Raw genomic sequence first — 72,089 nt, forward strand, 5'->3', positions numbered from 1 at the left:
CAATTTCTCGCTTCATTCGAGTCCACCAATACGACTGCTTGAGGTCATGGTACATCTTCGTACTTCCAGGATGAATGGACAGAAGGGAATTGTGCACCTCCTTCATAATGACTTTCCTTAGATCACCTTTAGGAACCACAATCCGGTCCTCGAAGAATAGAGTGTCTTTGTCATCAATGCGATAGCACTTGTATTTGGGTTGGCTCTTGGCAATCCCATGTTTCACCTTCTTCACCATGGTATCCAGAAGTTGTGCCTCACGAATTTGATCTTCCAAAGTAGGAGGGACTTGAAGGTTGGCAAGAAAGCCTTGAGGAACAACTTGGAGGTTCAGTTTGCGGAAAGCTTCACAAAGGTCCGGTTGGAAGGGCTTGAGAATTAAGCTGTTGCAGTAAGCCTTCCTGCTCAAAGCATCTGCAATGACATTGGCCTTGCCTGGAGTATATTCAATACTCAGATTGTATTCTTGAATCATTTCGACCCATCGAGTCTGTCTGCAGTTGAGGTTGAGTTGAGTGAAGATGTACTTGAGGCTCTTATGATCTGTGAAAATGTCCACTTTCCTTCCCAACAAGAGATGTCTCCACGTTAATAATGCATGGACAACTGCCGCCAACTCAAGATCGTGAGTGGGATAGTTCCTTCCATTGGGCTTCAACTGGCGAGAGGTATAAGCCACAACTTTCTTATCTTGCATTAACACAGCGCCGAGACCTTGCAAGGAAGCATCACAGAAAACTTCGAATGGCTTGGATTCGTCAGGAGGAGTCAAGATAGGAGCTGTGACCAGGTTCTCTTTGAGGGTGTTGAAAGCAACGTCACATTCAGGTGTCTAGACATACTTGACATGCTTCTGGAGGAGGTTGCAAAGAGGCTTTGCAATCTTAGAGAAATTCTCAACGAATCTTCGGCAATAGCTTGCAAGTCCAAGGAAACTGCGGAGCTGCTTGACATTCTAAGGAGGTTCCCAATTCAGAATTGCAGACGCCTTCTCGGGATTTACAGTGATGCCTTTGGCGGAGATGATATGACCAAGGTAAAGAACTTCGTCAAGACAGAACTCACACTTGGAAAACTTCGCATAGAATTGATGCTCTCTAAGCTTGTCGAGCAGCAATCTCAAATGATTGGCATGATCCTCCTTATTCTTGGATAAGACTAAGATATCATCGAGATACACCAGGATGAAATCGTTTGTGTAAGGGTTGAAGATGAAGTTCATCATGTGAGAGAACATTGGAGGAGCATTAACAAGGCCGAAAGACATGACAGTATATTCATAAGAACCATAGCTTGTTATGAATGCTGTATTGGGGATATCTTCTTCATGAATGTGAATCTGATGATAACCCATACGGAGGTCAAGCTTGGATAATACTTTAGCACCTTTCAGTTGCTCGAATAGCTCATTGATGTTGGGAAGTGGATACTTGTTCTTAATTGTCTTCTTGTTCAATGGACGGTAGTCGACACAGAGTCGGTCCGTTCCATCCTTCTTCCGGATAAAAAGAATACCACAACCCCATGGAGGTGAACTCGGTTTGATCAGACCCATACTGTAACATCCCAAATTTTCAATTTGGAATGCTATACATTAGATCTTCATGCATATCATATTTTCTTGCATTTTGGTCGATCCTAGAAATTTCACGCAACTCAAGGACCTTCGGAGAGAGTTGGAGATTTCGTTATTTTCATATTTGAGAGTTTTCTCGAATTTGAAAAGAGGATCATTTGATTTATTTATTTCATCTTCAATTATTTTTCCGATATCAAAATATGAGAGAGGGAATAATATGACTTTCCCAAAATATAGGAAAAATGAAGATTTAATAAATAGATCGAATTTCGTTTTCCGGTGTTCGTTTGTTTTTCTTTGGATAGGGAAAATGCGCGTTTTCGAAAATTGCATTTTAGGTCCGGAGAAAAGTTCATTTTGTTCGACTCATTTTTAGGAGTCGGGGGAAATTTACTTTAGATTTTTCGGAGTTCATTTAGTTAGTTTTCTTTTGTTTTTCTGCGCGCGAAATCAGTTAAAAAAATGAGCAGGCCAGCCGGGCCAAAGACCCAGCCAGCCACCGCCCCAGCCAGCGCCAGCGCCAGGCGCCAGGCGCAGCGCGCCAGGCCGCCGCCTCGCCTCTAGCCGAGTCCCTCTAGGACTCTGGTTAGCCCCCCCCCCTTTCCTTGTGTCGTTTTTCCTTTTCCTACTCTATTTCTTGTCCCCTACCCCAAGTAATCTCTCCCCTCTCCTATATAAATACCCCCATAGACCCCCCCCTCTCCTCACACCAAAAACCCAAACCCCCTCTCCTCCCCAACCCGCGCCCCACCCCGCGCCCCTCACCCGCCGCCGCCGCCCCTATAGCGCCGCCGCCGCCGCCCTAGCACGCCGCCGTCGCCACCGTTCGCCCCGCCTCGCCGGAGGTAGCCCCGCGCCTCTCTTTTTCTTCCCCACGGTTCGGTTCTTTTAAAAGAAACCATTTCAGTTTTCTTTTCCGGTTTTTCTCTCCGATTCTTCATTTCGGTTTCTTTTCCGAAACCCTAGATCGGTTTTCCGTTTTCTTTTTCGGTTTCTTTTCCGAAACCCTAGATCGGTTTTCGTTCTTCTTTCGGACCGTTCGTCTCAACGAACGTGATCACCAATCTTTTTCCCGGTTAATGACGTCCGTATAACCGTTCTCTTTTTCTTCTCGTCGGATTTATTCCGCGATCGCGATCTCAGATCCGATCTTCGTTCTAGTTTATCTTCTCGCTTGTTTATCGGAATCAGGTGATTCAAGCGCCTGGAGTTTCATTTCGAAACCGCCGTTCCATCTAATCAACTTAAACAAGTTTTTGCTACTGTAAAATTTTGACCTAGTTTCAACTTGCTAGTACCGAGTTGTTTTCTTCCGTCGTTTGTTTTCCGTCGTTTGTTCGGTTCGTTCTTTCTTTGCAACCGGAGTTCTTAATTTGAACTTTCTGGTTCATTCTCTCGTTCGAGTTTTACTTGTGCATTAGATGAGTACTTATTGTGTGGTTACTATTGTTTGCTTACGATAGATTGACCGGAGTGTGACGAGTAGATCTATCAAGGGATTTTGAGTGCGAATCATCTTCATCAACCTTGCAGGCAAGTTCACACTTTGATCATACCTTTTCTACAACCCATGTTTTATTGCATTAGATCAATCCTCACACATTGCATGATTAGGATCTAATTAAACTGTGGGATGGGAAGTAGATGAGGTAGTACCTATTACCTGTATTATTATGAAACCTTTGGGAGTTACTTCTATGTTTGCTTTTTATGCCATGCTATGCTAGTAGACGTGGATTGGGTGAGTGATATCCATGACAGATGTGAGTTGATAATTTTAATGGTTTATCTAAGGTGGCAACTTAAACACACATCTGGGTGGATTGAGGCACCTGATGTCTATCAGGACTTGCCTGTTTTTATTTTGGACCGCCACCCAGGCTCAAAGGGATCATAAGATCTTTCATGCTAGAAACTTCCGTGTGCAGCCACAAGCCATTATGGGCTCTGGCATAGTTGACTAAGTTGTGCGAACTCTTACAGTGGTAGACTAGCAGATGTAGGGGATGTAGGTGTACCGGTCTACCCGATCGTAAGGTGCTAGCGCTTCTGAAAGACTATGTCTCGGTCATCCGTCTTCTCAAACACCATGTAGTGCGAGAAACCAAACGGAGGCGATCGAGTCTTGTGGGGAAAAGTGCGCAAACCTCTGCAGAGTGTACAAACTAATCATGATTAGCCGTGTCCCCGGTTATGGACATCTTGAGTATCTAGCTCTTGGATTATCCTGTTGATCTCATCACGTTACTTTAAATGAATATTGTTGGGTTTAATGACGTTACTTAATTGGGATTGAGAATGCTGTCAACCATTCTCAATGTTCAACAACCACCATGATAGTTAATTAAAATGTATTCCTTTGCAGTAGGGAAAAATTGGCTTTACGCAAAAACCTTATAACCATAGAGCTTTTCCACCAGCCAAATATGCATGTAGTGATAGCCATTGTTCATCATTCTCTATGGTGTGAATTTGCCAGTACATTCAATGTACTGACCCGTTTCGGGCTGCAACGTCTTATGTTGCAGGTTTCTTACGACGAGTAAGTGATACGTTAGGGTTATGATTTCTACACTCAACCTTGCCGTTGGTGTTGATGGGAATCCACAACCTTGTTGCTTCCGCTATTTGGATTGAGGTAATAGTATTTACGTTACTTTATACATGTGATTTACCTCTATTATAAATCCTTCGAGTACTGTGTGTGTTAGCATACCGATCCAGGGATGACACCTAAGCACAGAGACTTGATCCATTCGGGTCGGGTCGCTACAAGATGGTATCAGAGCACATGTTGACTGTAGGACGTGACCCTAGAAACTGGCAAGCCCATAGCAAAGATTTTTCTCTACAACTTTCCCTTTCAAAAAGATCTTTTACCTCTCTTCTCTTCTGAGTTTATTCAAATTTCCCTTTAGTGAAACCATACCCCCTTTCCCTTTTGACCCCTCGAAGATTCAACTGATGAGACCACTCCAAGATGTACAAGATATCGGACAACCGAGACCATTCGGAATGAAGAGGATTTTACCATACATTATGATAATGGAAACTACAACGGCTGAAGACCGAAGACAAGTAGAATTTGAAGGCTCTGAAGAATCCCCATATTTGTATGACCTAGGAATGCTACCCTTATGGAACTTGGCAGACAATGGAAGTTGTCAATGCCCGAGATCAAGGTGTGTTGGAGAAAGATCGGAGCATGTAGAGTTGAGAACTCGAAGTTTTGTCAAAGAAACCCTAAGGCAGGAGATATCAACTATGGAGAGATAGCTCATGGAAATGACAAGAGAACAAGCACGGCTATCCATAAGGTTATCGCCCGCTTATGCTATTGTCACCGTGCTGAGTTAAGCATGCATATGCATGGAAGGATTAAATGGTAGAAGGCTGATGGAGCACCTATCATAAGATGAAGTTTTAGCCCTAGCCGGTGTATCACCAGGATCTGGAGTAGTACATCAAGAAGTTTAAAATGGAGCTCCAGGAAGTCGTATTAGACAAGGAAGTATTTCATGAGGAACTCAGGATCCTGAAGATGAGAGTAGCCAAGCTGGAGGAGCAGAACCTCGAGATACCGGAGATTCGTCAGGAACTAAAGGACAGTAGAACATGGTTCATGCCAAGGATGTTGAAACCTAGAAGTTTGGAATGCAACTCCAGAAATATTGAAGGACGCCACGATAGACTTTGCGTCAATAGAGATGATCTGGCAAAAGAACTTGAGAAGGACAAGCATGATTGGAAGAAGCCATTCGAGGCTTGAACAAGACTTGAAGAGTTTGGCAATGTTGACCTTTAGAAGACCAAACCCCTGTTATATACCTACGTTAGATGCGACGATTGAGAGCTGTCATTTGTTTGATGTTTTTCGACAGCCACAACAAAAATCTGTCTTTTCAAAACTGTTGTTTGCATTGTGTGCATCCCTCTCTATCTCTCTTATCTCACCCCAAACCCATGGACCCAATAGATGATGAATGGAGATGAGCTTGTATTTTCTGGACCGATGAGTCAATTGGAGACAGACCGATGGATTCAGAACATGGAGGATCATATGGAGAACAACCCTATAGTCGGAAAGGATATGGCCCAGCATGCTCTTCAATGCTTTGAAAGAGGTGCTGCTACTTGGTGGAGGATGTATCAAACCATCAATGGATGGCAAGGAGTAACCACTTGGAAAGAATTTAAGTTGACTTTGCTAAAGTCTCAGTTTGTGTCCCAGAAGTTGAAGCCTTATGGAGAAGACATGAAGAAACCTTGTGCATGCAAGATTTGTGGAGAAATCGGACACAACCATAAAGAACACAAGGATGAATGCCCTAATTGTGAAGGAAGTCACCCATCTGAAGAATGCCCAACTAGGCAGATCACTTGTTTCTTGTGTGAAGGGACTACCCACTATCCTGCTCAGTGTCACATTTACCCCATGGTACAAAGAACCATCCAGCAGAAGGAAGAAGCAATGAAAGGAGCTCTTATGGAAAGTTTAGAAGAACCTGTGATGAAGAAAGAGGTGGAGGACACACCCAAAGAAGAACTAATTAAACCCTACACCAAGTCTTGCTATTCATATGGAGAAGAAGGACACATCTTCCAGAATTGTATGAATGGGGATCTAGTAGAATTCCCGGCTGAGGAAGTAGAGTATGACCCACAGGAAATAGAAGCCCTGATTGGAATGGAAAAGTCCAGAAAGAGAAGTAGATTGGATTCTAGGAAGGATCTGAGTCATGTCACCTGTTATGGGTGCAAGGAGTCAGGGCACTACCTCAACAAATGCCCAAAAAGGAAACCTCGATACTTGTCAGAAGTAATATGTTTTAGTTGTAATAAAGCAGGGCACTTTATCAGAGATTGTCCGAAGGAGAAGGAGACTTGTGATAAGTAGTTGAGTTTGTAACAGGAGAAATATAGTCGTAGTAGTGAGGATATTTTCCTTTATATTGAGGTGTTGAGTTGAGGCATGTAATGGAAAAACAGGAGATTGTAATAATTTCAGAATCAATAAACTTAGTAGTGTTGGTACTGATTTGGATTTTATGAGTTACTCTATGAGGAAAGATGTTGACCATTTTTGAGGATATGAGAAATATGGTCTATAAAATATTGGAGCATTTTAAGGGTGGTAGTACCCTGTAAGAACCGTTGACCCCTGGAAAAGATAAGCATACTCCACTGAGTGGATTTCGGACAAAATGAATACGAGTTTTGTCTCGATATGTGTGATGCCCCAAGAGTATGTGGGATGAAGTTGGAGATTGTCAGTTGTTGGACCAAATGTGATCAAGGAGTCAGAAGAGAATGTTAAGTTGATTCGAGATAGACTGAAGGTAGCTCAGTCCAGACAGAAGAGTTATGTAGACTCAAAAAAAACTCAAGGACGTAGTCTATGAAAGTTGGAGACAGAGCATGTCTTCGTGTGTCTCCTCTGCGAGAAGTTAAACGAATTGGAGTTAAGGGAAAGTTAGCCCCGAGATTTGTAGGACCATACCGAGTTTTGGAGCGTATGAGAGAAGTGGCCAACAAGTTGGAGTCACCCGAAGGACTGTCAGGAGTTCATGATGTGTTTCACATTTCCCAGTTGGAGGAGTGCCATGCAGAGATGGCCAATATTCCCCTGTAAGGACGCTTGACCCTGGAAAGGATAATGATGTTCCACGAAGTAGAGTATGGACTTCATAAGTATAAGTTTTTACCTCGGTATGTGGGAAATCCCACGAGGATGAAGAGATGAAGTACTATTGGATATAAAGGAGGTATGATGTTGGAGCAATCGCAACCCCATGACAAGTCTGAGTACTCACGTCTTAGTTTGGTGCCAATAGAAGGAAGGAAGACAGTACAATTGGATGGATTTAAGTATACTGGGAAAGCTGGAAGTTGGATGTTGGATTAGAGATCCGCTGCCCCGATGAAGAGTTCAAGGTTTGCAAGTGATGAGATGTGCCATAACCCACAGGCCCCAAGACCTTCCAAGAAGCAAGCACACTCTTGCTGAAGGAAAAACCCTGGAAGAGGATATGCCCTTATCGATAGACGATCTTATAGGAGTAACGCAAAACCTGAGAGTTGTGAAGGAACGATAGATGGTTGTTTGTCTTGCAGAATCTATGGATTTATCCAAACTTGGTTCGTCGACAAGAGAAATTCTGCAATGCTTGTGAGGATGACCGAGTGTTAGAATGCGAGATTCGCTAAACCGTATACAAGGTAATGATTTGGGTGCGGGATGGATTGATCACCATACTGACTTACTCTTATTATTCGCCTTGATATATGGGATGGTAAATCTGAGTGACTTACCTATAGTAGAGAGACGATGATCAAAACTCTGTTTAAACCTTAGAATGGTATAAGTATTTTTTCCCTTGTACACGGCAGTTGTTGCCAACCGTAGGTTATACGGTGAGGATCAACCCAGACCATTTCCTGCAGGAGAAACCATAAATGGTTGACCACCATGAGATATCGATAGTTGTTTAGTAATGGCGCCAGACCCATCAGCTAAGAAGACCAAATCTCGGAATAACCTTACCAAGAGGAAAGGACAAAAGAATTGAGGAAAAAGGTTATGTCGTTACCGGAAGAGCTTAGAGGAGAAATTTTCTCGAGGATTTGAGAAGACCGACACTTTTAACAATATGGATGAAGTATATGAGTTTCGATGGAACCGTAACAATGATTCTAAGGGTGGTAGCACCCCAGACACCATGTGATGATCGATGGATTTTGAGAAGACCCCCAAACCCTAACCTTTTCTTGCTAGCCTCTCCGAATCTCGAGGACGAGATTCCTTTTAAGGGTGGTAGGTTTGTAACATCCCAAATTTTCAATTTGGAATGTTATACATTAGATCTTCATGCATATCATATTTTCTTGCATTTTGGTCGATCCTAGAAATTTCACGCAACTCAAGGACCTTCGGAGAGAGTTGGAGATTTTGTTATTTTCATATTTGAGAGTTTTCTCGAATTTGAAAAGAGGATCATTTGATTTATTTATTTCATCTTCAATTATTTTTCCGATATCAAAATATGAGAGAGGGAATAATATGACTTTCCCAAAATATAGGAAAAATGAAGATTTAATAAATAGATCGAATTTCGTTTTCCGGTGTTCGTTTGTTTTTCTTTGGATAGGGAAAAATGCGCATTTTCGAAAATTGCATTTTAGGTCCGGAGAAAAGTTCATTTTGTTCGACTCATTTTTAGGAGTCGGGGAAAATTTACTTTAGATTTTTCGGAGTTCGTTTAGTTAGTTTTCTTTTGTTTTTCTGCGTGCGAAATCAGTTAAAAAAATGAGCAGGCCAGCCGGGCCAAAGACCCAGCCAGCCACCGCCCCAGCCAGCGCCAGCGCCAGGCGCAGCGCGCCAGGCCGCCGCCTCGCCTCTAGCCGAGTCCCTCTAGGACTCTGGTTAGCCCCCCCCTTTTCCTTGTTTCGTTTTTCCTTTTCCTACTCTATTTCTTGTCCCCTACCCCAAATAATCTCTCCCCTCTCCTATATAAATACCCCCATAGACCCCCCCCTCTCCTCACACCAAAAACCCAAACCCCCTCTCCTCCCCAACCCGCGCCCCACCCCGCGCCCCTCACCCGCCGCCGCCGCCCCTATAGCGCCGCCGCCGCCGCCCTAGCACGCCGCCGTCGCCACCGTTCGCCCCGCCTCGCCGGAGGTAGCCCCGCGCCTCTCTTTTTCTTCCCCACGGTTCGGTTCTTTTAAAAGAAACCATTTCAGTTTTCTTTTCCGGTTTTTCTCTCCGATTCTTCATTTCGGTTTCTTTTCCGAAACCCTAGATCGGTTTTCCGTTTTCTTTTTCGGTTTCTTTTCCGAAACCCTAGATCGGTTTTCGTTCTTCTTTCGGACCGTTCGTCTCAACGAACGTGATCACCAATCTTTTTCCCGGTTAATGACGTCCGTATAACCGTTCTCTTTTTCTTCTCGTCGGATTTATTCCGCGATCGCGATCTCAGATCCGATCTTCGTTCTAGTTTATCTTCTCGCTTGTTTATCGGAATCAGGTGATTCAAGCGCCTGGAGTTTCATTTCGAAACCGCCGTTCCATCTAATCAACTTAAACAAGTTTTTGCTACTGTAAAATTTTGACCTAGTTTCAACTTGCTAGTACCGAGTTGTTTTCTTCCGTCGTTTGTTTTCCGTCGTTTGTTCGGTTCGTTCTTTCTTTGCAACCGGAGTTCTTAATTTGAACTTTCTGGTTCATTCTCTCGTTCGAGTTTTACTTGTGCATTAGATGAGTACTTATTGTGTGGTTACTATTGTTTGCTTACGATAGATTGACCGGAGTGTGACGAGTAGATCTATCAAGGGATTTTGAGTGCGAATCATCTTCATCAACCTTGCAGGCAAGTTCACACTTTGATCATACCTTTTCTACAACCCATGTTTTATTGCATTAGATCAATCCTCACACATTGCATGATTAGGATCTAATTAAACTGTGGGATGGGAAGTAGATGAGGTAGTACCTATTACCTGTATTATTATGAAACCTTTGGGAGTTACTTCTATGTTTGCTTTTTATGCCATGCTATGCTAGTAGACGTGGATTGGGTGAGTGATATCCATGACAGATGTGAGTTGATAATTTTAATGGTTTATCTAAGGTGGCAACTTAAACACACATCTGGGTGGATTGAGGCACCTGATGTCTATCAGGACTTGCCTGTTTTTATTTTGGACCGCCACCCAGGCTCAAAGGGATCATAAGATCTTTCATGCTAGAAACTTCCGTGTGCAGCCACAAGCCATTATGGGCTCTGGCATAGTTGACTAAGTTGTGCGAACTCTTACAGTGGTAGACTAGCAGATGTAGGGGATGTAGGTGTACCGGTCTACCCGATCGTAAGGTGCTAGCGCTTCTGAAAGACTATGTCTCGGTCATCCGTCTTCTCAAACACCATGTAGTGCGAGAAACCAAACGGAGGCGATCGAGTCTTGTGGGGAAAAGTGCGCAAACCTCTGCAGAGTGTACAAACTAATCATGATTAGCCGTGTCCCCGGTTATGGACATCTTGAGTATCTAGCTCTTGGATTATCCTGTTGATCTCATCACGTTACTTTAAATGAATATTGTTGGGTTTAATGACGTTACTTAATTGGGATTGAGAATGCTGTCAACCATTCTCAATGTTCAACAACCACCATGATAGTTAATTAAAATGTATTCCTTTGCAGTAGGGAAAAATTGGCTTTACGCAAAAACCTTATAACCATAGAGCTTTTCCACCAGCCAAATATGCATGTAGTGATAGCCATTGTTCATCATTCTCTATGGTGTGAATTTGCCAGTACATTCAATGTACTGACCCGTTTCGGGCTGCAACGTCTTATGTTGCAGGTTTCTTACGACGAGTAAGTGATACGTTAGGGTTATGATTTCTACACTCAACCTTGCCGTTGGTGTTGATGGGAATCCACAACCTTGTTGCTTCCGCTATTTGGATTGAGGTAATAGTATTTACGTTACTTTATACATGTGATTTACCTCTGTTATAAATCCTTCGAGTACTGTGTGTGTCAGCATACCGATCCAGGGATGACACCTAAGCACAGAGACTTGATCCATTCGGGTCGGGTCGCTACACATACGCTCTTGTTCATCGAGTTGTTTCTTCAATTCCTTCAACTCCTCTAGTCCAAGCTTGTAAGGACGCTTGCAAACGGGTTCCGTACCAGGCTCAAGATTGATAACGAATTCAACTGGCCGGTGAGGAGGCATTCCCGGAAGCTCTTCTGGAAAGACGTCTTGATATTCACAAACGACTGGAATCTGAGAGATGGCATTCAACTCGCCCTTCTCATTGAGAGAAAACAGTCGAATGGTTTCGTCATGAGCGGCATAGATGATCACATCCTCAGAAGAGTGTGTCAATTGAATTTCCCTGGCAGCACAATCAAGTTGAGCCTTGTGCTTAGAAAGCCAGTCCATGTCGAGAATTAGATCAATATCAGACTCACCAAGAACCATTGGAGAAGACTGAAATCTATAGTCGCCCATCTTGATGGGAACATTCGGAATCATCATGGTAGCCCTCATAGAAGAGCCCGGAGAAACAACTCCCATGGGTTTTCCAACATTTACGAAATGAAGTCATGCTTTGCAACAAATGATCTTGACATGAAACAATGCGATGCACCAGTATCGAAAAGAACTTTTGCAGGGATAGAGTTAATTGGAAGGTTGCCCATGATCACTTCTGAAGAATCCTCTGCCTGAGATGCGTTCATCATGTTCACCTTAGCATGCTTGGGATTATGCTTGACCATTGCATTGCTAGAAGATCTCACAGGAGGGGGAGGCGGAAGGCGCCTTTGGTTGAAGCATTTGTTTGCATAGTGCCCTTTCTGCTGACACTTGTTGCAAGTAACCTCTGAGAGCGGACGATGATAAGGAGCACTTGACCTTGGAGCTTGAGACTAAGCTTTGTTCTGATAGACTGGGTTGGGTGGGTGTGAAGATCCATTGCCACCTTTGCTCTTCTGCTGGTAGGGCTGGCGAAACAGAAGAGGAGGCAACCAGAACTTCTGTTTCTTAGCTGCCACTTGTGAGGAAGAAGAAGGCTGAACTGCGTCCCTGACTCTCTTCTTAGAAGCCTCACACTTGAGCTGATCAGCTTCTTGCTTTAGTGACATGTTATAGAATTGATCGAACTTGGTCGACTCAAGAAGCACGAGAGCTAATTGCAGATCTTCTCTGAGGCCACCTCTGAATTGATAGATCATACTCTTTTCATCAGGAACGTCTTGTCTAGCAAAGCGAGTAAGTTTCTGAAACTGGGTATTGTATTGATACACGGACATGCTGCCTTGCTTGAGATTGCGGAACTCCTCACGCTTGCTCTTAGCAACACTTGGTGGGATGTGATGAGCTTTGAAGTCTCGGCGTAAATCATCCCAGGTAGTCACATGACCTCCTCTGGAATCTTTGTATTGTTGAAACCACTCAGCAGCTTGGTCCTTGAGTTGAAACGAAGCAAACTTGACAAAGTCCTCAGGCCTGACATTGCTACATTCAAAATACTTGCAGATGTCCACGAGCCAATCATCGGCGTCTGTCAGGGATATACCCCGCGGTGTAACCCGGCCGGATGTATGACCTGCCAAGCATTGCAACTCACTGGTGACCTGGCGGGCGGGCCACACGAATGACAAGGCCCAAGGCCCAGTAGGCCGGTTCGTATGATGGTGGGCTGGTTTATGAGGAAGGCATAAGGAATATTCTCCTACAAAGGAAGCAAGACTAGGACTCCACTTGTAATAGAGTAATCCTAATCCTACTAGGACTAGTCATATAACCCGCCCCTTCAACATATATAAGAGGGGCATGGCTCCCCAAGAGGGAGAAGAAAACAAGAAACAATCTCTAGGGCTAGACACAACTAAAGGGGAGCCGGCTTATGCGACGTCTCCTTGATGAGCATAATGAGATATAGCCACAAACAGCATGTAGGGCTATTACTGGATGATGTTTCCCGGGGCCCGAAGCTATCTAAATCCTTGTCTTGTGTGTTGATCCATCCCGCGTCTCTTGTCCCGATCAACCCCTCTCAAGCTACCACATAGATGCGTTGGCCTCATGACTAAATCCTCACACTCGGACATCTGTCGTGACGTTTCCACGACAGCGTCTGTGGCCTCGACACAGTTGCAGAAGGACTTCGGCTAGTTTGCGAGGAACTAGTTGAGGGTAGCAAACTGAGGCCGACTGTTGCCTTGGCCTTGATTTCCTTGGTCGCCTTGAACTTGGTTGCGCTCTTACAAGAGTTGCAAAAGCATCTGAGTGTTGGCGTTGGTGGCTGCCATGACAGCTTGCCATGCCTCCGGAGGTGGAGGTGGTGGCAGAGGGTTTGACTGATCCCCATCATTGCGGTCCAGATTCTGACGCGTTGGAGGAGCCATCCTGAAGAGGGTGACATCCGTTAGAATCTTGATAGACAAATAGACAAGCTGAAACAATGGATAGAAATTGCAACATAAAGTCTTAACATTCGAACAAGGATGAACAAATGAATTCCAAAGTAAATCATCACACGTCCATTAGGTTGAGAAGCCATTTAGATAAAGGTAGATGAGTAAAGCAACAAGGTACGAATATGAACAAATAAGTGGTAAGGATTACCCAATCACAAACCAAATATCTGCGGGAAGAAATACTAGAGCTACTTGAATTCCCACCTATAAAACTCCCGAAACTTTCTGGTTATGCAATCAGGTGTTGGGGATACAGGGGAAGCATAATATCTCACCCAAACTAACAATTCCTACATCCAGCTATATCCATCCTTCAACACATAACCAAGAAACCTTTGGAAATCATGTACCTCATCCTTCGAAAAGCATCCATTATACGAGTTATGGCAATACTCCTGAACTCCCGCCCCAGTACTAGGTGGCGTCGAGGTTATCTCACCAACAAATGCATAAAAGATATTTTCGATGTCGGCGAACTCAGGTATTCCAGAACTGCAATGATAAAATTGTGACGACAACACCTCAGAGCTCGACTCCCCGGGACACTGCCACAACCCCTAAATGTCAGGAAGCACCAATAACAATGTTCTCGTCACAAGACTATCAGAACGATTCCAAGATACCCGCATGATCCTAAAAAGAATTCGTGAAATTTGAAGAGAGAAGAGTCAAAACTTCTACGTCAGGAGGTCTCACCAGAGCGACGAAGGGACTGAGGAGTAAAAAGAATCCTACTCTTCGATATATATAATCCTAAGACTCAAAACATTTTGTTCTAGACTCAACAACGTCAGCGATTCTATCAAGCAGGGGGCTCCTAAGTAGGTGATGGCTCTGATTACCAACTTGTAACACCCACAATGCGGCTATATCTCCCACGTGTCGGGGCACGACTTAGAGGCATAGCCGCATGGTCATTTTGTCGCAAGAGGGGTAATCTTCACACAATCCCATGTAATGAATAAGAAAGGGACAAAGAGTTGGCTTACAATCGCCACTTCACACAATACATAATAATTCATACATCATACAAATACACTCAAAGACCGACTACGGTCAAATCCGAATAAAGGAAGATAAACCCCAAATGCTAGATCCCCGATCATCCTAACTGGGCTCCACTACTGATCATCAGGAAAAGAAACATAGTAATGACCCAGATCCTCGTCGAACTCCCACTTGAGTTCGGTAGCATCACCTGCACTGGTATCCTCGGCACCTGCAACTGTTTGGAAGTATCCATGAGTCACAAGGACTCAGCAATCTCACACCCGCGATATCAAGACTATTTAAGCTTATGGGTAGGAGAAGGTACTGAGGTGGATTTGCAGCAAGCACTAAGAATATATGGTGGTCATACGCAAATAAGAGCGAGAAGAGAAGCAACACAACGGTCGAGAAACTAGAAGTGATCAAGAAGTGATCCTGAAACTACTTATGTTCAAGCATAACACAAGACCGTGTTCTCTTCCCAGACTCCGCCGAAAAGAGACCATCACGACTACACACACGGTTGATTCATTTTAATTAAGTTAAGTGTCAAGTTCTCTACAACCGGATATTAACAAATTCCCATCTGCCACATAACTGCGGGCATGGCTCTCGAAAGTTTATACCCTGCAGGGGTGTCCCAACTTAGCACATCACAAGCTCTCCTGGAAAGACTCGATTAGCCTCGGAATCCCGGTTACAAGATATTTCGACAATGGTAAAACAAGACCAGCAAGACCACCCGGCTGTGCCGACAAATCCCGATAGGAGCTGCACATATCTCGTTCTCAGGGCACACCGGATAAGCTAAGCGTACAAGTACCAACATAACGCAAGTTGCCAAGGGGCGGTCCCGTACGGTGCTCTAGTTTGGACCAACACTCAGAGGAGCACTGGCCCGGGGGGATAAAATAAAGATGATCCTCGGGCTCGCAAAAACCCAAGGGAAAAGGCTTAGGTGGAAAATGTTAAAACCAAGGTTGGGCCTTGCTGGAGGAGTTTTATTCAAAGCGAACTGTCAAGGGGTTCCCATAACACCCAACCGCGTAAGGAACGCAAACTCAAGGAACATAACACCGGTATGACGGAATCTAAGGCGGCAAGAGTGGAACAAAACACCAGGCAAAAGGTCGAGCAACATGAAGCAATACATGGCATGATATGCAAGATATGATATGCAATGCACATGCATGCTCCGAAAGGGAGAGAATGATCGAGGCATCAACTTGGCAAACCAAGTATGCCTCTGGAAAGATGAGATGATTTCGGTTGAAATCGATAGAAAGATCACCGGGGATGCACGGTTTGCAAACGGCAAGCAAAACAAGAATGACGCAAATCTGCGATTAACAGCATGATAGCACTTAGGATGCAACAAGAAACTAAGCTACTACACTCCAACATAGCAACAAAGCATATGGCAGTGATGTACAATAGATGCTTGAAAAAACATAAACACTGAGCTACGGCTACATCACAAAAGAACAGGTTCAACCAAGCATGGCAAAAGTGCAAAAGATATCAGCTTCACAGACTTAGTGAAAATACTAACATGTCAAAAACAACATCAGGAAGCATTGTTTAGAGCAAGCAAACAACATGCTACAGGAACATATCATAGAAGACAAAGGCATGGCATGATTCTACTTAATGCATAGAACAAAAGTCCCTTACTGAACATGAGCCAAAAAGGCACAGAAGATATGATGGCACCCATGTAAACATAACAAGTTTTATTAACAGTCTCAGACTTAGAAGAAAAACAGAGCATGGCATAAACATATTTATGATAGCAACTTTGCGAGCTCATGCCACTCACCCAAAGCATTAAATGACAACATAAGCATACCAATAGCAATATGAAATGTTCATGAAGCTATTCATGGCAAGAGCAAGTTCATAAGATGCATGGATCACTAGCAACAACCATGGCAACATTGATTAACATGTTAACAATCTTCCAGGAACATTTTATAGCAAAAGTAGAGCAAGATAGAGACCTTCTAGAGCGCTCCATAAATTCAACCAGGGGTATGGATGGATAGAGCATAACCACATGTTCAAAACATCCTTCTTGAAGTATCCCAAAATAAGCATGGATCTCACGGTAGCATGAAGTTTACATGACATCAAAATAACAACAGGAAAAGGACTTTGCAAAAACCTAAGTCCCTGAAAACAGCAACATCACGGAGCCTAGTTTGCATGCTTGTGCTAGTCACCAAATAGATCACAAAAAATACAATACTTGCACATATATAAACAGGGTATGTTTTAGTTCAAAACACATGTAGACCTCATGCCTATAGAATGCACACATCAAATGCAACAAAAATGACAAATCACCATGATCTGACAAGTACCAGCAGCTAACATTTTATAGCACTCTTGCCACACCGAAAATGGCATCATAATAGAGAGTAACATGCATGGATATGCTTCTTACATGAAGAGCTCAACGAGACGAAGAATTTGACATATCATATGCAAGATTTGGAGCTACGGTCACTGAGATACGACATATCAAACGTAGCATAAAAATATCAGGGGGTTTCGGGACTTAGTGAAATCTCACCCTCCGAAAAAGTCAACGGGACAGAGGGATCCGGGACAGAGGGATCCGGGACGGCAGCGTGGCGTTTGGTTGGGGCACCCAGTGGATCTGGTCCATCCTGCTGCGGATCCGGCTCCGGCGAACTCGGCTCCGGCGAAGCGCGGAGCAGACCGGGAAGGACGGCGTGGTAAGGAGGAGACGGCGGCGCGGGCGGCGGCGGTTGGCGATGGCGGTGGCGCGGGAAGGTGCGGAGGTGCGGCGCGCACTGGGCGGCGGCGAGTGGCGGCGACCGCCGGCGAGGAAGACGGGCGGCGCGCGGTTGGCGTTGGCGACGGAGGCGACGGTCGGCGGCGGCGGGCGCTTCGGGCGCGAGCGGCGGCGATGTGCGGGCCGGCCTCGGGCCCCGACAGGACGCGGGCGGACGGCGTGGAGGTGGTGGCGCGGGAGGACACGTGGCGGCACGGGATTCGCCCAGCGGCAGTGGCGGACGTGTCCGGCCATCGCGGACGTGTCCGGTGGCGGCGTGGGAGGCTAGACTAGGGTTTTGGACCCGGATTTCGGGGGAGATGCACATATTTATAGGTAGAGGGAGGTAGGAATGTTCAAATGAGGTGCGGTTTTCTCCCACACGATCGTGATCCGACGGCGGAGAACATGGAGGTGGTTTAGATGGGTTATAGGGCTGTTTTGGAGGGGTGTTGGGCTGCAACACTCGAGGGGCCTTTGCGGTTACCCGGTTAACCGTTGGGGCATCAAACGGCCTCCAAATGGAACGAAATTTGATAGGCGGTCTACTGGTGATGTACCAAGGCCACTTAACAAATCTCGGCCCATTCCAAGAACGTTTAACTCCCGCTCATGAAAAGAGGCAAGAGGGGTGTGCCGGTGCATGTGGGAGTGTCGAATTGCGAAAAGGACAACGGGGAAAATGCTCAGATGCATGAAACGAACACGAATGCAAATGCGATGCACATGATGACATGATATGAAATGCATGACATGAACAAAATGCAAAACGAAAGACAAAAACTCAACCACGAAAGGAATCTCATAACATAAAGCCGGAAATGGCAAGAGTCGGAGTTACAAATATGGAAGTTACATCCGGGGTGTTACAATCATCCTTTCCTCACAAGGGACAATGCTCTAATAATGAAGACCATCACACTTTTATTTACTTACAACTCAAGAATTTCAACTCGATACTTAGAACAAAATATGACTCTATATGAATGCCTCCGGCGGTGTATCGGGATGTGCAATGAATCAAGAGTGACATGTATAAAAATTATGAACGGTGGCTTTGCCACAAATACTATGTCAACTACATGATCATGCAAAGCAATATGACAATGATGAAGCGTGTCATAATAAATGGAATGGTGGAAAGTTGCATGGCAATATATCCCGGAATGGCTATGGAAATGCCATAATAGGTAGGTATGGTGGTTGTTTTGAGAAAGGTATATGATGGGTGTATGGTATCGGCCAAAGTTGCGCGGTATTAGAGAGGCTAGCAATGGTGGAAGGGTGAGAGTGCGTATAATCCATGGACTCAACATTAGTCATAAAGAAATCACATACTTATTGCAAAAATCTATTAGTCATCGAAACGAAGTACTACGCGCATGCTCCTAGGGGTATATATTGGTAGGAAAAGACCATCGCTCGTCCCCGACCGCCACTCATAAGGAAGACAATCAATAAATAAATCATGCTCCGGCTTCATCACATAACGGTTCACCATACATGCATGCTACGGGAATCACAAACTTTAACACAAGTATTTCTAAAATCCACAATTACTCACTAGCATGACTCTAATTTCACCATCTTTATATCTCAAAACAATCATAAGGAATCAAACTTCTCATAGTATTCAATGCACTTTATATGAAAGTTTTATTATACCCCTCTTGGATGTCTATCATATTAGGACTAAATTTATAACCAAAGAAAAATTCCATGATGTTTAGAGACTCTCAAAATAATATAAGTGAAGCATGATAGTTCAAAAATTTCTACAAAATAAAGCCACTGCCATCCTCTAAAAAGATATAAGTGAAGCACTAGAGCAAAATTGCCTAGCTCAAAAGATATAAGTGAAGCACATAGAGTATTCTAATAAATCACGATTCATGTGTGTCCCTCTCAAAAGGTGTGTACATCAAGGATGAATGTGGAAAACTAAAAAGTAAAGACTTATATCATACAAGATGCTCCAAGCAAAACACATATCATGTGGTGAATAAAAATATAGCCTCAAGTAAAGTTACCGATAGACGAAGACGAAAGAGGGGATGCCTTCTAGGGCATCCCCAAGCTTAAGCTCTTGGTTGTCCTTGAATATTACCTTGGGGTGCCTTGGGCATACCCAAGCTTAGGCTCTTGCCACTCCTTATTCCATAGTCCATCAAATCCTTACCCAAAACTTGAAAACTTCATAACACAAAACTCAACAGAAAATCTCATAAGCTCCGTTAGTGTAAGAAAATAAATCACCACATTTGGTACTGTTATGAACTCATTCTTTATTTATATTGATGTAATATCTACTTTATTCCAACTTTTCCATGGTTCAAACCCCCCGATACTACTCATAGATTCATCAAAATAAGCAAACAACGCATAGAAAACAGAATCTGTCAAAAAAAGAATAGTCTGTAGTAATCTGTAACTCTTGAATACTTATGTAACTCCAAAAATTCTTAAAAATTAGGACAACCTAGGAAATTTGTGTATTAATCTTCTTCAAAAAGAATCAATATTTTATCACGCTTCTGTTAAAAAATAGAATTGTTTTCCTGAGCGCAAAAGTTTCTATTTTTTCAGCAAGATCAAATCAACTATCACCATAAGCCATCCCAAAGGTCTTACTTGGCAAAAACACTAATTAAAACACAAAAACACCTCTAACCATAGGATAGATGAATTATTTATTCAAAAACATGAACTAAAAATATTGGGTTGTGTCTCAACAAGCGCTTTTCTTTAAAGCCTTTTCGCTAGGCATTGAGATTTCAATGATGCTCACATGAAAGACAAGAATTGAAGCACAAAGAGAGCATCACAATACACATGACAAACACATCTAAGTCTAACAGACTTCCTATGAATAGGCATTTTATAAGCAAACAAATTATCAAGACAAGCAAAACTAGCATATGCATGGAAGTAGAAAGAAACAACAACAATCTCAACATGACGAGAGGTAATTTTGTAACATGAAAATTTCTACAACCATATTTTCCGCTCTCATAATAATTGCATGTAGGATCATAATAAAATTTAACAATATAGCTATCACACAACATATTTCCTACATGATCCTCATGTATGCAAAGTTGACACTCTTCCAAAATAGTGGGGTTATCATCAAATAAAGTCATGACCTTTCCAAACCCACTTTTATCAAAAACTTCATAAGATTGATCATACTCCAAAGTAGTGGGATAATTTTTTCCTAAAGTTGACACCCTTCCAAACCCACTTTTAGTATTATTGCAAACATATTCATCATGAGGCTTAAATAAATTTTCAAGATCATAATAAGAATCACCCCAATCATGATCATTGCAACAAATAGTAGACATAGCAAAATTAGCATCCCCAAGCTTAGGGTTTTGCATATCATTAACACAATTGACATAAATAGAATTTATAATAACATCATTGCAATCATGCTTTTCATTCAAGGCGCTATCGTGAGTCACTTCATAAACTTCTTCTTTCAACACTTCATCACAATTTTCATATTCACGAATTTCAAGCAAAGCCTCATAAAGATAATCTAGTGCACTCAACTCACTAGAAATTGGTTCATCATAATTGGATCTTTTAAAAAGATTAGCAAGTGGATGAGGATCCATAAACTCTTTGCTTCTGATTTTCAATAAACACACAATTATACCCAAAGGAGCAAACAAAACAAGTAAGACATAAGGGAAACGAAAAGACGAACGAAAGAAGGCGAAGAAAAGGGAAAATCTTTTTGAAAATTGTTTTAGAAGTAGGGGAGAGGAAAACGAGAGGCAAATGAAGAATAATGTAATGCAAGAGATGAGAGTTTATGATGGGTACATAGTAGGCTTGAGTTGGCGTAGATCTCCCCGACAACGGCCCCAGAAATTCTTCCTGCTACTTCTTGAGCTTGCATTGGTTTTTCCCTTGTAGAGGAAAGGGTGATGCAGCAAAGTAGAGAGTATTTCCCTTAGTTAGAGAACCAAGGTATCAATCCAGTAGGAGATAATGCACAAATCACCAATACCTACACAAACAATCAAACAACTTGCACCCAACGTGATAAAGGGGTTGTCAATGCCTTCACGGTCACTAGCAAAAGTGAGATCTAATAGAGATAGTAAAACTACACAAAAGATAAAGTAAATATTTTGGAGTTTTTTGGTTTATGGATCGGAAAGTAAAAGATTGCAAAATAGTAGATCGGAAACTTATATGATGGAAAATAGACCCCAGGGCCATAGGTTTCAGTTGAGGCTTCTCTCATGATAGCAAATAATACGATGGGTGAACAAATTACTGTCGAACAATTGATAGAAAAGTGCAAAGTTATGACGATATCTAAGGCAATGATTATGAAATACAGGCATCACGTCTGTGTCAAGTAGACCGACTCCTGCCTCCATCTACTACTATTACTCCACACATTGACCGACTCCTGCCTGCATCTAGAGTATTAAGTTCATGAAGAACAGAGTAACGCATTAAGTAAGATGACATGATGTAGAGGAATAAATTCAAGCAATATGATGTAAACCCCATCTTTTTACCCTCGATGGCAACAATACAATACGTGCCTTGCTGCGCCTACTGTTACTGGCAAAGGACACGACAAGATTGAACCCGAAACTAAGCACTTCTCCCATTGCAAGAAAAACCAATCTAGTTGTCCAAACCAAACCGATAGTTCGAAGAGAATTACAAAGACATCAAATCATGCATAAAAGGATTCAGAGAAGATTCAAATAATATTCATAGATAAGCTGGTCGTAAATCCACAATTCATCGAATCTTGACAAACACATCGCAAAAGAAGATTACGGTGGATAGACCTCCAAGAACATGGAGGAGAACATGGTATTGAGAATCAAAGAGAGAGAAGAAGCCATCTAGCTACTAGCTATGGACCCGTAGGTCTGAGGTAAACTACTCACGCTTCATCGGATGGGCAATAGAGTTGATGTAGAATCCCTCCGTGATCGAATCCCCCTCCGGCAGGATGCCGAAAAAGTCCCCAAGATGGGATCTCACGGGAACAGAAGGTTGCGGCAGTGGAAAAGTGTTTTTATGGATGCTACTGGTGGTTTGGGAATATATGTGAATATATAGGAGGAAGATATAGGCCAGGGGGTCACCGAGGGGACCACAAGGTAGGGGATGTGCCCTACCCCCCTGGGCGCGCCCTCCACCCTTGTGGCCGCCTCGTGGCTCGTCTGACTTGCACTCCAAATCTCCTAGGTGTCTTTTGGTCCAAGAAAAATCATCGGGAAGGTTTTATTCCGTTTGGACTCCATTTGGTATTCCTTTTCTGTGAAGCTCAAAAACAAGGAAAAAACAGAAACTGGCACTGGGCTCTAGGTCAATAAGTAGTCCTAAAAATAATATAAAATAGCATATTAATGCATATAAAACATCCAAAACAGATAATATAATAGCTTCAATTTAACAATATCATTATCCACATCTTTTTTCTTTTGTATATCACAAAAATCAATGAAATTATTATGATGGGATGTGGCATCTTCACTTGGAAGGCCGGAGAATTGATATTTCATAACAAGATTCAGCAAAGCTGCATTAATTTCACATGATTCCGCATTAGTAGCGAGAGCAATCGGAGTACTAATAAAATCATTATTATTGGTGTTGGAAAAGTCACGCAATTTGGTATTCTCTTGAGTAATCGTGAGAAAGCAAGCAATCCAACACACGATCACACAAGAAGCAAGTGAAGAAGACGAATGGAAGAGGGGCAAAGAAAAGGCAAATCTTTTCAAAAATAGTTTTAGAAGTGGGGGAGAGGAAAACGAGAGGCGAATGGTGACTAATGTAATGCAAGAGATGAGAGTTTATGATGGGTACTTGGTATGTCTTGACTTATCGTAGATCTCCCCGGCAACGGTGCCAGAAATTCTTCCTGCTACTTCTTGAGCTTGTGTTGGTTTTCTCTTGAAGAGAAAAGGGTGATGCAGCAAAGTACCGTAAGTATTTCCCTCGGTTATGAGAACCAAGGTATCAACCCAGTAGGAGACAACGAACAAGTCACCGAATACCTGCACAAACAATCAACAACTTGCACCCAACGCAATAAAGGGGTTGTCAATCCCTTCACGGTTACTTGCAAAAGTGATATCTGATAGAGATAGATAAATGGTAAAGTAAATATTTTTGGTATTTTTGGTTTATAGATCGGAAAGTAAAAGACTGCAAAGGAAGTAAATCGGAAACTAAAATTGTAGATCGGAAACTTGTATGATGGAAAATAGAAGATTATATGATGGAAAATAGACCCGAGGGCCATAGGTTTCACTAGAGGCTTCCCTCAAGATAGAAAATATTACGGTGGGTGAACAAATTACTGCCGTGCAACTGATAGAAAAGCGCAAAGTTATGATGATATCTAAGGCAATGATCATGAATATAGGCATCACGTCCGTGTCAAGTAGACCAACTCATGTTTGCGTCTACTACTATTACTCCACACATCGAACGCTATCCAGCATGCATCTAGAGTATTAAGTTCATAAAGAACGGAGTAACGCTTTAAGCAAGATGACATGATGTAGAGGAATTAACTCAAGCAATGTGATGAAAATCCCATCTTTTTATCCTCGATGGCAACAATACAATACGTGCCTTGCTGCCCCTACTGTCACTGGGAAAGGACGCCGCAAGATTGAACCCAAAGCTAAGCACTTCTTCCATTGCAAGAAAAATCAATCTAGTTGACCAAACCAAATAGATAGTTCAAAGAGACTTGCAAAGATATCAAATCATGCATATAAGAATTTAGAGAAGATTCAAATCATATTCATAGATAAGCTGGTCATAAATCCACAATTCATCGGATCTCGGCAAACACGCCGCAAAAAAATATTACATCGAATATATCTCCAAGAACATGGAGGAGAACATGGTATTGAGAATCAAAGAGAGAGAAGAAGCCATCTAGCTACAAGCTATGGACCCGTAGGTCTGAGGTAAACTCCTCACGCTTCATCTGAAGGGCAATTGTGTTGATGTAGAAGCCCTCCATGATCGAATCCCCCTCCGGCAGGACGCCGAAAAAGGCCCCTAGATGGGATCTCATGGGTACAGAAGGTTGCGGCAGTGGAAAAGTGTTTTCATGGCTTCCCATGATGGTTTTGGGGTATAAGAGTATATATAGGCGAAAGAATTAGGTCGGTGGAGTCACGAGGGGCCCACAAGGGTGGGGGCGCGCCCTACCCCCTGGGCGCGCCCTCCATCCTTATGGCCACCTCGTGGCTTCTCTGAATTGCACACCAAGTCCTCCAGATGTCTTCTGGTCCAAGAAAAATCATCGCGAAAGTTTTACTCCGTTTGGACTCCATTTGGTATTCCTTTTCTGTGAAACTCTAAAACAAGGAAAAAACAGAAACTGGCACTAGGCTCTAGGTTAATAGGTTAGTCCCAAAAATCATATAAAATAGCATATTAATGTATATAAAACATCCAAAACAGATAATATAATAGCATGGAACAATCAAAAATTATAGATACGTTGGATACGTATCAAGCATCCCCAAGCTTAATTCATGCTCGTCCTCGAGTAGGTAAATGGTAAAAACAGAATTTTTGATGTGGAATGCTACCTAACATATTTATCCATGTAATTCCTTTATTGTGGCATGAATGTTCAGATCTGTATGATTCAAAACAAAAGTTTAATATTGACATAAAAACAATAATCCTTCAAGCATACTAACAAGGCAATTATGTCTTCTCAAAATAACATGGCCAAAGAAAGTTTATCCGTACAAAATCATATAGTCTGGCTATGCTCCATCTTCATCACACATAATATTTAAATCATGCACAACCCCGATGTCAAGCCAATCAATTGTTTCATACTTTTGATGCTCTCAAACCTTTTTAACTTTCACGCAATACATGAGCGTGAGCCGTGGATATAGCATTATATGTGGAATAGAGGGTGGTTGTGGAGAAGACAAAAAGAGAGAGATAGTCTCACATCAACTAGGCATATCAACGGGCTATGTAGATGCCCATCAATAGATATCAATGTGAGTGAATAGGGATTGCCATGCAACGGATGCACTAGAGCTATAAGTTTATGAAAGCTCAAAAAGAAAACTAAGTGGGTGTGCATCAAACTTGCTTGCTCATGAAGACCTACGGCAATTTGAGGAAGCCCATCGTTGGAATATACAAGCCAAGTTCTATAATGAAAAAATCCCACTAGTATATGAAAGTGATATCATAGGAGACTCTCTATCATGAAGATCATGGTGCTACTTTGAAGTACAAGTGTGGTAAAAGGATAGTAGCATTGCCCCTTCTCTATTTTTCTCTCATTTTTTTGGGCCTTCTCTTTTTTTTATTCGGCCTTTCTCTTTTTTTCCTCACATGGCACAATGCTCTAATAATGAAGATCATCACACTTTTATTTACTTACAACTCAAGAATTACAACTCGATACTAGAACAAAATATGACTCTATATGAATGCCTCCGGTGATGTACCGGGATGTGCAATGACTCAAGAGCGACATGTATAAAAAAGATGAAAGCTGGCTTTGCCACAAATACAATGTCAACTATATGACCATGCAAAGCAATATGACAATGATGATGTGTGTCATAATAAATGGAATGGTGGAACGTTACATGGCAATATATCTCGGAATGGCTATGGAAATGCCATAATAGGTAGGTATGGTAGCTGTTTTGAGGAAGGTATATGGCGGGTTTATGGTACCGGCGAAAGTTGCGCGGCACAAGAGAGGCTAGCAATGGTGGAAGGGTGAGAGTGCGTATAATCCATGGACTCAACATTAGTCATAAAGAACTCACATACTTATTGCAAAAATCTTGTGGTCATCAGAACAAAGTACTACGCACATGCTCCTAAGGGGATGGATGTTGGAAATATGCCCTAGAGGCAATAATAAAATGGTTATTATTATATTTCCTTGTTCATGATAATTGTGTATTGTTCATGCTATAATTGTGTTATCCGGAAATCGTAATACATGTGTGAATACATAGACCACAACATGTCCCTAGTGAGCCTCTAGTTGACTAGCTCGTTGATCAATAGATGGTTACGGTTTCCTGACCATGGACATTGGATGTCATTGATAACAGGATCACATCATCAGGAGAATGATGTGATGGACAAGACCCAATCCTAAGCATAGCACAAGATCGTGTAGTTCGTCTGGTAGAGCTTTTCTGAATGTCAAGTATCATTTCCTTAGACCATGAGATTGTGCAACTCCCGGATACCGTAGAAGTGCTTTGGTTGTACCAAACGTCACAATGTAACTGGGTGACTATAAAGGTGCACTACAGGTATCTCCGAAAGTGTCTGTTGGGTTGGCATGAATCGAGACTGGGATTTGTCACTCCGTAGGACGGAGAGGTATCTCTGGGCCCACTCGGTAATGCATCATCATAATGAGCTCAGTGTGACTAAGTAGTTGGTCACGGGATCATGCACTACGGCACGAGTAAAGTGACTTGCCGGTAACGAGATTGAACGAGGTATTGGGATACCGACGATCGAATCTCGGGCAAGTAACGTACCGATTGACAAAGGGAATTGTATACGGGATTGCTTGAACCCTCGACATCGTGGTTCATCCGATGAGATCATCGTGGAACATGTGGGAGTCAACATGGGTATCCAAATCCCGTTGTTGGTTATTGGCCAAAGAGTTGTCTCGGTCATGTCTGCATGGTTCTCGAACCCGTAGGGTCTACACACTTAAGGTTCGATGATGCTAGGGTTATTAGGAAGACTTGTATGTGATTAATGAATGTTGTTTGGAGTCCCGGATGAGATCCTGGACGTCACGAGGAGTCCCGGAATGGTCCGGAGGTGAAGATTTATATGTAGGAAGTTGTCATACGGTCACCGGAAAGGTTCGGGGGCATATCGGTATTGTACCGGGGCAAATCCTTAGTGTTTGTTCAACAACTGAAGATCCTTGTTGTTTTTTTACTTTGGCTACTTTGTTTGAATTATTACCATATTCTTTAGAAGAACTGGAACAGGTAAATAAGGGGGATGATCCCGCAAGACCTCCTAGGCCTTCTCAATAAAAAACGAGCAAGTTCATGGAAGCTACATTTGCTTTTCGCCCACACTGCATGCATAATCCTCGCCCTGCCAAAGTTTGTCATCAAATTCCGGCAATAAGTGACAACCGCCCCTAAACTGTGGTACTCTGATGTGTTCTTCATGGCTTGCATAATTTTCATTGAGTCTCTCCATCGCAAGGAAGTGGATGTCCAATTCTTTTTTACTTCTACCTGCATGAAGCAACAACGAAGCCCCCAAATGAGTCACGAAGAATAGCCCACAGGGCCTCGTTGCCTCCATCAATATGAAACGAAGTGTCCTTGTTGAGGTTCACACTGCTGGACGCATGTCAAGTCTAGTTATGAACTTGGCGCCGATGCTTGATCCTCCCAGAGCAATGGAGTTTGCAACTATAGTCCTCATGCTCATCGATGAGTCTGCAAGGCGGTCCCTTTTTTATCATGAAAATGCTTCCACACTCCCACCAGGTAAACCAACAGGAAACCATTACAAGATCCTTGTTGTTGATTAGAGCCCCTGCTTTTACCAGCTGCCTCGTGACAATTATGAAGTCCATCCACACTTATCGAAAGTACCAACAGAAATAAAATGTAATGATATTTGCTTCGTTGGAAACGGCTTGGGGTTAAGATATAACCATTTCTAAATAAATAAATAAATAAATATGGTAATTAGGGGTTCTATTGAGATGAACAAGTTTTGCTTTTGTGGATGCATTGCTAATTAGTCAGTAGTTTGTTACTTGAGATGATCAAGTGGATTATTAATAGTTTTTAAGCATAGCTTCGGCCTAGATTTTGTATTCAAGAAATTATTAATAATAAATTTCAAAAAATTGTATATATATCCAGACTAGGGGTGGAAAGTGGTAGCGGATAATCCGAAATATCCGATATTCGTATTCGAGAAAATGCCTATTCGTATCCGAAACATCCGCATCCGAACCAAAATGAAAATGGAAATTATCCGTATCTGAATTTATTAAACAAATAAAATATAAAATATGGTAGGAGATTTTGACACAAATATGGATATGAAAGTGAATATATCCATATCCGAAAAAGATTATGGGAGGTAATTTTTAAAATTTTAAGGAAGCGCCCTAGTGGGGAAAAAGATATCCAAAATGGCTGGCAATTTAGTGTCATTATTCTTTGTCAAACTCAAGGTAGCAGTACTATCTTTATCAAGTTAATATGCAAAATCATTAGAGTCGGTACCCTTGACATAGGTTGTAGGGAAAGTGCGTATGTGAAATCATTATTTTACCTCCTTTTTTGTTCATACATTCATATATGGCAATGTCCTTTTTTCACGAATATGCAAAAGCCTTGCATATCATTGCATTGATAGGAGAGTGAAAATACAGGGTTTAGTTGTTGAGAGAATTCCTTATTTAACATCGTGTCTAAATTTTATGCCCTATTTGACATTCATAAATAATTTTTTCCCTATCTAATAACGAGTCTAAATTTTATGCCTTTCATAACACTTTTGTCCATTTTGAACCAAAATGACACCTGAAAAGACTCTTGTGCCCTCAAGTGATATGTTTATGTGCGCGCGTGTGCTGTTACGTGCGTGCGCGTGTACCTGTACGTGTGTGCCACTGCTGAGTGTCTGTGTGTGTGCGTGTGTGTCTGCTACTGCATGTGTACGTGTGTGTTTGCTAGTGGGTGTGTAGGTACATGTGTGTGTGGGCGCGCGTGCTGTTGCGTGCATGCGTGTTTATGCATTTCCAAAAGGTATTAGGTGTATTTGTTCTATCTATCTGACTCCTTAATTTTTGCCCTGGTCGGTCTACGGTAAAGATAAAAACGGCCCACGAATGGATTGCCTAACAAAAGGCCCCACCAATGCAGCGTGGTGATTTCATCTCTTCTCCAATTTTCACGCATGCAATCATCGGGCAGATCCGCATGTAGTTGGGAGTTCCACAGGAGAAAATATCATTCTCGCGTGAGATGGAGAGGAATCTCATGCATGCAGGGAGATAGTTAAGGGCATGTACAATGATGGCATATGGATACATATGCCTCATGATAAAAAGTAATTTGAGGCATTTACATAAATTTTTTCTCTCCAATGCAAGCTATCACTAGTAGGCCTCATTAAGAAATAGAAAATAAAGACTAATACACATGCATCTCTACTTTTCACTCAACCTTTTCAGCTTTTATCACTGGACCACATTTTTTCTCTTCAAGCACCCGCCTCCTAGAGAGGATCCCGCTTCCCTATCCGAACCTACTTTACGTCATATCCGATCCTACATGGCATGCGAGGCATCACCTTGACGCTATGCATTGTACATGCCCTAAGGAGACCGCGGGGCCGTGAGTAAGCAGGAAATAAATAACTAGCTTGTTGCTACGTGTGTATGTGCTGCTACGTGTGTGCTACTGTCCTCGCACTGATGCTACGTGTGTGCTACTACCATGTGCACACACATACCACATGAAGGGTAAAAGAGTCTTTTCCGATGTTATTTAGGCTCAAAATGGACAAAAGTGTCATAAAAGGCATAAAATTTAGACTCGTTGCTAGATAGGGAAGAAAAAAAAATCGGTGTCAAATAAGGAAACGAAATTTAAGATAGTGTTAAATAAGGAATTCTTTCTTAGTTGTTACAGGATATATGCCGCAACAACAAAAGGCCGCCTACAAGCATGTGCGCATGGATGGCATGAGTAAGCTGCCTCGACGCATGGATCTATGTGGAAGGCATGAGTAAGCTGCCTCGACGCATGGATCTATGTGGAAGCGCCTCCCACGATGGACCAGGACTGCGTCTCCGGGATGATGATCGCGAGGTCTTTGGTGCCGGCGCATGCCCACAAGCGGGCCTCCTCCTGAATTGTTTGTATGGCGCGTGTGACGGATGGTTGGTCACCATCGAATAGGTAACTATGCTTAAATAAAAGTGCCTAGGCTATAAATCAGATTACGTGAATTAGTAGCTGGAAGAACTCTGCCCTGTATTATACAACCTAAGTACCAGATTGACACCTAAGAAATGGATATCCAGCGTCCACATTTCCCTATTTGTAGTAGAACATAAAACTGAATCAAATCGAAGGTCCCCATGCATTGCAACAGGATGACAAAATAAACACATGGATATACTTTGATAAAAGAGAGAATCATGCATAATGTAGCATATACATTTTGCACACAACTTTATTGTAAACAAAACATACTCGTGGAAATTGCTAAGCTACTGACTATGTCCTGAATATACTGAAATTGACTTCACTGGATTTATGACTTCAAGGTGGGCAGGATCTGCATGTTGATCCAGCACAGGAAAATTCATTACCCCTAATATTTGATAGAGACAAAGGCATCAACACATGATCATGGAAAAGCAAAATCCAGTTTTATCACCAAAAAGAAATGAAAAAACAAGTTATTGGTGCTTTCTTTCTCTGTAGTGCTGAACCACTGCTTGGATTGTGTGGATAATAGGGAACTTACATATAACAAGAACTCTTTATAATTTGGAAGTATACGATATAACGTGGACAATAGTGTTCTCTCAAAATCTGTAGCAATCAATGGAAAAAAGTAAAAGCTAATCTCCTAACACTACAATATTCTCAGGTATGTATTCTTCAAAATAGGGGTCATCTTACTTTGCCAGGTACAAAATTGACAAATACTCCCTCCGTTCCAAATTACTCGTCGCAGAAATGGATGTATCTAGAACTAAAATACATCTAGATACATCCATACCTGCGACAAGTAATTCGGAATAGAGGGAGTACAATGGTACTGCTAGTAGCCTATTAACGATTTTGAAGATGTGGCAACAAGACAAGTTGTGCCATTTGAAAATGAGTGTAACCATGGACAATTAGGTCAACATGTTCTAGTGGTAATAAAACCTGGGACACCTGAATTAGTACTACAATTATGTTAATGTCAAATTCTTCAGTTTGTTCCTATAAAAACGCCCACTGTAACTATGTTTCAGTTCTTCATCACTCCTTCTACTTTCATGAAAAAGGGCAAAGGAATAGGGCAGTATTAACGAAGGGGGATATCTTACTGGAGAAATAACGATGAATATCTTAGACTTCTCTCTGTAGTTCTGAACCACTACTTGTACACTGTGGATAATAGGTAACTTACATACAACAAGAACGCTTTATAATTTGGAAGTGTATGATATAACGTGGACAACAGTGTTCTTCCAAAATCTGTAGCAATCAATGGAAAGAAGTAAAAGCTAATCTCATACCACTACAATATCATCTATTATGTATTCTTAAGAATAGGGGTCATCTTACTATGGCAGGTACAAAATTGACAAAGACAATGGTACTGCTAGTAGCCTAGTATCGATTTTGGTGGAACTGGTTCTACTTTTTTTATAGCAGCCAAACCAATCCAGAAGACCGGCAACCACATGGGCAGGAAAATTCTTGTGCACATGCCCTGGTCCTAGTGTAACCCAACTGACAAACGTGAATATACATATCTGGCAGATTGCATTACCTGAAGCGCACATAGTCAGGGTTCTGGCCAGAGAGTTGCTCTGACATGTCGCTGAACACGTGATTGACGCCCCAACCGCGCAGACCTGGACCTGCGACGAACAGAGAAGCACGTGAGCAGCTGGAGGGTCAAGGAACCATGATGAGGCCAACAGAGGTCACAGACGCTAGACAGCGGTTAAGGACGATGATTGCGTAGACATCCACGGAGCAGGCGGGGTTGTGTGCCATAGCAGAAGATGAATTATTTAACATTTCTCTTTACCTTTTAGAATCATCAAAGGCAATAATGTTGAAAGAATTAGCATAAATAAATTAGTGATACTAAAAACATGATGGGATGATTAGTTAAACCATTACCGCTCATTCTCACCTTACTGACTCATAACAATCAAGCTTAAAAACATGATCTGACCATGGACAAAGACAAAGACAAAATGACCAAAAAGTCTATAAATAGAACTGCAGCAACATGATTGTGTACCAACAAAAATTACATGGCAGTGTGACGGTAATGTGCATTCAACCCAGGGTTTTTTATAGGCCACTTGCAATTGGACAAGGATTCATATTAGCACCTGATCGGCACCAATGCAACCGATGCGGGGACAATCTTGGACTCTTCGACGACAACGACAAAGTGGCCGACGGCGCCCTTGGACCTTGGTCATCTTCTTGTGGAAAAGAAAGCCGCTCCTGCTCGCGGCCCTTGACGGGGTTGATCTCCGAGTCGTCTACGCCAACGCTGTCGTTCTGCTCTCATAATTTGAAAAAAGAGGTAATGTACCGCACCACCAGGCAAGTAGTCAGAATCAACTTTCACTTTTCATATGGTTAGATATAGTGGACTAAATTAATTAGGCAGCGTTTGTGTACACATTAGTAACAAAATCAGTAATCAATAAGGCATAGTTAGGCAAATCGACACACTGAAAAAACATTGTTAATGCAGTGTGAAATAAAAGAGGGATGGAACATAGTACCTATTCATCGTATGGTAAGAGAAGATGTGGCAGCAAAACAAGTTCTGCCATTTGAAGATGAGTGTAACCATGGACAATCAGGTCAACATGTTCTGATGGAAGCAATATATGAAAGGAACTGATAGTAAATGGATGGAGCAACATGAATCTAACCAACAAATCCTAGCTAATGTTTCAATTTTTTCTAGTAAGACCGCAGATTCTCCTTTCACATTTATTTCAAGGGTGTGTTCATAGTTATTTGGCTTTATATAGTTTTCAAATTACAAATCTCATAAATGTTCACACACTTGTTTGGTCAACCTCAGTGCTCGATGGTGCCGGGGAGCCAATGAGTTCCTTTCTACGTGGCTATTTTTTAAAGTAAAAGACAGAACGCAACCTGAATTCTAACGAAGTCATATAATGTGTGAAAAGTCTGATGGAACAAACCCAAGCTGATGACATACAACGTCAAAGCTAGAATAGTTAGTGAATCAATCAAGACCCCCCCACGTACACGACCAAAATAATAATAAAATTTACCTCTACAAAGGGCACCCAGTAGTAAATCAGAGCGCCGGCACAATTTTAGTCATAGGAGCAACTTATCTCTCCAACAATCTATAAATGAACGGTTAGTGCTCACCAAGATGAATCTCTGTTTTCTTCAATGCACATTATATATTCTGTAGATGAATCTTCTTCTTCAGAACTCCTTTGTCCCGATCTCTGTACGAAATGAATGTATGAATGTACATTGTAATGTGTAAATATTAATGCTGATGCATAGTCCAATAGTTAATATGCGTGTACATACATGTATATATCCACACCAAAATAAAAGGGAAATAGTTCTGATATGGTACAGAACATAGCACCAAATGCCAATGAATTTGAAATAGTAGTTCTGATGCTCGATGACAGAAATGTAGGGAAATCTAATATTTTTTAATGGTCCAGCATGAGATATACATCTTATGTTTCGATGTTAGCTCAGAAACTGTTGGTTACAAAAATCTCATCATCCCCAACACATCAACGAGTATATACTATTGCACAATACTGGTTTGTAGATGTTCTCATACCTTCAGAAGGGCCTTTCCAGTTCCATCATGAAACCTGCATCAGTGTTTCATGTTCCAGTTTCATGTTAAGCAAAGTATCCAACACTGCAAGTATGAGAATCAGTATCGAGGAGAAGCTACACACTATTGGCTAAACGCAAGGATTGTTTTTCAAGTGTGCGACAATGTAGGGAAAAAAACAGTATCAAGGAGAACCTACACACCTTGCTTCCTCGACTTAGCAATTAGTATCGCATATATATCTTATCTCCAAATAAAATTAAAATATGCATGCATATCTTGTTTATCATGTCGCATATGCATCAGCAAAGCTAGCTGCCCCTGCAAGTGTACATATGATTAGTCTAGGGTAGTTCATACAGAATAATTATATGATGTGTCTTGAACTGTGAGGCTGCTCTTATCACCAATTAACATTAAAAAGTGGATGAACCAGCTATAAATTTGAACATGGGATCTTATGTTGAACATGATATCCAGTTTGTAATTTAGAAGTGAGTGATGTAGTCCATAATCAACCAATAGAAAAGAAGCGCATAACCAAGCAATGGTTGTCTATAAACAGTACATGATAAGGAAATTAGCTGTTGCATAATAATACGTATTTTTTGTCTCTTCAGTGTTACTTGGTTATTACATCTCAATAAGCTGTCTCTAATGCCTCCTGTTCGCATGATATATTCACGCACCAAAATTAGAAAACAACATGTGTCGTTGTTGCTTGATCCAGCAAACACCACACACATGCATGCACACGCAACAAGCATCCATCGGCAGCCAGCAAGCAGCAAGCAGCACGCACACAAACACGCTGAGTTCATACAAGCATCAATCGGCGGAGAACACGCACGCACACAAGCTAAGCTAGAAAGCCACACACAGAGCATGCCCATCCCATCACTAACGCAGAGCACACACGCACACAGCGCAACACATACACAAAGGTCAGATTTGGCGGAGAGGGAAAGGGAGCCATAGCACGAACGGGCGGATCCTATAGGCGGTACGCGGCGAAACCTTGAAGTGATTGGCGGCGGATCCTGTAGGCGGTACGCGGCGGATCCTGGAAGTGATCCGCGGCGGATCCTGAAAGTGATCGGCGGCGGATCCGGGAAGGGATCATCGTGTGACTCCACAAGTAGATCGTCGCCGGTTCGTGAAGCAAAGCGGTGGCGGCTTTGAACTGGGAGGGCACCGGCGAAGGGATGCAGCGGCGGGGGCGAAGTGCAGATGCCGCCATGGATCTGGGCGCTCCCTCTCCCTTCCCTTACCTTCCCTTGCCTTGCCTTCCCTTCCCTTCCCTTCCCTATGGATTCCCTTGGGAGAGGAATAGAAGGTTGGGGGCGGCGGCGCAGGGGGGCGAGGAGATCGCTGGCGGCGGGGTTGGATTGGGGTTGCGGCGGCGGCTGCGACTGGAGACGGGAGACGAGGCCGGGCTAGCGAGGGATTGATTCTCTCGCGACGGTAAAACCAGCGGAGCAGAGGTGGTGGACGGAACAAAAAAACCTTAGAAAAAAACCGGATGAAAGAAATGGGACAAAAATAAATCCGAAACGGAGACTACCAACTAAGACATTACGAGTAGAGATTGGTGTAATATCTATTGTATTCCAACTTTTCCATGGTTCATACCCCCGATACTAGCCATAGATTCATCAAAATAAGCAAACAACACATAAAAAACAGAATCTATCAAAAACAGAATAATCTGTAGCAATCTGGACATTTTGAAAACTTCTGTAACTCCAAAAATTCTGAAAATTTATGAAAACCTCATAAATTTGTTTATTAATCTTCTGCAGAACGAATCAGTATTTTATTGCGTTTTTGCTAAAACCTAAAATTAATTTTCTGGGTGTAAAAGTTTCTGTTTTTCAGAAAGATCAAATCAACTATCACCGTAAGCTATCTCAAAGGTCTTATTTAGCACAAACACTAATTAAAGCACAAAACCACATCTAACCAGAGGCTATATGAATTATTTATTACAAAATATAACCTAAAAATAAAAAATAAAAAATAAAATTAGTGCCTCCAACAAGCGCTATTGTTTAACGCCGCTAGCTAGGCATACAACGCGAATAAATCTAAGTATTATCGTCTTCGGTGTGCAATCAGCAAGTGGCTCTCATAATAGATTCATAAGGAAATTTAATTTTGTTTCTTGGAAAGTGTTTCATGTCTTTCCTTAATGGAAATTGAAATCTCTAATGTTTCCTTCTTTCATATCAATAATTGCACCAATCGTTTTAAGAAAAGGTCTACCAAGAATAATAGGACATGTAGGATTGCAATCTATATCAACAACAATAAAATCTACGGGCACATAATTCCTATTTGCAACAATAAGAACATCATTAATCCTTCCCATAGGTTTCTTAATAGTGGAATCTGCAAGATGCAAATTTAAAGAACAATCATCAAATTCACGGAAATCTAGCACATCACATAAAGTTTTTGGAATCGTGCAAACACTAGCACCCAAATCACACAAAAACATGACACTCATAATCTTTAATCTTAATCTTAATAGTAGGTTCCCACTCATCATAAAGTTTTTTAGGGATAGAAACTTCCAATTCAAACTTTTATTCAAAAGATTGCATCATAACATTAACGATATATTTAGTAAAAGCTTTGTTTTGATTATAGGCATGAGGAGAATTCAACATGGATTGCAACAAGGAAATACAATCTATTAAAGAACAATTATCATAATTAAATTCCTTGAAATCCAAAAGAGTGGGTTCATTGCTACCTAAAGTTTTGACCTCTCCAATCCCACTTATCAATTTTTGATCAAGGTCTAAAAACTCTGAATCATTGGGACGCCTTTTAACTAAAGTTGACTCATCTTCAGTCCCATCTTATCAAGATTTATATTGGAAAACAAAGATTCAATAGGAGCTACATCAACCACTTTAAAATCTTCATCATTATTTTCACGGGAACTAGAAGAACATGTTCTTACAAACCAATCCTTTTTAGCACGCATCTTAGCGGTTCTTTCTTTGCACTCATCAATGGAAATTCTCATAGCTCTAAGAGACTCATTGATATCATGCTTGGTGGAATAGATCTAAGTTTCAAAGAATCAACATCAAGATAAATTCTATCCATGTTCCTAGCCAAATCATCAATCTTGAGCAATTTTTCTTTAATCAAAGTATTGAAATTCTTTTGCAAACTCATAAATTCTTTAACACTATTCTTAAAATCAGAGGGCATCTTAATATAATTTACATAAGAATTGTCGTAGGAATTACCATAATTATTAGAGGGATTACTAGGAAACAGCCTAGGGTTAAAATTACCTCTATATGCGTTATTACCAAAGTTGCTCCTACCAACAAAATTCACATCCATAGATTCATTATTATTTTCAATCAAAGTAGACAAAGGCATATCATTAGGATCAATAGAAGCATTCTTTCTAGCAAATAATTTCATAAGCTTATCCATCTTTCCACTCAAAACATTAATCTCTTCAATCGCATGCACCTTTTTACTAGTGGAAGATCTTTCGGTATGCCATTGAGAGTAATTAACCATAATATTATCTAGGAGTTTAGTAGCTTCTCCTAAAGTAATTTCCATAAAAGTACCCCCCGCATCCGAATCTGAAATATTTCTAAAAGCAAAGTTCAATTTGGCATAAAAAATTTGTATAATCGTCTACAAATTCAAACCATGAGTAGGGCAATTTCGTATCATCAATTTCATCCTTTCCCAAGATTGTGCAACATGCTCATGATCAACTTGCTTAAAATTCATAATATCGTTCCTAAGGGAGATGATCTTAGCGGGATGAAAATACTTGGAAATAAAAGCATCTTTACCTATATTCCATGAATCAATACTATTTTTAGGCAAAGATGAAAACCAAGTTTTAGCACGATCTCGAAGTGAGAACGGAAATAGCTTCAATTTAACAATATCATTATCCACCTCTTTTTTCTTCTGCGTATCACACAAATCAACGAAATTATTAACATGGGATGCAGCATATTCACTTGGAAGGCCGGAGAATTGATCTTTCATAACAAGATTCAACAAAGCAGCATTAATTTCACAAGATTTCGCATTAGTAGTGGGAGCAATTGGAGTACTAATAAAATCATTATTATTGGTGTTGGAAAAGTCACACAATTTGGTATTCTCTTGAGTCATCGTGAGAAAGCAAGCAATCCAACACACGAGCACACAAAAAGCAAGTGAAGAAGACGAACGGAAGAGGGGTGAAGAAAAGGCAAATCTTTTCGAAAATCATTTTAGAAATGGGGGAGAGGAAAACGAGAGGCGAATGGCGAATAATGTAATGCAAGAGATGAGAGCTTATGATGGGTACTTGGTATGTCTTGGCTTGTCATAGATGTCCCTGGCAACTGCGCCAGAAATTCTTCCTGCTACTTCTTGAGCTTGTGTTGGTTTTTCCCTTGAAGAGGAAAGGGTGATGCAGTAAAGTAGAGTAAGTATTTCCCTCGGTTTTGACAACCAAGGTATCAATCCAGTAGGAGACAACGAACAAGTCACCAAATACCTGCACAAACAATCAACAACTTGCACCCAACGCGATAAAGAGGTTGTCAATCCCTTCATAGTTACTTGCAAAAGTGAGATATGACAGAGATAGATAAATGGTAAAGTAAATATTTTTGGTATTTTTGGTTTATAGATCTGAAAGTAAAAGATTGCAAAGGAAGTAAATCAGAAACTAAAATTGTAGATCGGAAACTTGTATGATGAAAAATAGAAGATTATATGATGGAAAATAGACCCAGGGGCCATAGGTTTCACTACAGGTTTCCCTCAAGATAGAAAATATTACGGTGGGTGAACAAATTACTGTCGAGCAATAGATAGAAAAGCGCAAAGTTATGACAATATCTAAGGCAATGATCATGAATATAGGCATCATGTCCGTGTCAAGTAGATCGACTCCTGCCTGCATCTACTACTATTACTCCACACATCGACCACTATCCGTCATCCATCTAGAGTATTAAGTTCATAAAGAACGGAGTAACGCTTTAAGCAAGATGACATGATGTAGAGGAATTAACTCAAGCAATACGATGAAAATGCCATCTTTTTATCCTCGATGGCAACAATACAATACATGCCTTGATGTACTGTCACTAGGAAAGGACACCGCAAGATTGAACCCAAAGCTAAGCACTTCTCCCATTGTAAGAAAAACCAATCTAGTTGGCCAAACCAAATCGATAGTTCGAAGAGACTTGCAAAGATATCAAATCATGCATATAAGATTTCGGAGAAGATTCAAATAATATTAATAGATAAGCTAATCATAAATCCACAATTCATCGGATCTTGGCAAACACACCGCAAAAAAAGTATTACATCGAATAGATCTCCAAGAACATCGAGGAGAACATGGTATTGAGAATCAAAGAGAGAGAAGAAGCCATCTAGCTACAAGCTATGGACCCGTAGGTCTGAGGTAAACTACTCATGCTTCATTGGAAGGGCAATGGTGTTGATGTAGAATCCCTCCATGATCGAATCCCCCTCTGGTAGGATGCCGGAAAAGGCCCCTAGATGGGATCTCACGGGTACAGAAGGTTGCGGTGGTGGAAAAGTGTTTTCGTGGCTTCTCCTGATGGTTTTGGGGTATACGAGTATATATAGGCGAAAGAATTAGGTCAGTGGAGTCACGAGGGGCCCACAAGGGTGGGGGATCGCCCTACCCCCCTAGGCGCGCCCTCCGTCCTTGTGGCCGCCTCGTGGCTTCTCTGACTTGCACTCCAAGTCCTCTAGATGTCTTCTGGTCCAAGAAAAATCATCAGGAAGATTTTATTCCGTTTGGACTCCGTTTGGTATTCCTTTTCGGTGAAACTCTAAAACAAGGAAATAACATAAACTGGCACTGGGCTCTAGGTTAATAGGTTAGTCCCAAAAATCATATAAAATAGCATATTAATGCATATAAAACATCCAAAACAGATAATATAATAGCATGGAACAATCAAAAATTAGATACGTAGGAGACGTAACACGTAGCAGCTGCGCGGCGGGCACGCGGGCTAGTACTTGTCGCGGCGTCTGACCTTGATGCCTCGGTTCTGCCGGGGCAAGGCTGGCTCCTCTTTCACCGGAAGGAGCATGGACGCCTGCTCGTTCTTCACACGGTGGCGTGGCGGGGAGGCCGGCTCCTCCTTCACGCGTGACGGTAGCGACGGCAGCCACGACCCCATGTCACCGAGCGACCGCTCCGTCATTAACTCGATCTGACGAACAAAATCTTCGTCCATCAGAGCGTACTCCTTGAGGAGTTGGGGCGGCTGCTCCGGCGGTGCCTGCTCCTTCTCGTCACCGGAGAAGATGATGACCTCCTCCTTAGCGGAGGAGCAGGCCGCCGTGGATGCTGACGGGCCCGAAGAGCGTCTGCGGCGGTGCCAAGACCCATCGGAGGAGGAGCTTCCACCAACTTTGCCTGCCGGCGTGGAGCACCATGACTTCGGCATTTCTGCAGCTTGGGTCGAAGAGGGGGAGGGAGGGGCTCGGGGCACGGAGATGGGGAAGGGGAGGGGAGGGGTGCATCTCTGTGCAAGTCCGGCGCACGGCTTAAATAGCCACGACGAGGACCAGGTGAAGGGCCGGTCAGCCTCTTCAATATGGCACAGCGGCCGGAGTTGGTTACTCTGGAACCTGTGTCTGCATTGAAGCGTCGGCTGCCGAGAGGTTGTGTTGGCCAGCGACGCCCTCCCTCCCTCCCTCCAGTCACATCGCAGCATCAATGCCAGCGCCCGCGTGATCTGGGCCGGCATGAATGCGGCGCGGTAAGCGGCATGTACATCAGAAGGAAAGCGCGGGAGGGGTGGGTGATGGATTTTTGGTGGGCCAGGGCAGTCAGAAGCGGGCTTGGGACTGGTCCGGACTCCAGGAAACCACCCCCATGTCTGTCTCCGGTTTGCAGGAGAAATCGTGTCTGGAATGCTCCACGGACTGATACAGGTCGACATTGGATGGCTTCTGTGGTCTAGATGGTTACAGAGGTTTACGGATCCGCCTTGGAGATGCCCTAACATGGTGATCTAGGTGCGCTATAAAAGATGTCACGTTAGATTTTTGCTTAGTTGAAGTAGAAAAAGAAAAGAAGCCAGTTATATGATTAGATAACAAAGCCTGGTGTTGACTATATATCAATGCCATGTCACTTAAAGTCTTCATAATATCTTTCTAGTATAATAGATGGGTTGTAAACTATCTATTAGTACTTAAGGCTTGCATGTGGAAGGAGAGAAGAAGACACATGCTAATCGGTGGAAAGGAGAGGAGTGCTGGCTCATACGGGTGCATGTGGGCTTGATTTCTTGTTTCTTGCGCTGCAACCGATGATAGCTCAAGATCCCTGTCGGTGTCAAAACCGACTGATCTCGGGTAGGGGGTCCCGAACTGTGCGTCAAGGCCGGATGGTAACAGGAGACAAGGGACACGATGTTTTTTACCCAGGTTCGGGCCCTCTCGATGGAGGTGATACCCTACTCCTGCTTGATTAATATTGATGATATGGGTAGTACAAGATTAGATCTACCACGAGATCAAGGAGGCTAAACCCTAGAAGCTAGCCTATGGTATGATTGTTGTGTATGGAGTTGATTGCCTATGGACTACAACCCTCCGGTTTATATAGACACCGGATAGGGTTAGGGTTACATAAAGTCGGTTACAATGGTAGGAGATCTTGAATATCCGCATCGCCAAGCTTGCCTTCCACGCCAAGGAAAGTCCCATCCGGACACGGGACAAAGTCTTCAATCTTGTATCTTCATAGTCCAGGAGTCCGGCTGAAGGTATAGTCCGGCTACCCGAACACCCCCTAATCCAAGACTCCCTCAGTAGCCCCTGAACCAGGCTTCAATGACGATGAGTTCGGCGCGCAAATTTTCTTCGGCATTGCAAGGCGGGTTCCTCCTCCAAGTCCTTCGTAGAAGATTGTAAACACCAAGAGTAGTGTCCGGCTCTGCAAAATAAGTTTCCACATATTGCCATAGAGAGAATAATATTGACACAAATCAAATCTGCCGACGTATTCTGCAGTGCGTCATCACACTACGGCCAAGTCCTTTATTCGAATCGTTTTTACTTTTCCACCTCAGCATGTTTTGCGAGGCGGTTTCCTTGGCACGTCTTGTCAAAGCAGAGATCGTGTACCCACTTTACGGGATTCTCATCAATACGGACGTGGGTAACCCAACTGCGCCATTTATCACGACGCTTGGGAGGCAAGCGAGTTTTACTAGGCTGGTGGGGACGCACAACCGCATCCGCCCATATAAGGGGATAAGGATCCACCCTTTTACCTACGCCTTCTTCCTCTTTTGCCTATCCATCTCCTGCGCACTCGAGCTCCAGTGCCCAAGCCCACACTTCCCACCTCAACCTTCTCCAGCAATGTCCGGAGCGGGAGGCAAGTGGATGGTCTCCTCCGTCATGGAGGGCCATGTCAAAAAGCTAAGGAAGGCCGGATACTTGTCCAAAGACATCGCGCACCGGCTTCCCGAGGAGGGGCAGCTTCTCCCCACCCCAAGGCCCCATGAGAGGGTAGTATTCCTTCCCCACTTCCTCCGCGGACTGGGTTTTCCACTCCACCCATTTGTCCGGGGGCTCATGTTTTACTATGGCCTGGATTTCCACGATCTGGCCCCGAACTTCATCCTCAACAGCTCGGCGTTTATCGTCGTGTGCGAGGCCTTCCTCCGCATCCGCCCCCATTTCGGCCTCTGGCTCAAGACCTTCAACGTCAAGCCCAAGGTGGTGCGCGGCAGCCAGGCGGAATGCGGAGGCGCCATGGCGGGCAGGATGGCCAACGTCCTATGGCTCGAGGGCTCCTTCGTGGAGACCCTGAAGGGGTGGCAATCGTGGTGGTTTTACATCACCGAGCCGCGCGATCCGAAATGGATCGCAACCCCCGAGTTCCCATCCGGACCCCCCACACGGCTTATGTCCTGGAAAGAGATGGGCCTGTCGTGGGGCGACGAAAAAGAGGTGACCGGACTGCAGACATGCATCCAGTCCCTGGTGAGCAAGCCGATCAAGCTCGTCAATGTAGTCCAGGTTATGCTCGTCCGCCGGATCCTCCCATGTCAACAACGGGGCTTTAATCTGTGGGAGTTCAACCCGGCGCAGCACCAAACCCTTAACAGGCTCTTCGACACGACGTATGAAGATGTCTGGAAGGTGCTAACCAAAGGCGCCGAGGCTCCCACATCCGCTTCCGAGGACCGTGGATACAGCTCGCAGCGTCACGCTAGCGAGGTAAGCTATTTTCACCTTTTACAGGATGTTAAGTTTTTTCATAGTTTGACTCTATGCGGGATCTAAGCTCCCTTACCTTTGACAGGCTTGGCGGGCGAAGTCCGGATCGATTAACTGTCCAGCTCCCTTGCCCGAAGACCCAACCCCCGCTCTACTAGTGAAGCTGCTAGTTCCGGCACCTTATGTGGTGCCGGAGAAGAAGGCCAAGAAGAAGAAGGCCACGGGGACTCGAAAGAGTTCCCAGCATATGGTGGTGTCGGACTCGTCGTCCGATGAGTCCGAGACGCACTCCCCCCGTGAAGACGAGGAGAAGGAAGAAGAAACCTCTCCCCCCCAGCGGGGGGAGGAGAGAAGAGGAAGGCCGCCCCAACGGGGGAGGCCGAGGGGTCTAGGAAAAGGAAGACCCCTCCACCGGACTACGCCCCCAACGCCGAAGAGGGCAAAGAGGAGTGGCCAAACAGGGCCAAGCGTCCGGAAAAATCGTATGTTCGGATATCAGAATAACTCATGATGTTCCTTTGTTGCACAGCTTTCCCTAATGTCGAACATAATTATGCAGCCCGCCCCGGGCCGAACTCAACGAGTCGTCGAGCGGCTCCCTGGATTCATCGGACGTGAACTCAGTTCCGCCCGCTGTCTCCCCCCGCACTGCGGATGACGCCGAAGCGGCATCGCAACGAGCTCCGGGGCAGGAGGAGGTGGTCCTGGAGGAGCCGCAGGGCGACCTCCCGGACCCCAGGAGTAAAGGGGACAAGACCCCCCCGGGCTCCAAGTCCGTCTTTGTGCCAGACACCGCGCTGGAATCTTCAACAGTTCCGGACCGCGGTAGGCGAACTCCTTCCAAGAGGAGCAAGCCTTCTGAGTCGGCGGCCTCCGTCCAACCGAAGGTGCCGAACAATCTGCTCGAGGTGCTTGACGGCGCCTCCATCGACGAGGAGCACCGTACTATTATGAGTACGGTGATCCAGAAGGTTCGATCCGCCAAGAGCGGACTAAGTGAAGCTTGCGCTAGCCTCCTAACAGGCTTCGAGGTAAGTAAAAATATGTAAAAATATAACCGCATAGACAGTAGCCCCTGATGCTCTGTTTGACGTTCGGAAAGAAAAGCCGAATAGAGGATCTAGTAAATTTTGCAGGAGTCTAACAATAAAGAGTCAATATGCGTGTGCAGACTTCGCTGCTATCCACCGCCGCACTGACTGCGGAGGTGGGTGTCCTGAAACAGGACCTCAAGCGGACCGAGCAAGAGCTCGGCCTTGCCAAGCGGCAGCTCGAGGAAAAAGAAGGTAGGAAATACCTTACAGAAAAAGTGCCTATAGAGAGGCGTGATTGCAAAAAATAACAGGATTGCACTGCTTATTATAGGGGCCACGACTGAGGTGGCGACCCTCAAGCAGGCGCTGTCCGAGGCCGAAAAGAAAACGGCCGCGGAGCGCACCGAGCGAGAGAAACTTGGGGCTCAGGTCGGCGAGGTGCAGCAAGAGCTTCAGGCTCTCATGAAAAAACATGAGAGTTTGGAGCTTGAGTCAAAGACCCAAGCGTCCGATCTCGCGGCGGCCCTTGAGACTGCCAAGTCTGCCAAGGCCGAAGCCCAAAAGGCTCTCCAAGAGTTGGAGGAGATTAAGAAGATAGCAGCGGGTAAGGCATTCTTTATGCAAAGCAGAAATATAAAAGTAAACTACTTGTTACTTATCCGAATCCGGAGTTCTCCAGGGGCATTCGCAGATCTTCCCTGCAGCATATCCGACGCCGCCGCATTCTACCGAGCTGAAGAGGGCAGCTCGACAGAGAAGGTGTTCTGGTCTCAGTATGCTGAGGCCGGACACCCTGTGCCCTTGAGCGACCAGCTGAAACAGATGGTCGAGCTCCACAAGGCGGCCGAACAGGCCATGAAGGGCTTCATAGTTCGGCTGTGGCCCGGAGAGGCCCTGCCTGGGAGCTACTTCGGGCTGGTGCGGCGGCTGGTGGAGGCCTGTCCAAGGCTCGAGGTCATCAAGCGCTCCGTCTGCATCGAAGGTGCCCGTCGGGCCCTTGCCCGTGCAAAGGTGCACTGGGGTAAGCTGGACGGTGAGAAGCTTGTGAAGGACGGGCCGCCGCCGGGGAAGGAGCATCGCAAGCCCGAGAACTATTACAAGGATGTTCTTGCGGGTGCCCGCCTTGTGGCGGATGAATGTACCAAGGATGTAATTTTTGAATAAACTCGCTCGTTTTTATCCTGTGCGCTGAAAACTTGTTCATAGGCGCTTAAGCAATGCTTGTTGAATTTAAAATATTATTTTCTGTGCGGCCGTTTATCAAAAAATTGAGAGATGGCCAGTCGTCGGCTTCTGCCCCCATGCCACTAGTGCTGGGGTGTTCGGGATAAACCTGAGCGCTCTTTTTCCCATAGTTGGGTCCTTCGAGGGAGGCGCTCAGCACAACGAACCAGGCAATCGGACTATAATGCTTGAACACTCTCACTTAGCCATAGAACTTTATAATTTTAAATTTCGGCGAAGCCCCTAGTTCGGAAGACCGAGTTCGGGGCGCTATCCACGCCTTGGCCGGACAAATCCGGCTCCTCGCTCGAAGCGGCATAAGTCTTTAGGGACTCGAAAAAACCTCTCGAACAGCGACCGGTCTCTCGCCTCATCATGACAGTCAGTTTTAGCTTTCTCCACTGAGGTGCTTAACCCAGCTCAACCGGGGCACAATCGCAGTGGTTCTCCTAGTGCTACCTTAGCCGATATAGCAGAACGTAAGGCACCAAAACATAGGAGCCGGGCAAACCCAACTATTGACCCAAATCATGATTCGGAGCTGATGCATATAGTGCTATAAGTTCGGGGTGCCGCACTTGTGAAAGTGTACGGACTTCTCACACCATATTAAAGGGTACTGAAGCCCCTGGCGTACTTGCCGTACCACACTGTACGGGTGCAACATGTCATTAATGAACATATATAAAAGAGAGTAATGCAGAAAATAGACAAAAGCTATGCATTGTTTATATAAAGGCTATTTATCAAAGCCGAACGATACAAATAGTGCGGTAAGCAAAAGATATTGGACTATTCAGTATGTCCTGACCGGGGGCAGGCCGCGGAGTTGTATTTAAAACAGGTATACCGCTCGTAACAGAGACCACCTTGGAGTTCCATAGTGCGGCATGGCTTGTCTGCCTCCCTGGATCTTGCATCGTTTGTGCGGCAGTCGAATTGCCGAACAGGTCGTCCGAAGTATGGAGTCCTGAAGGTAAGAAAAAATTAAAAAGAGAATCCGGCAGCCCCTAGTACGTTTTAAGCCGTATTCTGGGTGTGCCGTTATTGTGCCCCTCCCCTATGCCCATGGTATTTTAAGGGCGTAGTTATGTACGCGAGGTACTGGTTTCGCTATGTCGCGACAGCTGGGGTTGGGGCCGCATTGCTACGCTTGCTCAGAGTGTGCCAGGCGGTCCTACTGTGGGTTACTCCTGGCGCGCTTGGCAGTGTCTGGCTTTTTAATGGCCGGACTGGAGAATTGCCTGATAAGGCTACTTCGTACCTCCGTTGCGAGAGCCGCCGTACGCTCCTCCGTACGGAGGGAGCGTTCAGTGTTTCCGTTGACCGTAATTACTCCTCGAGGGCCTGGCATCTTGAGCTTGAGATATGCATAGTGCGGCACCGCATTGAACTTTGCGAATGCGGTTCGTCCGAGCAGGGCGTGATAGCCACTGCGAAACGGGACTATATCGAAGATTAACTCTTCGCTTCGGAAATTGTCCGGGGATCCGAAGACCACGTCAAGTGTTACTGAGCCTGTACAGTTGGCTTCTACACCTGGTATAACGCCTTTAAAGGTCGTTCTTGTGGGCTTAATCCTTGAGGGATCTATGCCCATTTTTCGCACTGTATCCTGATAAAGCAGGTTCAGGCTACTGCCGCCGTCCATGAGGACTCTTGTGAGATGAAATCCGTCGATGATTGGGTCGAGAACCAATGCGGCGAAGCCGCCATGACGGATGCTAGTGGGATGGTCCCTTCGATCAAAAGTGATCGGGTAGGAGGACCATGGGTTGAACTTTGGGGCGACTGGCTCTATCGCGTATACGTCCTGTAGCGCACGCTTCCGCTCCCGCTTGGGGATGTGGGTTGCGTATATCATGTTCACCGTCCGCACTTGTGGGGGAAAGCCCTTCTGTCCATTGTTGTTCGGCGGCTTGGGCTCCTCGTCGTCGCTGTGCAGCCCTTTGTCTCTGTTTTCGGCCCTTAACTTGCCTGCCTGCTTGAACACCGAACAATCCCTGTTAGTGTGATTGGCTGGCCTTTCGGGGGTGCCATGTATCTAGCACAAGCGATCGAGTATTCGGTCCAAATTGGACGGGCCCTGAGTATTCTTTTTAAATGGCTTTTTCCGCTGACCGGATTTGTAGCCTTTGAATCCGGCATTGACTGCCGTGTCTTCATTGTTGTCGCTGTTAACGCGACGTTTTTGCTTATTCCGACGTGTCCTGCCACTTTTGTCCTTGGTATCCGAATTACCAGGGTTCTTTGATAAGTTGTTACTGCGAGCTAGCCAGCTGTCTTCTCCCGCGCAAAAGCGGGTCATGAGTGTCGTGAGGGCTGCCATGGATTTCGGCTTTTCCTGTCCCAGGTGCCGGGCAAGCCACTCGTCGCGGATGTTATGCTTGAAGGCTGCTAGGGCCTCTGCGTCCGGACAGTCGACTATTTGGTTTTTCTTTGTTAGGAACCGTGTCCAGAATTGTCTGGCCGATTCCTCTGGCTGCTGAATTATGTGGCTTAAGTCGTCGGCATCCGGCGGTCGCATGTAAGTGCCCTGGAAGTTGTCGAGGAATGCGGCTTCCAGGTCCTCCCAAGAACCGATTGAGTCTGTTGGCAAGCTGTTAAGCCAATGCCGGGCCGGTCCTTTAAGTTTGAGCGGGAGGTATTTGATGGTGTGTAGATCATCGCCGCGTGCCATGTGGATGTGAAGGAGATAATCCTCGATCCATACCGCCGTGTCTGTTGTGCCATCGTATGATTCGATGTTTACGGGTTTGAAACCCTCTGGGATTTTATGATCCATTACTTCATTCGTGAAGCATAGCGGGTGTGCGGCGCCTCTGTACTGGGCTATATCACGATGTAGCTCGGAAGCGCTATGTCTGTTGTGTTCGGCCCGGCCGGATTTGTTGTATCCGGAGTGAAGATCATTGTCACAAGCCGTAGGGCGCCTGCGCGATCCTTAGATCGGTCTTGTTTGTCTTGCCTTATCCTCCGGTATGTCTCACAGGTCGGGCGCATTTTCCCGTGCCTTAGTTGAGCGGCGTCAGGGCATGGCTTGGGTGGAGGGCCGAGAGGCCTCTCTGTCGCGGCCGCGAGGTGGCCGGTCTGCCATGTCATGCGCTGGTGATGTAGGTGCTTCCTCCTCTGATCGGGGTAGCGGTCTGCGCTTCGGGTAACCCTTGGAGGGGCGTTCGAGTTAATACTCTTCGGCCGTAAGGACTTCAGTCCATCTGTCAGCTAGCAAATCTTGGGCAGCTTTAAGCTGTTGCTGCTTTTTCTTGAGGCTGCTTGCCGTGGCTAAAAGCCTACGTTTAAAACGCTCTTGTTCGGCGGGGTCTGATGGTATGACGAATTCATCGTCATCGAGGCTTGCCTCGTCTTCGGAGGGAGGCGTATAGTTATCATCCTCGACCTCTCGGTCTGCCGCTCTCTCATGAGGGCTGGCTTCTCCATCTTCCTGTGCCTAATCTTGCTGAGGTGGGTGTTCTTCGGCGTTATCCGGGGTAGTATTATCTCCCGTGCCGGAATCACCGGTTTTGCTTTGGCGGGATTTAGAGCGGCGCCGCTGATGCCGGCGCTTCGGCTGTTTCTTGGGGGCGTCATCCCCCACTGTTCCATCGCCATCTCCATCTTTTGGAGTATCCACCATATATATGTCATATGACGAGGTGGCCTTCCAGCGCCCTACAGGTCCTGGTTCCTGTTCGTCTCCTACATCGTCGTCCATGCCGTCGATGTCTTCGGAGCTGAAGTCAAGCATGTCGGTTAGATCGTCGACAGTGGCTACAAAGTGGGTGGTGGGTGGGCTTTGAATTTCCTTATCGTCCATACCCCACCCTCGCCGACCATAGTCCGGCCAGGGCTCTCCTGATAAAGAGAGAGACTTAAGAGAGTTCAGGATGTCGCCAAAAGGCGAATGCTGAAAGATGCCTGCGGCGATGAACTCCATTATCGGCGCCCAATCGGATTCGATTGGCAGGGGTGCGGGGGGGTCGGAGTCCGGGGAGGAGTCCGGATCCTCGGAGTCACGGGCCATGCGGAGTGCGGGGCTGGAGTTCAGCTCAATCGCCTCTGAGATCGCAGCCCCTGAGGCAACGTCCAACAGCTGATCCTCGATCGGCGCAGTATGCTCCGAATCAATGGTCGAAACCGATGCGTATGCGGCCTCCAAGGCGCTGTTCGGCGGCAGAGCTATATCATGCCCATCGAGACAGTGCGGCGCGCTTGGCTGTGGCTCAAATCCGTCGAAGATCAAGTCCCCGTGGATGTCAGTCGTGTAGTTTAGGCTTCCAAACCTGACCTGATGGCCAGGGGCGTAGCTTTCGATCTGCTCCAGGTGGCCGAGTGAATTGGCCCGCAGAGCGAAGCCGCCGAAGACGAAGATCTATCCGGGGAGAAAAGTTTCACCCTGGACCGTATCGTTGTTGATGATCAAAGGAGCCATCGGGCCTAAAGGCGACGACACAGAGGAACTCTCAATGAAAGCACCAATGTCGGTGTCAAAACCGGCAGATCTCGGGTAGGGGGTCCCAAACTGTGCGTCAAGGCCGGATGGTAACAGGAGACAAGGGACACGATGTTTTTTACCCAGGTTCGGTCCCTCTCGATGGAGGTGATACCCTACTCCTGCTTGATTAATATTGATGATATGGGTAGTACAAGAGTAGATCTACCACGAGATCAAGGAGGCTAAACCCTAGAAGCTAGCCTATGGTATGATTGTTGTGTATGGAGTTGATTGCCTACGGACTACAACCCTCCGGTTTATATAGACACCAGATAGGGTTAGGGTTACATAAAGTCGGTTACAATGGTAGGAGATCTTGAATATCCGCATCGCCAAGCTTGCCTTCCACGCCAAGGAAAGTCCCATCCGGACACGGGACGAAGTCTTCAATCTTGTATCTTCATAGTCCAGGAGTCTGGCTGAAGGTATAGTCCGGCTACCCGAACACCCCCTAATCCAGGACTCCCTCAATCCCACTCTCTTCTTTTTCCTTCCTTCTCTCTATTTCAGCTATGATTTTAATGACATAAAACTGCTTATAGCCTGCTGACTGGATACTATTGTACTTGCTCTTACAGCCAACTGCCGCAACACGATCTTAAACAGCATTTGTGAGAGAAAAAAGTAGGCCACATGTCAATAAGTAGCATGCAAGTAGGCCTAACTATTATACAAGTTAACTACTTGATAGGCAACAGAGAATGTTGACAATTAATAACATTTTTGGTGTGCAAGACCATAGGCTCCCAAGAGATAAATTGAATTTCCGGACTAATAGATAACATCTTCATGAGTACAAAGCTCGGTAATAAAAAAACCTCAAGCAAGTACACTCGTTTGTGCACAACAAGATCACATTTTCTTCGACCATAACTTCCAGTTTATGCTATATAATCTAAGAACATCAAAATTAAAATAAAAATGGATATATCTTCGGTTACACTGTCCACATCTTCCTGTGTCGATTTGGATTACAACAAGTCACATGCCAATATCTTGAGATATTTTTAGAGCCTGAGTACACATCTCAAAAACCATGGCATAAACGAGAAGGGATGGGAAAGCCAGGAGCAAAAAATCAAACATAAGATAAGTTGAAGAAAGCTCAAGGTCAAGTTGTTAGTGGAACAGGTGATGTGAGGGCCGGAGAGCAAGGGGACAGGTGGTCTGGGACTTCACTAAATACCCACAAGTCAGCTGCTACAATTATGGTGACCTTGGACACCTTAAAACTATGTGTGAGAGGCCAAAAAAAGGTGTTTCATTTGCAAAGCTAGTACACACCATGTAGATACTTGTCTAGTTAGGAAAAGGCCACATCAGATGGAAAAGTATGCTGGGGGTGCTGCTCCAGGATTAGGTTTCTACCATCTGGAGTCTTTTTATATGGGGTAGAGTTCAATAGGAAGTATGAGAAACTATATTGTGGTGTATGTGGAAACTGGAATGATCAACAAGGAGGAATTGGCCTAGGAGTTTTGTGCAATACACAAAATCAATTGGCCAGGGCAGATTGGGCTTTAGATGAGTGATTTTTCTTGGTCAAATTCCCACCTCACATTTATGTTGAACAAGTGGCTGGAGGTGTGGAAGGAAGAACTGGTTGAGATTGACAAGTTAGAAGAGGTGTGGGTCCAAGTGAGGGGGTTGTTACCCAAGTGGTGTGAGTGGGCAGTCATAGATCAGTGTGTCTCTTCTTTTGGGTTGCTTTTGGAGATTGACTGGCCAGGAATGATCCAAGGGTTGTCTGAATGTGTTAGAGCTAAGATATAGTGTAGAGATCGGGCAAAAATACCTACTAAAAGGTTATTTGAAATTGAGGGGAATATCTTCACGGTTCAATTTGTTGTGGAAGTGCCTGCGAGAGATAAGAATGAGAAAGAAAAAAGGAGTAGTGAATCTGGAGAAGATAAAAGTGATGAGAGTAGTAAAGATGAAAACATGCTAACTGATAAGGGTGATGGTCAAGATGATGAATCACACCTCACTCCGGGGGTGGACAGAGCAAAAGCAAACAAACTAGCTCAAGGAATTCTACAAGGGGTAGTGGTCAACAGAGAGGATAGAGCATGGTTAAGAAGGAGAGAAATAACCAGTAAGAAAAAGTTAGCTTAGAATGTGACTAAGATTTAGATACCAATGATATAATGCCTAATGAAAAGGGTGAAAAGGGAAAATAAACCACCTTTGTCTTCTCCGAGATGCTACTATTACATGAAATTGATGGAGATGGAGGAATTTGTCGATGATAGAAAGGTTCCAAAGGATAACATGGAGGAGGAAGGGGTGCAGGATGATGAAATTTCAGGCAATCTGCATGAGGACATTTGGGCTTCCTGAAGATGGTCGGATGCTTGGGTGTGAGAAAGAAAAGAAAGGGAGAAATCAGAAAGCCTGGGGTCCTGTGCGAGCTTCCAGGAAAAGCTCCAGGGTGGATATATGTCAAAACATGGTGGACAGGGTTGTGTTGCTCAAGATGAAGAAGAATTTGGAGTTGCCTCAAAACATGAAAGATATTGCTTCTGGTAAACATTTCAATGTGATTCCTATAGATGAAATTGATAGTATGACTCATGATATTGGTGGGATCATTAAAGAACAGTTGATAGATAAAGGTGCTTCTAGTGATAACAATGGTGTTAATAAAGATCTTGATAGAGACAGATTAAATGGTGAGATTGATGATGAGGTTGGTAGGGTTATAGGAGCTGAGGCTCAAATTAAGCATGGTGTATGGGGCAAGCACCCTAGAAAAAGGTTGCAATGAAATACATCTTCTAGAATGCTAGGAGAATTTTAGCCCCTAGAAGAAAGAAGTGTATTGAGGACCTCATATGGCCTTTAAATCCCATTTTAGTAGGATTTCAAGAAACTAAGGAGGATAGTTTCTCTAAAAGAATCTTAGTAATTTAATGGGAAATAGGAGTTTTGACTGAATTTCCTTCCAGCTGTGGGTTTTGCAGGTGGTATTATAGTAGGAGTGGATATAAATCATTTTGAGATAGTTAGCTAGGAAATTAAAAAATATATGTTAGTGTGGTTGTTAAGGATAAGAGTAGTGATATAGTTTCTAGAGTAACTATAGTTTATGGCTTTGCTTATGAGGAGGGTAAGTAGATATTTATTTCTGATTTGCATTCCTTGTTTCTTAATTAGAATGGGCTAACCATTATTAGTGGTGATTTTAATCTAGTTAGAAATCAGGGAGACAAAAGTAATACATATATTTTAGATGGGCTGACAAATTTAGTATTTGGGTGGATATGTGGTCTCTGTTGGAGATTAACATGTCTAATAGGAATTATACTTGGTGCAATAATCAGGAAAACAAAATTATGTCTAAGATATATAGGATCTTTTGCACTACTGAATTTGATGTTGTTTATCCTTTGGCCAACTCTAGAGTGCTACCTAGAGTAGGCAATGGTCATACTCTTGTAATTTGGGACTCAAGGGTGGACCAAATGTTGAAAAAAGTTAGTTTCAAATTTGAGAATTGGGGATTACCATGCCTGATTTTAAAGACCTGGTAATCAAGGCTTCGGCTAGCAGATGTGAGTCTGACAACCCTATAAATTGTTGGCAGCATAAGGTGAGAATGTTTAGGAGGCTGGCTAGAGTGTGGAGTAGAAATGTTGAGGCCTTCTTTAGGAAGAATAAGAAAGAACTCATGATAGAATATGATGCTCTAGACATTAAGGCAGAGGCTAATAATCTGTCTGCTGAGGAGTGCGAGAGAATGAACAATATCCTTAGAGAGCTTAGTGAGATGTGGCAAATAGAGGAGATTAAAGTTAGGCAGAGATCTAGGGATAGATATATAGTGGAGGGGGCAGAAATACTGCTTATTTTCAGGCAGTGGCTAACTCAAGAAGGAGGAAACATGTTATGCATGTGTTGGATGGGACTGAAGATCCTGTCACTGACAATGTGGGCATGAAAAATATAGTTGTAGATTATTCTAAAAAACTTTTCAAGTGGGAACCTAGACCTGACATGAACTTAAGAGAAGATTTCTTCAATGAGGAGAAAATTTCCAAGGAAGAAAATGATAGATTAGAGAGTAGATTTATTGAGGAGGAGATCAAAACTGTTGTGTTTGGTTCTTACTCAGATGGGGCTCCTGGTCTAGATGGGCTCCCTTTTATGTTTTTTCAAGTGCTCTGGGGTGTGATTAAAGAGGATCTCGTTAGGATGTTTGATGTTTGGTTTGATGGGAACTTGGACCTGTTTAGACTGAATTTTGCCATGATCACCTTGATCCCTAAAGAAAATGAGGCTAGAACAATGAATAAATCTAGGCCTATTAGTTAGATGAATTGTTGTCTTAATTTTTTTACCAAGGTGCTAGCCAATAGATTAGCTCTCATTATTGGGAGATTGATTTCATAGTTCCAATCTTCCTTTCTTAGTTGGCAAATATATTCTTGAGAGTGTGGTATCTGCTCATGAGATTGTGCACTCTGTAAATTCTTCTAGCAGGTAGGGACTGCTTTTTTAAATTGACTATGAGAAGGCCTATGACCAGGTCACATGTTTGATCTGTTGGCTCTTAGAGGTTTTGGGAGTAGATGGATGTCCTGGATTAGGAGTGTTACTATGGAGGGTCTGCAGGAGTCAAAATTAATGGTGAGGAGAGTGGTTTTTTTCTTACTGGAAAAGGTTTGAGTCAGTGGGACCCCATGTCTCCTTTACTTTTTAATTTAGTTGTTGATGTTTTTTCCTAGTCAAAGGGTCTCAAGCATGGATCAGTAGAGGGTTGTGACCTGAATTAGTTAGGGTGTCTCATGTGTCTGTAGTATGTAGATGCCACTCTGCTCTTTTAAGAGAATGGCAGTAGAGTTGCTTTCAATTTGAAATGGATCCTAACATGCTTTGAGAAAATTTATGTTATGAGAATTAACTATCATAAGAGTGCTCGGGTACCCATTAATATGGCAAATGAGGAGTTAGGAGTCTTTTTGGAGATTTTTTCAGTGTATAACAAGTGGTTTTCCCATCAAGTATTTGGGAATGCCACTTCATGTTGATAAGCTGAGTAGAGAGGATCTACAAATCTTGATTGACAAAATCCTTGCTGGAATAGCAGGTTGGAGGGGCAAGTTGCTTTCCTTTCTAGGTAAAATAACTCTAATTAGATCCTACCTAGCTAGTATTCCTTTATACGTGTTGTCCTTTTTTAAATATCCCAAATGGGCTATTAATTTGATTGTGAAGGGGTACAGAAAATTCATCTGGCCAACTGGCCTTCTATTTGTATGAGGAAAGAATATGGTGGTATGGGGGTCCTAAATCTTCAGGACATGAATATATGTCTGATTGGATCCTGGGTTAAAAGGTACTTAGCTCGTGAGGGCTCCTTGTGAAAAATGATAGTGGATAGTAAATATAATACTAGAAACCCAAACATACTTTGTTGTCAAGACATCCATCCTTCTCAGTTCTGGAAAAGCTTTCAGTGGGCTTTACAAGCTGTGGGGCTGGGGTATAGATGGCAAGTAGGAAATGGGAGGATGATAAGATTTTGGGAAGATATTTGGCATGGAAATGCTCCTTTAGCTTCCCAATTTTGGATTTTATATTATTTAGTTCAAGAGAAAAATAAACCATTGCTGAACTGTGAGATGACAATGAACTTAAGTGTACATTTATGAGGGTGTTTTCTGATGAGCTGATGATCCAGTGGAAGGATATGGTTAATATCCTTAGATTAACTACATTTAGCACTGATGATGATTCTCTGATGTGGCAATATGAGACTAAAGGGGTGTATTCTTCTAAGTCTCTATATGTTATTGTTAACTTTAGGGGGATTCAGCCTTTGTACTTACTAGTAGTGTGGAGTATCAAAGTACCCCCAAAAGTTCAGGGCTTCCTGTGGTTGTTTTCTCAAAATAAGATCATGACTTGAGAACCTAATAAAAAGAGGGATGGCTAAACCACTGGAATGTGTGCATTGTAAGGAAATAGAGTCTGTGTATCATCTTTTCTTCGAGTGCATTGTAGCTAAGCATTTCTGGAATGAGATTGCATCTAAGTTTAATGTTCAAATTGTGGATTTTGAATCGCTTGCAAAACTGTGGCTTTGCGAGAATATATTTGTGCATATTAATGTAGTGCATTGGAATTTTAGGAATTCAATTGTCTTTAATACGGTTACTTGGATTTCGATGAAACAGGTAATGGGGGTGGTCCTCCGCTACCTGAAAGACTGGACAAAACCATTCCCAGATGTGCAAAACGGAGCAGCGATGGAGTTTCAGGCTTGGCTATGGACGAGTCTGAAGGCGCCATTTGCTCTGTAGCCCGACTGAGTAACTGTAAAATGTGGCTTGGAAAAATGTCTTGGAAGGTTGGAAAGTCAGCTCCTGGAGGGTGTCAGCCCCCTGCCATGGCGACCCCACCTGTCGGTGAATCGGCATGTCTCTCGTCGGGGAGGCACCCAGCATGGCCCTGCAAGTGAAGGCCCGGCCCAGCTGCACAGCTACATAAGCCTTGCAGCAAGAAGAGACGGGCATCCAGTGGATCACGGATGAACCCGACGGCGGCTACCTTCCTCTCCTCTCCTACCTCTCTGCTCCTCTCTGTTTATCCTTGTTCCTCCTGATACTTGTATTTAGTTGTAATCGTTACACCAAATTGTTCCTCTGGAGTGATTGCTACCTAAGGAAGAGAGATCCCCAACTATACCCTTACATCTGGTATCAGAGCCAGGCACCACCCTTCCCCAATTTTTTTACCACCACCATCTGACGGAATCAACCATGGATCTGTTCCTCCAGGAGTATCTCGAGCGGCTCGGCGCCAGGCTCGACGCCTACACCACCAGGTCCCTCGCTGAAAAACTGAATGACCTTGACGTCAGTTGGTCCACCAATTCACCCGCCATCGTCCACAACCCACCATCAGCAATCACTTCGCCGGAGAGCACAACCAACGTGTCGACACCCGTCCCGGACGTCTGCGGCCCCATCAACAAGGCCCAGGAGATCCCCACAGTTGCCCATGATGCAGCCTCGGTCTGCATCGCGATGGTGCCCGTCACATGTTCGACGCAGTGCTCGACCTAGGCCGACACCATCAACAGTGTTGACGAGGTCCATAACGCCGCCACTGCCGCCGTCCACCTCGATCCCATGGTCGACCCCATCGACCAAGAAGTCAAGCAGCTCGCTCTGGTGCCAGCAACGGCCTCCATCGGCACAAACACTCCCTCTAGTGCTGAGGTCGTTACTCCCGTGACGACCACCACCGACGTCGACCCCCAAGGTCGGCGTGCAGGAGCTCGATGCCCTCTCTGTCGACATCCCCACCCAAGTGACGAGCAAGGCGGACCACGACGTCGCCCTCATCATCCCCAGCGACCCTGCTCTGTCGGTGCTGACCACGTGTTCGATTCATTGCTTCAACGACAACCCGAGCGAGGGTGACAATATGGTGCCCTTAACGTACTTTTTGTGTGCTCGCTCTCATGGAGGAGGGTGTAGGAAGCGTCCATGGCCACCACCTCAAGTTATTTCTATGATGATGGGGGTTTACTGTACTGAACTGATATTCTTGGACAAGCCTTTCGGTTGTTTGTCAGTTGCATAGTTGCAGTCTAGGCGGCCACCAGATCATCAGGCAAAAAAGAAGAGTGATGCTCCGAAATGTCTACCTCCTGCGCAATTGCAGGTTCTAATGCTGGATTGCATGGAACTACAACCATGGCCATCATTTCAGATGGATCATACTGGCCGTGGCCGTCGTTCACTTGCTCTCATGTTGACATGACTCTAAAACATGATGGGGTGCGGCCACAAGTCACTGATGGGATGTAGAAATTATTTGGTGACCTGAATTCTCTGAGAGCCTCATCAAGGTATCGGCCAAACGTGCAGCTTATGACAACATGTATTCTTGAGAAGGTAGTTTGCCAGATCACCATGGTGCCAAGAGATATTCTTGTTCCGAGCCAGTCGATTGTACCTTTTATGGATGATTTGAACTTGGATACTTTAGAATGACAACTAGTTATCGTTTATTTGCAGCCCTCCTATGAATTGCATGTTCGAGATGTATAGCCGAGGATCAGGTTCAGTCAAAACAATCTTCACCTGAAACTTTCAAGGTCATCTGCTGCTATTTGGGTGTTCTGTGTCGTTCTCTCTGGCCATCAATCATTTATGCTGCAAAATGGGTTGACACTAGACATGTGTAGGATCGAAAGTATGTCTAGAGGGGGGTGATTAGACTACTTAACCAAATAAAACTTATCCTTTTCCCAATTTTAGTTCTTGGCAGATTTTAGCAACTTTGGACAAGTCAAGCAATCTTAACACAATTCAAGCAAGCATGCAAAGAGTATATGAGCAGCGGAAAGTAAAGCTTGCAACTTGCAAGAATGTAAAGGGAAGGATTTGGAGGATTCAAACGCAATAGGAGACACAGATGTTTTTGTCGTGGTTCTGATAGGTGGTGCTATCGTACATCCACGTTGATGGAGACTTCAACCCACGAGGGGTAACGGCTGCGCGAGTCCACGGAGGGCTCCACCCACGAAGGGTCCACGAAGAAGCAACCTTGTCTATCCCACCATGGCTGTCGCCCACGAAGGACTTGCCTCACTAGCGGTAGATCTTCACAAAGTAGGCGATCTCCTTGCCCTTACAAACTCCTTGGTTCAACTCCACAATCTTGTCGGGGGCTCCCAAGTGACACCTAGCCAATCTAGGAGACACCACTCTCCAAGAAGTAACAAATGGTGTGTTGATGATGAACTCCTTGCACTTGTGCTTCAAATGATAGTCTCCCCAACACTCAACTCTCTTTCACAGGATATGGATTTGGTGGAAATAAGATTTGAGTGGAAAGCAACTTGGGGAAGGCTAGAGATCAAGATTCATATGGTAGGAATGGAATATCTTTGCCTCAACACAAGTGTAGGTGGTTCTCTCTCAGAAAAAGGTAAGTTGGAAGTGTAGGTTCGTTCTGATGGCTCTCTCCATGAATGAAGAGGAGGTGGAGGGGTATATATAGCCTCCACACAAAAACTAACCGTTACACACAACTTGCCAATCTCGATGGGACCGAATTAATAAACTCGGTCGGACCGATTCAGCAAATCTAGTGACCGTTAGGATTTTTTGGTGGGACCGACATGCAACTCGGTAGGACCGATATGGTTAGGGTTAGGGCATAACGTAATCTCGGTGAGACCGATTACACAAACTCAGTGAGACCAATTTTGGTAATAAGCTAACCAGAGAGTTGGTCAGGTAAACTCGGTGGGACCGATTCACTCATTTTGGTGAGACCGAAATGTTACGAAAGGGAAACAGAGAGTTTACATTGCAATCTCGGTGGGACCGATCGCTCATCTCGGTGGGACCGAAATGTTATGAAGGGAAACAGAGAGATTACAATCCCATCTCGGTGAGACCGAGATCCCTATCGGTGAGACCGATTTGCCTAGGGTTTGTGGCAGTGGCTATGACATCTGAACTCGGTGGCGCCGGATAGAAAGAATCGGTGGGGCCGAGTTTGACTTTTGGTTTAGGTCATATGTGGATGTGAGAAAGTAGTTGAGGGCTTTGGAGCATATCACTAAGCATTTCGAGCAAGAGCCTCATTAAGCAACACCTCATCCCTCCTTGATAGTATTGGCTTTTCCTATAGACTCAGTGTGATCTTGGATCACTAAAATAGAAAATGTAGAGTCTTGAGCTTTGAGCTTGAGCCAATCCTTTTGTCCTTAGCATTTTGAGGGGTCCACTTTTCTCATCCATGCCATGTCAATCATTGAGCTTTCCCGGGATATTAATCTTGAAATAGCATTAGCTCAATGAGCTATATGTTGTTAGGAATTACCAAAACCACCTAGGGATAGTTGCACTTTAAATCTCCTCCTTTTTGGTAATTGATGACAACATATAGATCAAAGCTTCGACAAATGATAATAAGAGTGAAAAACATTGTCGCTTTGAGAAGTATGTGAAAAGCAAGAGCTCCCCCTAAATTTGTGCATAGTTTAAGATTTGCTTTGGACTGCAAATGCACAATGAGTTAGGAACATGGGTTACTCTTCCACATCACATACATCTTGGTGGAGCGCTCAAAATGATAATAATTAAATACATGCACTCATCACCAAGCAAAGTGAATGATCATATGGGGATATAAAAGGATAATGTCATCCAACAAGCATTAAGGTAGCATATGATCAAACACATGATCATCCAAGTATCACACAAAAGCATAAATAACAAAGTTCAACCACCAAACAACAAGAGAGAACAAAGAGCAACACTCTCTCTCAAAGCCTATGATCTATACATTTTCTCCCCCTTTGGCAACAAGTTACCAAAAAGTTCATAAAAAATGCATAGTGCTAAATCGACTCTCAGGCTTGGTCTTAAGGTGGTGGTGTAGATAAAACTCCAAGGACGAAGGCATCATTTGATGTAGATGGAGCTGGTGGAGTGTGTGCTGGAGCTGGTGGCACTGAAGCTGTAGCTGGTGTAGATGAAGTTGCTCTGGTGTCTGTAACTGGCACTGCAGCAGATCTCTGTCCTCTGGGCACTCTAGCAAAAGCATCAGTGGTAGACTTGCCCTTCTTCTCCTGCACTCCATCCTGAAGTTGCTCAACAACTGACTGTATCTCAGTGACCTTCACATCTAAATCATAGAACTTCTGCTCCATGATCCTCTCGAAGCTCTCCTGGTTTTGAGTCAGGGTGGCCAATCCCTTCTCAATCCTCAGAGTGGAGGCAATCAAGTATCTAAGCTAATCTTGCTTGCTCCTCAAAAGATACTGAGATGCCTCATCAATGGTTGGCATCTTTGCAGCCTTTTTAGTCCTTGCCTTCTCCCTCTTTGCTTGTGCTTGCACAGAAGATGGTTCATTCTCATCCATCACTACAGTGTTGTCCTCAAAGTCTGGGTAGATGGGCATATGTTCCTTGTCCAAGAGATATGTGCCAGTGCCCATCTTGGAGTTGATTAGCTCCTGGATCTGTGGGGCATACCCACAACTTCTCTTCTGATCTACAGTTGTTCTCTTTATAGTTTCCACAATTAGGCTCATGACTTTGAACTTTTGAGGCACATCAAATATGTGAAGCAGGTTAATTGCATGGCCTCTGATCATCTTGTGATCACCTGACTTTGGCAATAGAGTGTGCCTGAGGATCCAGTTGATTGTTGGCAAACCTGACAGAAGGTAATGTACTGATCCAAATTTGTGTCTCAAGAGCAGCATCTGGGATCTCTCTGTACATATGTGTCATGGTGTTGTGATCCTTCTTCTTCTTGGCATAGACATCCAAGTCATCTTCATTCTCCTCAGGAGCATTGATCAATTTTTCCCATCTTCAACTGTTGACTGGTACCTAGTACCTTCAGACATCTAGACAATCCTTCCATCTGGGTAGAAATGAGCTGTGGAGTAGAACTGCATAATAAGCTCATCATTCCACTTTGTGAGCTTCTGCGCCACAAACTCATCAACTCCACATGCCTTGAAGCTGTCATATACACCAGGATAGTGTTCTTCATTTCCCCTGATGTACTCCTAGTCCACCCATCTCATATCACAGACTATCGGCTTCTTGTCAAGTAAAATAGTCTCATAGAAGTCCTGTTGTTCCTTAGTGTGGAATCTGTAGTTCACAACAGTCCTTCTCCTGGTGGCATATGGATTAGACTCTCTCCATAGCCTCAATCCTGAATCCTTCCTGATTTTCATGTTCTCTGCAACTGGGTGTGCATCATTGTGATCAGGGATCTTGGGCTTCAACTTTCTCAAGACATGTGACTCATCATCTTCTTCTTCTATAGTAGCTTCAGGCACTGGGGCCTTGTTCTTCTCCTCAGCAGGGATGTTCCTGGTGCTCCTCTTGGGTTTTGGCTTTGGAGCTGGAGCAGCAGTCTTAGGAGCAGTTTTGGGCTTAGATGGAGCAGCCCCTGCCTTAATTGCATCTCCCATAAGCTTTTGAGCTTTGGGTGCTGGTGCTGCATCCTCTTCCTCTTCCTCTTCTTCAGAATCTGTCATAATTGATGGAGCAGACCCTTTACTTCCTTTTCTTTTCTGCCACAACCTATTCTTTGGGTGCAGATCCCAAAGTTTCTTGAGTGGATGTTCTGGCTTTTGACATAGGAACTCTCTTGGCAGGAACCTTTGTCCTCACTCCTGGCTTAGTGGCAGTAGTTGTGCCATATTCCTTTTTCAGAACTTTCCTCTTTGAGGTGGCCTCTTCCTCAATAGCCACATAGTCCTCATCCTCAGAATCTGAGGTTCTCTTCTTTCTGGTCCTGGTGGCTGCCTTAGGCAAGTTGCTGGGTGTACTCCTACTTCCCTCATCAAAGCTGCTAGAGGGACTAGTGCCCTCACTCATGTTAACTTGCTCCTCAGACTTGTTCTGACTGTCACTCTGATCGGACATGATGCAAACACTGACAGCAGACCCTGTGAATAGATTATAGATGAGGTAGATTGGATGAGCATCACAAAGTACAGAGGTTTTTGCAAAAGAATGAGTTAAAAACTTAGTTTTAGTTTTCCACAGAAAGCATTTCGGATCTACCGATTTGAAAACTCGGTGATACCGAAGCAGCTTTTGGAACCTAAACTAGTGAACTCGGTCAGACCGAGTCACAGTTCAGTGGCACTGAGACTGCTAGGGTTTCACAAAGAATTAAACTCGGTCACACCGATTTGCAACTCTCGGTCAGACCGAGAATCACATGTGCAATGGCCTTAGCCAAATCGGTGGAACCGATTTCAACAACTCGGTTGGTCCGAGATGATTTCAGCGGAAACCTAACCCTAAATTTTCAATCCACAACTAAACTACGGAGTGATTTCACTGGATAGAGTGATCTCAATCATGGCAAGATACATGGTAAAACAATGTGCTAGGAATCGGAGTGAGATTAGCACAAGGATCAAGTCCATACCCTAAGTGCGGCGATGGACCTGCTACAACGGCAACGGCGGAGACGATTTCCGTTGACGGCGGCGGAGACCAGCGGCGGGAGGCAGCTGGCGATGAGGAGGATGATCCGGAGACCCAAGGAGGCAGAGCAGACTGAGCACGGGCGAAGGGGTTCGGAAAATTTCCAAATTTTGGCCCGGGGATATATATAGCCTGACCCTGTCGGTGTGACCGAGTGGAACAACTCGGTGGCACCGAGATGCATAACTGCAAGTAGTTACTGCAACTCGGTGTGACCGAAAAGTTCAAATCGGTTGCACCAATATTGAAAACCTAGATCGACTTAGTGATCTCGGTATGACCGAAATGGATGAATCGGTCAAACCGAAACGCACAAAGAAGTTTTGGAAGTTTAAGTCTATGACAAATCGGGGACTCTGAGTGGTCCTCACACAGAGTGGTTCGAATCTGACTTGATCAAACTTTGTGATGTATCATGAATAGAGTTTGAGACAAGAAAAGCATATATAGCTAGAGAAGGTTCTTAGGCATTCTTGTCCATCCACTTGGCAAAAGAAAAAGGAACCAAACAATCAAAACAACAAGTGGATGTCCTCGAATGAGTAAATTATGTAACCAACATGCTCGCACAATAAAATGGCAAATGAAATATGTGGCAAAGCATGCTCAACCAATTCTAGCATCTATCAAGCAATTGGTGATGACTAGGTCATCTATATATGAGTATATTGACTTAGGAGTCAAATGAGAACATTTGATCATAGGTCATACTCATCGTTTAAGCACAAGTGGGGTTACCACTTTTACATAAAGCGTTGTTGTGTTCACACCATTAGAGTTGCTTTAGCTCAATGCTTAGAGTAAAGCTCCCCCTAGATGTGAGATCCCCCCTAAGAGGGATGAACTAACCTTGGGTTTTGTCGATGATGACTTCATGTAGGTGTTGAAGATGTGGATGCTCAATGTTGATGTAGATCATTTGGAGCAATCCTTTGGAGTGAGTTGCACTTTCAATACCTACACGGGTTAGTCCCACAAGGAACAAACAAGGATATCCATAGACATAGAGTGATGCACACACAAGATGATGTCTATGAAAGCATTAGGTTACCTTGTCCCTTGTCTTACCAACAAGACGGTTTATGACTCCTTGAACTAGTGCAAGATGTGGAAGTTGTGTGACGCCCCCGATTCAACCGTACACTAATCATACACGCAAATGTGTATGATCAAGATCAGGGACTCACGGGAAGATATCACAACACAACTCTAAAAATAAAATAAGTCATACAAGCATCATATTACAAGCCAGGGGCCTCGAGGGCTCGAATACAAGAGCTCGATCATAGACGAGTCAGCGAAAGCAACAATATCTGAGTATAGACATAAGTTAAACAAGTTTGCCTTAAGAAGGCTAGCACAAACTGGGATACCGATCGAAAGAGGCGCAGGCCTCCTACCTGGGATCCTTATAAACTACTCCTGGTCGTCGTCAGTGGGCTGCACGTAGTAGTAGGCACCTCCCGAGTAGTGGTAGTCATCGTCGACGGTGGCATCTGGCTCCTAGGCTCCAACGTCTGGTCGCAGCAATCGAGTATAGAAAGGGGGAAAAGAGGGAGCAAAGCAACCGTGAGTACTCATCCAAAGTACTCGCAAGCAAGGAGCTACACTACATATGTATGCATTGGTATCAAATGGAATAAGGGTATCATATGTGGACTGAACTGCAGAAAGCCGAAATAAGAGGGGGATAGCTAGTCCTTTCGAAGACTACGCTTCTGGTAACCTCCATCTTGCAGCGGGAGAAGAGAGTAGATGGTAAGTTCACCAAGTAACATCGCATAGCATAACCCTAACCGATGATCCTCCCCTCGTCGCCCTGTGAGAGAGCGACCACCGGTTGTATCTGGCACTTGGAAGGGTGTGTTTTATTAAGTATCTGGTTCTAGTTGTCATAAGGTCAAGGTACAACTCCGGGTCATCCTTTTACCGAGGGACACGGCTATTCGAATAGATCAACTTCCCTGCAGGGGTGCACCACATAACCCAACACGCTCGATCCCATTTGGCCGGACACACTTTCCTGGGTCATGCCCGGCCTCGAAAGATCAACACGTCGCAGCCCTACCTAGGCACAACAGAGAGGTCAACATGCCGGTCTAAATCCTATGGCGTAGGGGTCTGGGCCCATCGCCCTTTGCACACCTGCACGTTGCGAACGCGGCTGGAGAGCAGACCTATCAACCTCCATTACAAAGGAAGTTGCATTACGCGGTCCAACCCGGCGCGCGCCGCTCAGTCGCTGATGTCACGAAGGCTTCGGCTGATACCACGACGTCGAGTGCCCATAACTGTCCCCGCGTAGATGGTTAGTGCGTATAGGCCAGTGGCCAGACTCAGATCAAATACTAAGATCTCGTTAAACGTGTTATCTTTGAATAACCGCGAACGCCGACTAGGGCCAGGCCCACCTCTCTCCTAGGTGGTCTCAACCTGCCCCGTCGCTTCGCCACAAAGATCCACACATAGGGCCGTTGGGACAAAGGTCCTTTCAGCCCCCAATCCGTGAATCACTCGCGGGTGCTCCACGAGCCGACCCGACTTTAGTCACCACATGTATCATGTATAAAGTATATAGTATAAACCCGTGATCACTTCCCGAGTGATCACGACCCGATAGTATAGCATGGCAGACGGACAAGAATGTAGGGCCACTGATGATAAACTGGCATCCTATACTAAGCATTAGGATTGCAGGTAAAGGTAACAACAGTAGTAGCAAGGACAGGCTATGCATCAGGATAGGATTAACGGAAAGCAGTAACATGCTACACTACTCTAATGCAAGTAGTATAGAGGAGAGTAGGCGATATCTGGTGATCAAGGGGGGGGGGCTTGCCTGGTTGCTCTGGCAAGAGAGAGGGGTCATCAACACCGTAGTCGTACTGGGTAGCAGCGGCGTCGGTCTCGGTGTCTAGCGAGAGAAGAGGGGGAAGAAACAATAAATATAATGCAAACAAATGCATGACGATGCATGACATGACAAAGCGTGATGCTAGGTGTGACCTAACGAGGTACGAGGTGGTACCGGTGAAGGGGGAAAACATCCGGGAAAGTATTCCCGGTGTTTCGCGTTTTCGGACAGATGAACCAGAGGGGGAAGTTGCGAGTTTGCTATGCTAGGGATGCGCGGCGGACGAACGGGCTGCGTATCCGGATTCGTCTCGTCGTTCTGACCAACTTTCATGTACAAAGTTTTTTCATCCGAGGTACGGCTTATTTTATATTAATTTTAAAAGATTTAAATCATTTTTAGGATTTATTTAATTAATTAAATCAACATTATCTAGAATAGTGTTTGCTGATGTCAACATAACGTCAGCATGACATCGGCAGTTGACTTGGTCAACTTGACAGGTGGGTCCCGTTCGTCATTGACACATTTAGTTAGCAGGTTAATTAAATAGAGTCAATTAGTTTAATTAATGGTCAGGTTAATCTAATCAGGATTAAATAGTTTAATTAATTAAGTTAATTAATTAATTATTAATTTTATTTATTATTTTTTAATCTCTTTTTTGTTAAAACGTTCTAGGTCTGGGGCCCCTTTATTAGTGGGCCAAAGGGCCATAGCGGGTGCGGGCATCGAGTGCTAGCGAACGGGCGGAGTCAGGCGACGGGCGCCAGCCCGCCCGATAAGGCGCTGCGAGGCAAGGCAGTCACCGAGGCAGCGGCGGGGTGCGCACAGCTGCCGGCGAGTGGCGGTGGGGCGCTGCAGAGGGAGCAGGGTGGACTCGGCGAGCCACGGCGGGGCTCGGCCGAGAGAGGTTGGCGCGGGCCGGAGAGGCCGGGGGTCGCGGGCGCGTGTGGACGAGCGGCGGGAGAGCGGGGCTGCAGTTGGGGCATGGCCGGTAGCGGCGGCGCAGCAGAGCCGTAGGAGGCAACGGCGGCGTGCGGCACGGGAGCAGCGGCGCGCGTCCAGCAGCAGCAGCGAAGGCGGAGCTCGGGGGAGGGGTCGGGGCAGCAGCGGCAAGGCAACACAGGCGCGGAGAGGAGCAGGCCGGGGGCGCAAGCGGGGAGGTTCGGCAGGGGTGGACGCAAGCGGCGCAGGCGTGGCCGGCGCGGGTGCGTGCCAGGGAGGCCAGGGCGCGGCGCGTGCGTGAGCAGGCAGCGCAGGGACGCGGCCAGGGGCGCGATGAGCGCGCGCACGGGCATGGGAGAAGTGCGGGCAGAGAGGGGAAGAGGGGGTAGCTCACGGAGGGGTTGCAGGGATCAGGGCAACGGTGCATGGGGAGGACGACGGCGACGATGGCGTCGGAGGAGGAGAAGCAGGCCGACGGGGTTGAGGAGGCAATCCAGCGAGGGAGGGGCTCCGGTAAGGCGGCGTCCAACGGCGAGGCGGCGAGGCGGCGACTTCCTCCTCGATCCCGATCCAATCGGGGAGAGAGGGAGGAGATATTTCGGGGAGGGAGTGGGGGTGTCGGTGGTTGACTGGGGGAGGGGGGGGGTTATGAGGAGTGGGGGTGGGCCGGCCAGGTGGGTGGCCCAATGGCCTGCTGGGCCGGAGCCTAGTGGGGGTGTTTCTTTTTTCCTTTTTTGTTAGTTTTCTGTTTTTATCTTTTTCTTATTTTCTTTCTTTCTTTTATTTTCTTTTCTGTTTTATTTCATTTTAAATCATTTGGGCATTTTATAAAAATGTGTTTGCTTTATTATAATTACCCTTGTAATATTTGGCACCCACCGAATATTTTTGTTTCAACTTTTGAAAACTTTTATTGTTGACATTAATTTGAGTTTGAATTTGACTCGGTTTTGACTCGGTTTCGAACTAACGGTAAATTAGCAACAGTAACCGTGGTGACGTGGCACCATTAGCGTGGAATTACTGTAGCTTGATTACCTGGGCGTTACAAAACTCCTCACTACAAGAAATCTCGTCCCGAGATTTAGGAGGTAGAAGGAAACAGTGCGGGGTATTCATCACGCAGGCGGTCCTCGCGTTCCCAAGTGGCTTCGTCTTCAGAGTGATTGGACCACTGGACTTTGAAGAACTTGATCGCCTTCTGACGTGTGCGGCGTTCAGCTTGCTCAAGAATGCGTACCGGATGCTCTTTATAGGAGAGGTCCTGTTGCAATTCGAGCACTTCATGATCCACTGCTCGGATTGGATCCTTGAAGCAACGGTGGAGTTGTGACACATGGAACACATCGTGAACCTGGGAAAGGTTTGGCGGAAGCTCCAGTTGATATGCCACTTTTCCACGCCTTTTGAGAATAGTGAAGGGACCGATATAGCGAGGAGCTAGCTTGCCCTTGATCCCGAAGCGGTGAGCACCCTTCACTGGTGTAACTCGAAGATAAGCCTTTTTGCCAGGTTGATAGACCATGTCTTGGTGATGACGGTCATACTGCCTTTTCTGATGTGACTGAGCGGTCTTGAGATTCTCGCGAATAATGCGGACTTGTTCTTCGGCATGTTGGATAATATCCCGACCGAAGAGTGGACGTTCCCCAGTTTCTGACCAGTTCAGAGGGGTTCAACACTTTCGTCCATATAGCACTTCAAAGGGGGACATCTTCAGACTAGCTTGATAGCTATTATTATAAGAGAACTCAGCATATGGAAGAGATTCTTCCCATTTCTTGCCGAAGGAAATTACACAAGCTCAAAGCATGTCTTCGAGAACTTGGTTGACACGTTCAACCTGTCCTTGCGACTGAGGATGAAACGCCGTACTGAACAATAGATGAGTTCCCATAGCTTCTTGGAAACTTGCCCAAAATCTTGAAGTGAATAAGCTGCCACGATCTGAACTGATAACCAGTGGAATACCGTGAAGTGAAACAATTCTGGACATGTAGAGAGTAGCAAGCTGACTAGCAGTGATTGTCTCTTTGACCGCTAGAAAATGTGCAACTTTAGAAAGCCGGTCAATGACGACAAGAATAACATCATTACCTTTCTGCGATTTGGGAAATCCAGTGACGAAGTCCATTTCAACATGGTCCCATTTCCATTCAGGAATAGAGATAAGTTGCAGAGTTCCAGCAGGCCTTTGATGCTATGCTTTGATACGGCGGCAAACGTCACACTCAGCAACATAACGAGTAATGTCCTGCTTCATATTAGACCGCCAGAATCTTTGACGAATATCCTGGTACATCTTTGTACTACCAGGATGGATGGACAGAGGCGTATCATGAGCTTCTTTCATAACCCTTTTGGTCTTATCCAGGTTTTTCTTCGAACATGGTACCACTAGGCGGCCTTTGAAGTACAAGGTGCCATCATCGGCGATAGTGAAGAATGAGGGCTTTCCTTCTGCTAGATGGCGTTTAATCTTATGGACTTCAGAGTCATAACCTTGAATAGTCTTTATACCAGCTACGAGATCTGGTACGACAGCCAGGGTATTTAGAGAACCCTTAGTAACAACATGAAGATTCATCTTGCGGAACTCCGGGGGAGGGGGCGAGTGCACCAGGGGGAACAATATGAAGGTTCAGCTTTCTAAATTCTTTGATAAGCGAGGGTTGAACTTTGTGAACCTGGAGGTGATTGCAGTAAGACTTGCGGCTCAAGGCATCAGCCATTACATTAGCTTTGCCGGGGGTATAGGATATACCCACGTCAAAGTCTGCAACAGTCTCCATCCATCTCTGCTGACGGAGGTTCAGATTGTTGGAAATATGCCCTAGAGGCAATAATAAAATGGTTATTATTATATTTCCTTGTTCATGATAATTGTCTATTGTTCATGCTATAATTGTGTTATCCGGAAATCGTAATACATGTGTGAATATATAGACCACAACATGTCCCTAGTGAGCCTCTAGTTGACTAGCTCGTTGATCAACAGATAGTCGTGGTTTCCTGACTATGGACATTAGATGTCATTGATAACGGGATCACATCATTAGAAGAATGATGTGATGGACAAGACCCAATCGTAAGCATAGCACAAGATCGTGTAGTTCGTCTGCCAGAGCTTTTCTAATGTCAAGTATCTTTTCCTTAGACCATGAGATTGTGCAACTCCCGGATACTGTAGGAATACTTTGGGTGTGCCAAACGTCACAACGTAACTGGGTGACTATAAAGGTGCACTACGGGTATCTCCGAAAGTGTCTGTTGGGTTGGCACGAATCGAGACTGGGATTTGTCGCTCCGCATGACGGAGAGGTATCTCTGGGCCCACTCGGTAAAACATCATTGTAATGAGCTCAATGTGACTAAGGGTTGGTCACGGGATGATGTGTTACAGAACAAGTAAAGTGACTTGTCGGTAACGAGATTGAACGAGGTATTGGAATACCGACGATCGAATCTCAGGCAAGTAACGTACCGATTGACAAAGGGAATCGAATACGGGATTGATTGAATCCTCGACATCGTGGTCATCCGATGAGATCATCGTGGAATATGTGGGAGCGAGCCAACATGGGTATCCAGATCCCGCTGTTGGCTATTGGCCGGAGAGTTGTCTCGGTCATGTCTGCATGGTTCCCGAACCCGTAGGGTCTACACACTTAAGGTTCAGTGACGCTAGGGTTGTACAGATATTAGTATGCGGTAACCCGAAAGTTGTTCGGAGTCCCGGATGAGATACCGGATGTCACGAGGAGTTCCGGAATGGTCCGGAGGTAAAGATTTATATATAGGAAGACCAGTTTCGTCCACCGGGAAGGTTTTGGGGGTCACCGGTATTGTACTGGGACCACCGGAAGGGTCCCGGGGGTCCACCGGGTGGGGCCACCTATCCTGGAGGGCCCCATGGGCTGAAGTGGGAAGGGAACCAACCCCTGGTGGGCTGGTGCGCCCCCTTGGGCCTCCTCCTGCGCCTAGGGTTAGAAACCCTAGGGGTGGGGGCGCCTCCACCTGGCTTGGGGGCCAAGCCACCCCCTTGGCCACCTCCCCCCCATCTAGATGGGATCTAGAGGGGTCGGCGCCCCCCTGGCCCCTATATATAGTGGAGGGGAGGGAGGGCAGCCACACAAAAAGTCCCTGGCGCCTCCCTCTCCCCCCTACACCTCTCCCACTCGTTGGTGCTTGGCGAAGCCCTGCCGAGATCCCGCTGCTTCCACCACCATGCCGTCGTGCTGCTGGATCTCCATCAACCTCTCCTCTCCCCTTGCTGGATCAAGAAGGAGGAGACGTCTCTCCCAACCATACGTGTGTTGAATGCGGCGGTGCCGTCCGTTCGGCGCTCGGTCATCGGTGATTGGATCATGACGAGTACGACTCCATCAACCCCGTTCTCTTGAACGCTTCCGCTTGCGATCTACAAGGGTATGTAGATGCACTCCCCTCTCCCTCGTTGCTAGATGACTCCATAGATTGATCTTGGTGATGCGTAGAAAATTTTGAAATTCTGCTACGTTCCCCAACACAGATCTGGCTGAGTAAACAGATATTTCAGACTTTGGTGGTCGGTGAAGATTTCGCAACGATTACCGAGAAGGTAATGTCGCCACTGCTTCAGTGCATGAATGACAGCAGCAAGCTCGAGGTCGTGAACTGGGTAGTTTTCTTCGTGAGGGCGCAGTTGACGAGAGGCATAAGCAATCACTCTGCGCTCTTGCATTAGGACACAGCCTAATCCTTGACGGGAAGCGTCGCAGTAAATGATGAAGTCCTTCTTAGTATCAGGTGGAGCAAGCACTGGGGCAGAAGTCAACTTGTCTTTGAGCACCTGGAAACTTTCCTGACACTTGTCTGTACATTCGAACTTGACACCCTTATGCAACAGATTAGTCAGAGGCCTGGCAATCTTGGAGAAGTTCTCGATGAATCGACGGCATTAACTGGCGAGACCGAGAAAACTTCGGACTTGCTTGACATTCTTCAGAGGAGTCCAATTGAGAATAACCTGAACTCGTTCAGGGTTGACGGCAATACCATCCTTGGATATGACATGCCCAAGATAGGTTACTTCGGGGAGCCAGAATTCACACTTGGAATACTTAGCATACAGTTGATGCTCTCGAAGCTTTTCCAGCACAAGACGAAGATGTTCAGCATGTTCTTCTTTGTTCTTGGAAAATACAAGGATATCATCCAGATAAACCACAACGAACTTGTCGAGGTAATCCATGAATATATAGTTCATCAGACGAGAGAAGG

The 72,089-nt window shown here is 44.8% G+C and overlaps 1 long non-coding RNA gene across 8 annotated transcripts; it reads right to left on the reverse strand.

Moving 5' to 3' along the window:
- Positions 1–29,965: 29,965 nt before the first annotated feature.
- LOC125554690 (uncharacterized) lies at positions 29,966–35,486 on the reverse strand. Of its 8 annotated transcripts, XR_015600629.1 has the most exons (5): positions 35,016–35,486; positions 34,202–34,319; positions 33,999–34,082; positions 32,527–33,642; positions 30,559–32,040 (listed from the first exon to the last, which is right to left on the reverse strand). It is a non-coding gene; the product is annotated as an uncharacterized LOC125554690 (long non-coding RNA). The 8 variants fall into 8 exon arrangements; XR_015600628.1 differs by adding an exon at positions 29,966–30,381 and having other exon boundaries at positions 31,950–32,040; positions 33,999–35,485; XR_015600627.1 differs by adding an exon at positions 29,966–30,490 and having other exon boundaries at positions 31,950–32,040; positions 33,999–35,485.
- Between the last annotated feature and the right edge of the window lie 36,603 nt (positions 35,487–72,089).

The sequence above is a fragment of the Triticum urartu genome, chromosome 4A (genome assembly GCF_056163025.1).
Source record: "Triticum urartu cultivar PI428250 chromosome 4A, HENAU_Tu73, whole genome shotgun sequence".
NCBI classification, from domain to species: domain Eukaryota; kingdom Viridiplantae; phylum Streptophyta; class Magnoliopsida; order Poales; family Poaceae; genus Triticum; species Triticum urartu.